At 42.1% G+C, this 72,089-nt stretch overlaps 3 protein-coding genes across 4 annotated transcripts in view; 2 read left to right on the forward strand and 1 right to left on the reverse strand.

Moving 5' to 3' along the window:
- Positions 1–2,568, forward strand: part of bub3 (BUB3 mitotic checkpoint protein) — a 4,942-nt gene extending 2,374 nt beyond the window's left edge. Inside the window, exons 5-7 of the mRNA XM_079577502.1 lie at positions 1–100; positions 193–370; positions 2,326–2,568. The exon at positions 1–100 is cut by the window's left edge and continues 59 nt beyond it. Coding sequence (XP_079433628.1) covers positions 1–100; positions 193–370; positions 2,326–2,546 — 499 coding nt within the window. The 3' untranslated portion in view covers positions 2,547–2,568. The remainder of the gene's footprint in view (positions 101–192; positions 371–2,325) is intronic.
- A 21,075-nt stretch (positions 2,569–23,643) lies between these two features.
- Positions 23,644–47,855, reverse strand: LOC306978615 (uncharacterized protein). Of its 2 annotated transcripts, none has more exons than XM_079577263.1 (7): positions 47,698–47,855; positions 45,907–46,054; positions 45,699–45,799; positions 43,473–43,621; positions 42,960–43,188; positions 41,339–41,559; positions 23,644–23,968 (listed from the first exon to the last, which is right to left on the reverse strand). In XM_079577263.1, exons 2-7 carry the CDS (start codon positions 46,041–46,043, stop codon positions 23,801–23,803), a joined length of 1,005 nt encoding a protein of 334 aa, XP_079433389.1. In that variant the 5' UTR covers positions 46,044–46,054; positions 47,698–47,855; the 3' UTR covers positions 23,644–23,800. The 2 variants fall into 2 exon arrangements, with proteins under 2 accessions (XP_079433389.1, XP_079433388.1); XM_079577262.1 differs by having other exon boundaries at positions 47,694–47,855.
- Positions 47,856–70,903: 23,048 nt separating this feature from the next.
- Positions 70,904–72,089, forward strand: part of LOC306978613 (G-protein coupled receptor 26-like) — a gene marked incomplete at its 3' end in the record, with an annotated part of 11,520 nt that continues 10,334 nt past the window's right edge. Inside the window, exon 1 of the mRNA XM_079577259.1 lies at positions 70,904–71,752. Within this exon, the coding sequence (XP_079433385.1) occupies positions 71,058–71,752 (695 nt within the window). The 5' untranslated portion in view covers positions 70,904–71,057. The remainder of the gene's footprint in view (positions 71,753–72,089) is intronic.

Consider the following 72,089-nt stretch of genomic DNA (forward strand, 5'->3'; position numbering starts at 1 on the left):
TCTGGTTTGGGACTTGAGGAACATGGGCTACGTTCAACAAAGACGAGAGTCCAGCCTGAAATACCAGACTCGCTGCATCAGAGCTTTCCCAAACAAACAGGTCTGACTCACCTCCAGCTCGGGCTTTACGGTATCATCTCATCCGTTATATAACAATAAGAAAAGTATTTTAACTGTCCCCGTGTCTCTCAGGGCTACGTGCTGAGCTCCATCGAGGGCCGTGTGGCGGTGGAGTATCTGGACCCCAGTCTGGAGGTGCAGAAGAAGAAATACGCCTTTAAATGTCACCGGCTGAAGGAGGAGGGCATCGAGCACGTTTACCCCGTCAACGCCATCTCCTTCCACAGCGCCCACAACACCTTCGCCACAGGTCAGTTGGACACATGACGTCCCTGTGTCTCGGTCCGCTCATCCTGAGATTTACTCCTGCACCAGCCTCACACAGGAACAACAGCAACAGGATTTTCAAAATGAAGTACCTATGCATGGATAGGGTATGACAGAAGAGAATCTCGATTTTTCCACTCTGTTTTGTTAGCTTAAGCGACAACAAAAACCTTACAATCACACGACTCGGTTAGGCTATTGTTGCACTCATTCACGTAAAGTTTTTCTCCCTCTCTGTCCTTGGCACGGCAGAGAAAATGTGTAGAGGTGCCAGGCGGACTAAAAAGCTGATGCTGTAGGCGACCGAGGGTTCTGAGCGGACCGTTTAGATGTTGTAGAATCTCCTGGTTAAAGGCATTAAATGAAGATTGCCAAAATTTAAGGGACTTAGCCTGGCCTTAGCCATCCGTAAACTCCGGTCAATTATCATTTCCCTACATGTACATCTGGGTCTGATCTCAGTGGCCGCGTTACATCGGTTGAATTTCAACCGACCATTCAGTGAGCGGGGGAGGCGGGGCTTGTAGGCGACGTCAAGCATTTGCGTCGCATTTGCTGGTTGTAGTTTGGCAATGGCGGCGGATACAAAAGTAATGGAAGCTCTTCAATCCATTCTGGCTCGGCTCCCAAATATCCAGAAATTAAAACTGAAGCCTTGGAATGTGCAAGTAATGCCCCCAAGAGTTATGATAGAGTTATGATAGAGTTATGATAGAGTTATGATAGAGCTATGATAGAGCTATGACAGAGCTATGACAGAGCTATGACAGAGCTATGACAGAGCTATGACAGAGCTATGACAGAGCTATGATAGAGCTATGATAGAGCTATGATAGAGTTATGATAGAGCTATGATAGAGTTATGATAGAGCTATGATAGAGCTATGATAGAGCTATGATAGAGCTATGATAGAGCTATGATAGAGCTATGATAGAGTTATGATAGAGCTATGACAGAGCTATGACAGAGCTATGACAGAGCTATGATAGAGCTATGATAGAGCTATGATAGAGCTATGATAGAGCTATGATAGAGTTATGATAGAGCTATGATAGAGCTATGATAGAGCTATGATAGAGCTATGATAGAGCTATGATAGAGCTATGATAGAGTTATGATAGAGCTATGATAGAGTTATGATAGAGTTATGATAGAGTTATGATAGAGTTATGATAGAGTTATGGTAGAGCTGCTTCACTCACATGGGCGCATTACATGCGTCAAGACCAAACGTTAACGAAAATCAGATCCAATCGTTTCAAAGGAGTTCACCCCTCCCACCTGATAACTGAGCTCAATTGTGAAGATCCTTTCAGACCCTTGTATGAGATGAGTACGAGGGTCTGGTAAAACCAGGCTAAAGGGAGTATACCTGATTTTTGCACAAACACTGAGCATCTTATTATGAAGCATTTGTATCAATTTCATGAACCTACTAGCTAGTTTTCTAGCATTCACCGTCACAGAAGTGATTTGTAACATCTCAGATGCTGCAAATATGTTGGGAATGTTAGGAATGCATCTGTGACGCATGACATTTTAATTTAGTGGCTCCTCTTTCAATGTTAGTAATCAAAATCTGGTATAATGTCAGATATCCTGGCCCATCAAAGCTTTGTAATATGAATGATTTTTTTTAGTTTGTGTATCAACCAAAATAGTCTATGTTTTGTCACATTCTGACGAAATGGGTAAAATTAGGTAAAGTTCATAAATGCATCCCTGGCTTCAAAAACGATTTGCTTTTTAATATTGAACATTTCTGTCATTCCTGTTTTCTGTAGTGTTTGCAAATCCTACAACATGAAATATATACAGCATTGGAATTTAGTCATTAACACCCTTTAAAAAGCATTAAAGTTGACTGTCTGCTGCCTGTAGAAACCCAGGTACAGCCGTCGGTTTCTTGACCGTAACGTGAGCTCTTCCTCCTCCAGGCGGCTCGGACGGCTTCGTGAACATCTGGGACCCGTTCAACAAGAAGCGCCTGTGTCAGTTCCACCGCTACCCCACGAGCATCGCGTCCCTGGCCTTCAACAACGACGGCACGCTGCTCGCTATCGCCGCCTCCTACATGTACGAGAAAGGAGAGATGAGCCACCCGGAGGACAACATCTTCATCCGGCAGGTCACGGACGCAGAGACCAAGCCCAAGTGAGTCCTTCGAGCACCGAGACTCCCAATCTGACCAGCGCCGCCGTGGTGATTAGATCGGAAGTTTGTTTTCAGAAAGGAAGATTTGGTTCACAATGTACATTTTAAGCACGTCCTGGAGCGTTCACGATCGAAAGACTGAAGCAATACAACGTGGTGTCTGTGGGTCTGAAGAAGTTTTTATTTTGACAAATGAAATGCAAAATTAAGTGTGAGATCTAAAAAGGTATTAAACGTTTTTATTTCAAAGCTCCATCCATTTTTCTCCCGTCTTATCCAGAGACTGAGCTGCAAAAATACAACAGGGTGATTTAAAAAGAAACTAGGGATGTCCTGATTCACTTTTTTGAGCTGTGATTCTGATATTTTGACACTTCATGCTGGCCGATACTGATAGTCTTTTTGTATTATTACATTTTTGTTTAATGTGTATCATGATATACTTTTTATAAATTGTACCCTTTGTGAGAATAATACAGTTGGCCTTCCTATAAAAGTGCAAGAGGTTGTGGATTTAGATTTGAATTTTAAATTGCAAGGTAATATTGGCTCACAAAACAGCAGATATACTTAGGGAAGGTTTAAGTTTAAGGTTTGGTCCTCTGAGGCTCCTCACGCATTAAATCACCAGGTCCTCTCCTCTGGCAGCCTGTGCTTCCTGTTTGTTTGGCCGAGTGTTTCCCTGGGATTGACCTGACAGGTCAATAGTAAAATCACGATTAAATAAAAATTCAATCAATTGCCCTGCCCTAATATACAGTATATTCTTTTTTGTAAAGTCCCTCCTTCCTAGCCTGGCTAACACCAGACTAAAATCACAAGTGATATTTAGTCTGGGGACCACCAATTCATTGTCTCGTAGGAGAGGTGTGGTTTACGATCGTCCATAGCCGTTTATTGGGCGATACGAATGTCTATCATGCGTCTGCACGAGGCCACAGCCAATCGTATCATCGTATGAGATGACGTATGACGTACCCGCTGTAAACTTTTGAGCTAAACTATTTAGAACAAGGCCTAAAGCTTAATACCATCGCGTCTGCTGCTGTCAAGTTGGATCCGTAAATAAACTTTTTCTTTTTTAATCCGTAAATAAACTTCAAGCTTCCGTATTCACCTTATTCCGTAGGCTCGCGTGGGCGCCACCATGAATTGTTCCCGCCCCTTTTCTCCTATCTGTTAACATGGGGCCGGAGGAGTCCACATAAAATCAGTCACTACACGAAAACAAAGCCGTTTTTCGGCCGTGCAGAGAAACTGTGCAGAGTCGACATGTTGGTGCAAATGAACATTGGACATTTTACACAAATCAATCGACTAAACATCAGATTTGAGCTGAGAATATTTTCCCTCGTTCTCCGTATAAATGAACGGGCTTCGCGCTCGACCGAAAGTGTCTGGACAACGGAAGTGCCGAGACAAAGGAAAAAGTGGCAAAAGTGGGCGCACACAGCAGCATAGCGTTAGCCAGGTTACCTCCTTCCTAGGTCTCGGTAACTAATCTAGTATCCTCCCGCTTTGACCAATGAGACGAGCTTTTCCTGTCAGGTCCAATCAGGAGGGGAGGGGGAGGAGCTCGATCATTTACTTTAGGAAATCATGTTCCTGCTCTCCTCATTTTGCAAACTTTAAGTCATTCAATCCGATACTCTTCGAATACCGGGATCGGCTACCACTACAGACATGTCTATCGGATCGGGACATCCCTGATTCAGACTGAAGCGGGACTCGGGGAGGGCGTTCGCATCTGTTCCCCGCCCTCCTCTCACTCGCCTCGGTCTGACTTTACAGCGAGCACCGCGTAGTCCTTCACTCCTGACAGATAAATGCTGCGTGTGCATTTACATCTATTACATTTACATACCTTAGTCTAAATGCATATGTCCACTTTAAAGACGTTTCATTCTGGTTTTTGGTTTGATAATCGCAGCCTTTGTGACAGCTCCAAGTGCGGTTTCGATTGCGCTTAATCTCCCAGCCCTCGTGTTTACCGGCGCTTACAATAATAATCTGAGAGGCAAAGGGCACGGGCAGAAATATGCTGATGGATATCTCTGTTCAATATCCGACACTTCAGAGACGGACAGGAAAACAGGCTGGAGCTGAGATTATGAAAAGCATCCACTGCTGGCTTTTAGAAACGGCTCGAACGTTCAGCTTTTGAACCTTTTATAAACGCCATTTTGAGATAGAAACTACTAGATCCAGGAATGGGAGCTTTAACATGTTCTGTCCCAACAAACAAATTACAGGTAATGACTCCACATGGACTATTTGAGCTTTATCGCTTCATCAAATTAGTGCATTTCTCGTGTTCTCCAGATCCATCTAACTCCTGCGGGGCGTGTCTGCATCCAGTTCACCCCATCCCCTCCTTTATTCTGTTTCCTGTTTGTTAAATGTCATTGTTTTCTACTGTTTTACCTAAACTTTCTCAAACACTTTCACTGTGGTGTTTATTTCATGTTTGTATTTTATATAATAAAAGCATTTAAATAATAAAATAAACTGTTTCATGCTTTTCTCTGCAAATACATAAAGCCCTTGTTGTTTTGTAACTAGTAATGAATAACTAAATGGTTGTAAGGCCTGGGTACCGACTGTTACATTTTTTTCTGATACCACGACTTTAACAATACTTGGTTTTCGATACTGATACCTTTTACGATACTAAAATATTTATCATCTAGAACCAGAGAGCAGAACAATAAGGTTCATCTCCAAGGTCAAGAAATGTGTAAAATGAGGGTAGCATTTTATACTACCGTTGATGCATTGTCCCTGCCACATTAAGTACAATGTAATGTGCTCTGTAACAATGTGTAGTGACTTGTACCTACCTACAGGTTACATACACAATGGAATAATGTGTATTAGTATTTTGGTGGTACTTAATGTAATAAGACATAAAACCCATAGTCTTATGTCCCTTTACATTAAGTGCCACCAAAATTGTAAATGTACTACAGGGGTACAAGTTATTGCACATTACATTGTACTAAATTTAGTTGGGTACAATTTATCAAGGTAGTGAGAAATAAAGTGTAAAGAAATTGGGAATGATTTGGGAAAACAATTGGGACAAATTGTAGCAAAAATAAGGAAGAAATGGGCGGGGGAATAGGGCGGTGTTGGCAATAAAAAAAAAAGGCAAAAATTAGGGGGGAAAGTTGGGATAATGAGAAAAAAATTGAAGCAAGAATAAGAAAAAAATGGGAAGAAAAAGCAAACATTGGGCAAAATAAAATTGAATAAAATGGGGAGAAAAAAGGAGTAAAAATTGGGGGTAAAATCATTTATTTGAGCTGAAATAACAAAGTCACTTACTTTCATGCTGTCCCGGCACCAACAGCATCAAAACTTTGATCTAAAGATGGAAGATATTTTTTTGCTTTCAATATTAAAATTTTTCGATACTGGTATTACCCCATTCCCCCCCCCCCCCCCCCCCATTACCAAACTCTGGTATCCTGTAACGGTACCCAGCCCTAGTGGTTGTTAATTTTGTTTTCCCAATAAAAAAGGGATCAATCTTTTTAAGTAAGTGCTGTATTTGTCATTCAGGTGCTGGGTCTTGGTGCCTTTTCAGTGTGTAGTTCTCAAATGTCTTTCATCATAAATCAGCTGTTTGTTGTCCTTCAAGGCTAGTATGGAAACTATGCAGTAAAAAAAAATCCTTTGGTTCATTTCATTTCATTTAAGTTTATTTGAATAGGGACAAGTGCGTCACATAAACTCATGTTACATACTACAACATTTTAGCCAAAGCTAATTCTCAATTAATTCTTCCTGGAAAGAACCGGGGTCTCCAACCTTTTTTCTTCCCGTATGATATTTAACAAAACAAAAATAACAGGGATGTTTTAAAGGTATTTTCCTGACGATGATGAAGCTGAAAGTGACAGTAATGTGTTTACGCCTGCCCCCAGTCTGTGACCCCATGACCTCTTTCAGGGCTGATCCTAAAACTCGATACGCTTTTATTTTGGGAGGAAAGACTTGAAGAAACTGGACGAACCCAAAACAGCTCCCAGACTGGCTTTGAACTTGGATTGAGAGAGAGACAGGAATTGGGCTGGGTAGCAGAAAACAGAACAATCATGTGTGGAATACTGTTTAAGTGGCGCTAGCCCACAGTTTGCTTTACCCGTTAGCCTGTTAGCTTCTTCTTTGTGATTCCATGAGTGTGTATTGGTGACTCCGACCCGGTGGCAGGAAAGTTACGATTGTGGTTTTCTGGCTAGAGACACCAGGGGGAGATGAAAGACCCCCCAATCATCCCATTAACACTTGTATTACCCCCACAGGGACCCTTAACCCCCAAAGGATTTCTAAAGGTAAACAAGTGACTTAGTACTGCTTAAAGAAGAAGAGTTACTGACCTAAATGAAGGCGGTTTGTGCTTTTGTTTTCATTTAGAGCATAGGTGTCAAACTCCGGCCCGTGGGCCAAATTTGGCCCGCAATGTAATTATATTTGGCCCGCGAGGCTATACCAAATGACTACTCGAGCTGGCCCACAGGTATTATACTTTTTTTTTTTCAGATTTTGCATATCTGGACTATTAAGTTATATATTGTATAGCAATAAGTGTTGCTTGTTCCATATTCAATGTTAAAGCAAATCTTGTTTGGGTCCATATTAAAAGGTTCATTTGTTCAATGGTGGCCCGCAACTTTGTTCAAGTTTTACATTTTGGCCCACTGTGTATTTGAGTTTGACACCCCTGATTTAGAGGAAACTTAAGCCACATGGATCATCTGGAGGAGCAGACCTCACTGTGTTAATGTGGCATCTTTCTCTGAGGAGCATTCTTTATTTTTGAGATGAAGCTGCAGCTTTGGAAGATAAATCTGAAAGAGCTTCTATCATCTGCTTTCTGTGTGGCTTCTGTGGTTCATGTTTGAGTCATTAAAGTCAGCGGCAACAGTAGGAGTGTATTTTGTAGTCCAGGGGCCTCTCCGAAACCGCTCCCTCCTCCCTCATCCCTCATCCTACCCCCTAACACTCAATTTGCTCGTGCCCGCGGAGTGGAGCTCTGTCCGAAATGGACCCCTCAGTGAGGGGGAGTGGGAGAAAGCTCCTTCTCAGCGAGTCTGCATCGACACTACACTTAACAGGTGTGTGTTACACCGGAGAGCAGTCCCACGAGCAACACACCAAACAACTTCAGTTCCGCGTTTATTTAGGAGCATCTAAGTGTTCATTTTAACAACTTTATCGTTATATAGACATTTATTAATAAAAAAGAACGCGACAGTGAGACTTAATATGATTTTATTGGGAGAGGAAAAGTTCTCACTTGTGAGTTTGAAGAAGCTAAATTATATAATGTAAATACGACATATTTGAATCTGAATTACTTTGTTGACTGATAAGAGAACCTTTTATTTATTTTATTATTTATTATTTATTATGGGCTGTGCAGTTCGTGGGGGGCGAGAGAGAGAGAGCGTCTGAAAGTCAGAGCTCGAATTTCTCTGTTGAGTGAACCTCAGAAGGTGCCCTCACTGAGGCCTGAGTGGAAGGGTGTAGGGGAAAGGAGGAGGCAATGGTTTTGGAAAGGCCGCAGTACTATATGGGTGATGTAGTATTTCATGACACAGCTGATGGCAATGTTGCTTCCCCTGGGTTTTCCGCCCTGGGTGAGGACTTTCGGATTGGGCAAATGCTGCTGAAGCTCTAGTTCCTCACTGCATGGAGATCTAAAAGTTAACCTTAACACATCATAAGCGTTAGGAGCTAGGATCGAGACATAGACCCGTTCCAATACGAGCAAATTGGTAAGAGGTCTAACGCCCAACCGGATGTGCGTCAGCGTCCGCCATGATAAGAAGCCTCCGAATTCAGCTGTCAATTAGGAAGGAGAAGGAGCCTCAATGCTAACTATGATAGCTACTTTAGCATAGGGACCTCCGATGCTAACTAACCGGTGATTAGGAGCTACAGTATGTGCCATCCCATAAGCCACTTTGGACACTATGTTGTTGCAGTACAGTAGGTGGCGGCATGTCCTTTTGTTTGCCTGCTGTCTGCCAATAACCTTAATGAAGAAGAACAGCAGCTGTCGGTGATGTCACTTCCCCTTCCCCTGGGTCAGGATGGTCGAATTGGGAAAATGCTGCTGAAGCAAAAGTTCACTAACTGCAAAGAGATCTAACAGTCGACCCAATGAAAGGTTAAGGATCAGGAGCTATAGGGTTAGGACATAGAGGCTATAATTTGATTGGTTTCGGACACAGCCCTGCACACTGCCTTGTCTCCTTCCCCTACGCACCTGCCCTAAGTATATTTTTGATGTGCAAAGTCCTTTTCCTTGTCTTGTGTGTCTTGCCAAGGAACACGACAACAATCTCCTCTATAGTTGCGCTGCTGCCTCAAAAAGCCTTGTTCAACTCTTTGGGATAAAACCGTCCCTTTATCTCCATCTGTGATAAACTTGTCACTCCGACGACAGTTTTGGACACGACACACGCCATTTAAACAAATCAAAACCTTTTAAAAAACACTCAAACTCAGTCCTTTCTGTCCCTTTGTCTTAAATTCGGCCAATTTAATCCCCTCTGCCTCGAGCCACAAACGAGAAAATCGCGTTAGTCAATTATCTCTGGGATTTTCCCCCATGGCTCGTGGCTTCTCTGTGTCCTGGAAATGCTTTGTTCCTAATGCCGTAATGTTGTATAAGTAATTTCGCGATCAGTTTAAATGGGCATTGCCATGACGTTTGATTGGATGTTGGACCGTAATACGCCGTAATTGGAGCTCCAGACACAACGTGGTGATTCGAAAGGTTTCTGGCTTGGTTTAGTCCGAGGGAAGTTGCGCAGACGTTATGAATATTACGGTAAATTGGGCGAAATGAGCTTCTTCGCGTGGGCAGATGGAAGTCAGATGAAGTCAGACCGAGGAGCATTAGGTATTAAACCCTTTTAGGAAACGGGTCATTTTAGTGCTCCTCTCTGGAAAACAACCTCTCCAAGTTCAAGTTAATGCCGTTAATGACCCTTATAGAACCTTTATATGAATATATTACTATTTTATAAAGATGATCAGTCTCTAGTTTTAGCCACAGCAATCAGAATCAGGTGCTGCTAGTAAAAAAGTGATCCTCTTCAGTAGGAAAACATTTTGTGGATCCTCGCCTGATTTTTTAGATGAAAATAAAGGACCTCAAAGCTTCATTATAGGTGGGAACTAAAACATTTTGGTAAACGATTAAAGGAACTAGGGATGGGCGATACCACATTTTTTGGAATCGATGCGATACCGATACTTTTGGGGTCTTTTTTGTCCAACTCCAACAGCATGACCCGGCAACGGACAAGTGGAAGAGGATGGATGGATGGATGGGAAACCGGAGTACCTGGAGGAAACCTACGCAGACATGGATAGAACATGCAAACTCCAACAGAAAGACCCTGTCCGAGTGGGAATCGAACCCAGGACCTTCTATAGCTGTGAAGCACAAGCTCCAACTGTACTGTCCCTTGGAGCTAATTCTGCTTTCAATGATGCAAAACCAAACAAAAATAAGGCCTTAAACGTTATTTGAAACAACAATTCTATTAATAATTCCCACTGGCATTAAGTCTTTGGAAATAATGTCCTTACTCGACTTGTTTTACAAATTTTGAATGGAACGCATTTGATTGCAACTTTATGAAGCTTCAAAGCTTTCTGGTTGTTTTGAAATTTGCCCGGCTGCTGTTCGCAAAATACCCTGATAATGGACTTTTTCTCCTGCTCCATCTGCTAGAGGAACACCACCGCATTCGACAGTCGGACAAACCAACAGAATTTAAAGAGGACGTTTCTGGCACATCCTCCACCTGATTCAAGTCTGAAGTGAGTCGTACAAAGAGCTCTCGTCTCCGTTTCCCCCTGCAGCCACGAAACCACTCAAAGTGTCCTGCTGCATTCAAGGGTCATCTGTCAGTCAGCGCTTTGTCTTCGGTGCGTCTTCATGTTCTTTATGCCTTTGTCGTAAACTAGATGCTTTTATCAAATCTCTAGATACTTTTTACTTTGCTTCCAGTTCATAAAAGTCGTCCAGGTTAAGCGTATTTTCCACACGTGTTGTTTATTTGCCCTACTTGGCCCCGTTCCGAGGGGTATTCCACCGGACCCACATGAATAGGTTTACGTTACGGAGGTCATCGAGCGTCAAAAACGTGTGTAAAAATAACTGTTGTATCGGATTATAGGAGTTTAGCCTCGTCCTTTCATTTCGCTGTGTCTCCAATCCAAATACACTCTTCTCCCATTGTCCCAGAACAAAGGCCAGTAACCCTCATGAACAAGGGAGCAGCCCGTTTGAGAGGAGCTGCAGGACTGGAGGCGAGACCCGGGTTTGGATACTTAAGAACCCTGAGATCGACTGGAGAGGAACATGAGTCTCGACCCACATATCAGAGAGCAGAACTGCATTTTTGTAAATATTGTTTGTTGGAAATAGGAAGAGGAGAATCGTAGCGGATTCCTCACGTCCTCATGACTTTCGGAATGACTAGGAGACACCTGCCAGAGAGGCCAGAGAGTGCAACGGTTCATGAGGGAAAAGGAGTTCTGGAAGATAAGAGGACCCAAGATAATGAAGCCATTTAAAGGCCATTAAAAGAACCTTAAACTCGATCCTGAAACACACGGGGAGCCAATGCAGTGATTCTAAAACCGGTGTAATATAGTTATGTCAGGACATGAGCCGCTGAAGAAGTTGTAAACCTGAAATACTTTTTTTTTTTGGAAAGACCAGAGAGTAGGTCATTACAGTTACTGGTGATAAAAGCATGGGGCGAATGGGGCCAACCCTGGTGATGTTCTTTAGGTCTGTGGTTCCCAAAGTGGGGGTCACAAGATGATTTTGAGAGATTCATGTCTGCCATTCAATTTTATGTATTGTTGTATATTAAGAAAATTACATCAGCGGCCTGTTACCGTCTAAAAAACATTGAGTGTCTAAACCAGACTTGGAGAGATTAATGTTTTTCTCCAGTCGGTTAGACTATTTTAAGGGCCTGGCCTTTCTAAACGAGCGGTCAGAGCTGCAGTACATCCAAAACGCTGATGCTTGGGCCTTGAGATCCTCAAGTAGTCGTCTCCTGGTGGTTCCCAAAGTCACCACTAAACACGGTGAGGCTGCGTTTCAGTTTCACGCAGCTAAAGTGTGGAACAGCCTCTGTGAGGACTTGAGACAAGCCTCAAACCTGACTATAAAAGTTCAGTCTGAAAACATGCCATTTTTACTAGACTTTTGGCTAATTCGGGTACAGTTTTACATTGTCCTAATGTTCATTAATGTACCACTTAAAAGTAAATGAATAAAGAAATAAAATACTGAAGGGGGTCCCGATTTGTTGAGTGATTTTGAGGGTTGTGGCCTGAAAAATTTGGGAACCCCTGCTACTGAGTACTTATGGAATTTGAGCTCTGTTTTCATTCTAGGGGCCTGCCGCACGTTGTCTACCCATGTGATACAATATATCAGTGGTATAAGTAAGTTTGATTAATGGTGACACTGTTGTCCGTCATCAAGAGATCGGGGGCTGCACCATTCAGTGATTTTCTGAATGAGCTTCGTGTCAAGTTTCAAGTTTCAAGTTTAATGGTTTTGTATAGCCCAATATCACAACAGAAGTCGCCTCAAAGGGCTGCAACAAACATCAAGGCAATAAAACACAGCAATAAATATGACAATTAAAAGTTCAGGTGAATCCAGGCAAATATAATGTCCAAAGGTAGCGATGAGCGGCGTGGGCGTCCCCCGTCCTTAGACTCTCCAGTACGGCAAGGAAAAACTCAAAAACCCGGCAGGAGAAAAGAGAAACCTTGGGGAGAACCACAGAAGGAGAGATCCACTCCCATGGACGGACAGGCTATAGAGACCCAGGGCCGAAGGATCCCTCAGCAGACGGGCCAAGATCACAGACTGTCCAGTCCTCGGATTCCAGAATGCCAGTTCCTCCGTTCAGCCAGGTTCCTCCATTCGATCTAGACAGGCACTCCCGAGGGGGAGTGGGACAGGAGACACCATGTGAATAGTGATGAACAGACTACAGATAAATTAAGTATTGTATCATGATAAAACAAAGTCTGCAGTAAGAAGAAGAGGATAGCGCTCAGTGGACCGTACTTCCCACAGCAGTGTTTCTTATGAGGCAGCTTTACTTCAGGCTGTGGGTTAGAGCTTTACCTAACTGACCTGATTATAAGCTAATTCGAAGAGGTACGTTTTGAGCCTAGTCTTAAATATAGGGACTGTGTCTGCTTCTTTAACGTGGGCTGGGAGTTTATTCCACAAAACCGGAGCTTGGTAGCTAAAGGCTCTGCCTCCTACAGTAATTTTGGAGACTCGAGGAATTACTAGTTGCCCTGAGTTTTGAGAGCGGAGTCTCTGGTTGGCTGATATGGAATGACAGCGTCTTGGAGATAAAGCGGAGCTAAACCCTTTATGGATTTAAATGTGAGGAGCAGGATTTTAAATTTTATTCTAAACTCAACAGGAAGCCAATGGAGAGACTTTAGCACAGGTGTAATGTGTTCTCTTCTCTTTGTCCGGGTTAACAATCTAGCAGCTGCGTTTTGAACTAATTGAAGACTTTTCAGGGAGCTTTTAGGGCACGCTGCCAGCAGGCTGTTGCAGTAATCCAGCCTTGAAGAGACAAATGCGTGAATACGTTTTTCTGCATCGCTCTTAGTTAGGATATTTCGTATTTTAGTAATGTTGCGCAGGTGAAAGAACGCTATTTTACAAGCCTGGTTTATATGTGTTTTAAAAGAGAGGTCTTGGTCAAACAGAACTCCGAGGTTTTTTACTGTTGTGCTCGTTGATATGCTAATATTATCCAGGGAGATGATCTGTTGAGATAAAGACTCTCTCAGTTTTTGAGGGCCTAATATAATAACCTCGGTTTTGTCCGGGTTAAGAAGGAGGTAATTTGCTGTCATCCATGTCTTTATGGCTTTTACGCAGGAGCTAAGTGTTTCTAATTTATCTGTCTGACCTGGTTTTATTGATAAATACAGCTGTGTGTCGTCCGCATAACAGTGAAAATGTATATTGTGATTTCGGATTATGTTACCTAATGGAAGAATGTATAGTATAAATAAAATTGGCCTGAGCACTGAACCTTGTGGCACCCCATAGCACACTTTGGAACACGGTGAAGACTTTTGGTTTACATTAACGAATTGTTGCCTGTCAGATAGATAAGATTTAAACCAGGAGAGGGCTGTTCCCCTGATGCCTACGTCACATTCTAACCTCTGCAGGAGAATATTGTGGTCGATTGTGTCAAAGGCTGCGCTAAGGTCTAACAAAACTAGGATTGAAGCTAGTCCGGCGTCAGCTGCTAATAACAGGTCGTTGGTAACTTTGACTAAGGCGGTCTCTGTGCTATGATAACTTCTGTACCCTGACTGAAATTTTTCAAATAAGTTATTGTCCCGTAGGTGACTGCAAAGCTGCTTAGCCACTACTTTTTCAAGGACTTTTGAGATGAAAGGGAGATTAGATATGGGCCTATAGTTGGCTAAAATGTCAGGATCAAGACTAGGTTTTTTCAAAAGTGGTTTGATAACAGCGTATTTAACCCTCGTGTGGCCTTTGCGGGTCTTTTTGACCCGCTGGCATGTTCCGGGCATTTGGATGCAAGGTGACACAAGGGGGCGCCCTTCCAACCTTCGTGAATTGACTTTCTTCAGAGTTAGACTTTCGGTCAGACACCATGAGTGACAGTAACATGACGCTAAACACAGTGAGCTCTTTGTTTGCAGTAAAACGTCAGTCACAGACTGAGAAGTGAAGAAGGAAGTCATGGAGCTTCTGCTTTAGACAGAAATTCAGACTCCTGCGGCATGTAAGAGTCATATTACATCATATCAAATGTTGTAATCTGTAAAGCACTTTGTGATACCTTTCGGTATGCAAAGGGCTTTATAAATAAAGATTGATTGATCATATTCTGAAACTCAAATCTGTGGTAAAAACATAATTTATGGAAATAATTATTACAATTACAAAAAGAAAAATATTTGAAAATCATGTATCTAATAAAAAAAATAGTTTTATTTACTCTCATTCAAAAAAAAAAAAAAAAACCCTAACCATTTGTATCTGCTGTAAAGTCATGTTTGTCCCAGTTCCTCTGAGTCGTGGTGGGTCCTGGTGGACCATGACAGATGTGGACAGGGCTGTGGTAGATCTACTTTTACTTGAAATGAACCTCCTTCTGTAACATCTGTCCACATCAGTCCTGCTGCACCACCACTCAGAGGAACAGGGTCAAACATGACATACAGCAGATACAAATGGTTAGGGTTTGTTTGGGTTTTCTTTTTTAGAATGAGAGTAAATTTAAAAAAAAAAAAAAAAATTATACAGCATTTTTGTAATTATTTTCCATATATTATGTTTTCACTACAGATTTGAGTTTCAGAATATGATCAATCAATCAACCTTTATTTATAAAGAACTTTGCATACCGAAAGGTATCACAAAGTGCTCTGCAGATTACAACATTTGATATGATGTAATGTGACCGCTACATGCAGGAGAAGTCTGAAGTTCTGTCTAAAGCAGAAGCTCCATGACTTCCTTCTTCACTTCTCAGTCTGTGACTGAAGAGCAATGAGGACTCAGCCTTTTTACTGCAAACAAAGAGCTCACTGTATTTAGCGTCATGTTACTGTCACTCATGGTGTCTGACCTAAAGTCTCACTCTGAAGAAAGTCAACTCACATATACACTGAGAAGGTTGGAAGGGCGCCCCCTTGTGTCACCTTGCATCCAAATGCCCGGAACATGCCAGCGGGTCAAAAAGACCCGCGAAGGCCACACGAGGGTTAAAGGACTTTGGCACATAACCGTTTTCTAAAGACGAGTTAATTATTTTCAATATGATATCTGAGATTTCAGGAGTAATTTCTTTAAGGAGTTTAATTGGAATTGGATCTAGAAGACAAGTTGAAGGTTTTGAGGACATAATGATTGATGATACCTCAGCCTCATCTACAGTTATAAACCTGTCTAAGACTTCAGATGGAGTCAATGACTCAACTAGGTTTAGATCAGGATAAGATGAGGGAAGCTTATCGTTTATTTTATCTCTAATGGTTTTGATTTTATCATTAAAGAATTTAAGGAAGTCATCGCAGCTAAGGGTATTAGCTGTCAAAAGTGATGACCACTGTCTGAATTTTCTGCCAATTATTTGAGGTGTACCACAAGGGTGTACTCTTGGCCCCCTCCTCTTTGCAATCTAAATGAACAATGTGTGGCTGAATATAAGACACGTGAGCTGTCGCAAAGTTATCTTTATGTTGGAAAGGAGAGATTGCAGTCGTGGCTCTCTGCCTCTGAAAGGCTTCACCGAGACCTTGATGGGTGGGTCAAATCAAAACTTCACGGCTAAACCAAGGTTAACTTCACCGACTCCCATTGTCCTCTATACCCTTTGAATAATGTGTTAAAGCCACATTTAGAGTAATTATGGACATCAATACAAAAACACAATGTCCTGCTTTTACTTCTTCCCCCTGGGCTGAAACCATTACTTTTGATATAATAAGCGAGCGAAGAAGAATGAGGCCTTTCCAGCACTTTCAAACAGCAGAACCTGTATGGATTTGTTTAGCATAAAAGTCAATCTAAAAACCCATATTGAGGGTTGTAATGGATTGTTATCTTCAGCTGTTTAGAGGCCTGTTCTGCTGCATTGATTGGACAAAGGGAATGCATTAAAACAACGTTCAGTCAGTGTAAACTCGATAGCATGAATTTGGTTTGAGCCAAGACAGTCACAGAAGTCAAAATTATGTTGCGAATAAAATAATCGAGGGGAGAAAGCGGTGAACATGCTAAGTGCAATTTAAATGTGGTTAACGTTAATGTAAAATGCAATAGTTTCCACTCTATTTACAGAAACCAAAAGCTATTTCAATCAAAAACATCTTAACAGGTCATGTTATATTTTAACATAGGACCTTCTTTGAGCAACTTCAAAATTGTTAAAGAGTTTTTGGAGAGTTTCTGCTTGGATTTGTTTGCAGGATGTCAGAATAATCTCCCAGAGCTGCTGTTTGGATGAAAACTGCCTCCCACCCTCATAGATGTTTTGCTTGTGGCTGATGATCTTGTTAGGGAAAGCTCTTCTTTTTGTACCATGTCAGTCAGACATATTTTCAAAGGTCATTTTCACACCTTCAGGGATCCTAAAGGGGCCGACCAGCTCTCTCCTCATGATTCTGGCCCAAAACATAACTCCGCCCCCTCCTTACTCACGTCACAGCCTTGTTGGGACATTGTGGCCATTCACCAACTACTCCACTACTCCATCCATCTGACCATCCAGGGTCACACGGCCTCATCAGTGAACAAGACTGTTTGAAAATGAGTCTTCATGTATTTCTGAGCCACTGCAGCCATTTCTGCTTCAGCTTCAATGAACAGTTTAGGGGAGGCCGGATAGAAGGTTTATGCACAACTGCAGCCTCTGGAGGGTCCTACAGCTTAGTGTTCAGAGACTCCAGAGGCACCAGCAGCTTCAAATACCTGTTGTCTTAACCCCTTACCTCCCACCTGAACCGAGCACATTTTCTCCAGTTTGGCTTTACCCCAGTCAAAAAGCTTCAGGAAAAAAGCTGTGAAAATAGCAACAAGACTGAGACGAAAACAATGATGGAAATGTGACAAAAAAGTGAGAAAACATGGACAAAAAAGTGACGAAAAATTGAAGAAAAAATGACAAAAAATATGACCAAAAAATGACAAAAATGTGACAAAAAAAACGACAAAAATTTGACAAAAAATTGACGAAAAAATGACAAAAATATGACAAAAAATTGATTAAAAAATTGATAAAAAATGACAAATGTGACAAATATTTGATTAAAAAAAAAAGCTACAAAAATGAGTTGAACACCCAGCAAAAAAATTCTGGAAAAAAAATCTGATGAGGTGAGGAAAAAGATCCTCTCGGTTCAGGCGAGAGTTAAGAGGTTAATCTGATGTATTTGTCTGGCAGAAACCGTCCTCATTGTGCCTTTATCTGCACAAACCCGAGTGTGTCTGAATCATCCACAAATCTCTTAACAGTACGATGATTTTTCACACTTTTCATCAGCAGAGACATCCTTTTTCTTTCCCATATTGCTTGAAAATGATGATCTGCTTAATAATGTGGAACATCCTTTTTCAGTTGTTTTTTCCCTTAACTGGGCTTAACCTGAAAACTAATCATCCCAGGTTTCTGAGTCAGGTTTCAGTGATTCAAAGAGCCCTGAGACACAACACCATCCATGAAAAACTTTTTTTTCCCCCCCTGAAATAAAATGTGCATAATAATTTGGAACGCGGTGTAAAAAGCTAGAAAAAGTCTGGATATGCTGGCCACTTTAAAGGTACATTTCATGGTATTGGACGTCTCCACTGACATTATTCTGGAGATAAAAGTTGTTTTCAAAATAAACAAAATAAAAACACGAAAGCAATTTACGACATTAGCATTTGTCACGGTAATCTGACTTTGACCTTGTTTAAATCAATCCATCAGATGTAAAAAGGCCTGTATGGACAAATATATGACCTAATGTAAAGCAGCTCAATACAGAAGCATTAGAGAGGGAAATGTAACATAAGTTGTGCCTTTATATTGATTAGTGTAAACATTACGACAAAATTATAGCCTGTTGCACAGTAGAATAGTTCAGCATAACCCTACATTGGTCTAAATCCTGCCTAAATTGAATGTAAACAGCCAAGTTAAAACATATATAATTGTGAGACAAAACAACCACAAAAATCACATTTATTTACCCATTTTTATTTTGAACACGACCTTACAAGTTAAAAACATTCACTATAAAACAGATGCATAACAGAAACATGCATTAATCTCTTAACCCCCGCTTTAACCAAGTGCATCTTTTACCAAATCCAAAAGCTTCTCGAGCTTACAGCCTTATTTGAAAGCTAAGAACTACAAACTCCCATCTAAGCTTCTTCCTCGTTATGATTGTCAAGTTTTCGTCCTTTCGGATTGTGTTTTTTCATCACGTTTTTGTCCCATTTTGACAAAATGGGACAAAAACATGATGAAAAAACAGTGCACTAGAAAATATAATGTGGCCAAAACGCTACAATGAAAACGTGACAAAAATACAACCAAAAACACGCCAAAAAAGAAATCGTTACAAAAATACGGCCAAAAATGTGACAAAAAAGCTATGAAAACATAACAAAAACGAGAGAAAAGTATGGCCAAAACATAACAACAAAGCAATGATGACGTATCATATACGAGAGAAAAATATGCCCAAAAATCGCCAAAAAAGCAATGAAAAGGTAACAAAACTATGACAAAAATATGGCCAAAAACATGCCAAAAAAGCAATGAAATCGTGACACAAACATGGTCAAAAAAGCAATGAAAACATAACAAAATAGTAACAAAAATATGGCCAAAAATGTGATGAAAGCAATGAAAACATAAAAAAAAAAAGACATGACAAAAACACAGCAAAAAATCAACAAAATCGTAACAAAAATACGGCCAAAAATTTGACAAAAAAGCAATGAAAACGTAATAAAAATGCAACAAAAACGACTCTAACCTGTCTTACAAAGACAAGGAAGAAGCTTAAAGATCTTAGCTTTCAAATGAGGCTTTACATTGGCTCATCTTTAGATCTTTATTTTTGGGTGAAACTGGACGAAACGTTCTTTGGTGAAGGTGGGAGTTAAGGGGTTAAAGTCGTAAAGCTGGCTCGAAATCCGAAAGTGCTTTTATTTTCTAAAAGTATCATGCGCTGAGAACCAATCCTGAAAACATATATAGCATTGATTTTGTGCAATGGAGAATGCAATACCTGAGTCCTATACATTTACATCCCTGTTAAAGCTGTTGTAGCATTAAATATATATATTATAAAAACATTTTGAAGCTTTGAGTATTTCTTGCAGATCTATTTACTTTGAAACTAATCAGCCCAAATAAAAAGTGTAAAGCTAATCAAAGCTAATCAAACCACGGTATCAAGTTGATTCTCGTCATTTATTTCACTTAAAACCAAACATCGACATTTGTTTCTCGCAGTCAACAAGCTTATCCTTTGTTGCATTGACCGGCTTCTTAAAAACGTAGGAAATTGTTCTTCTTGACATAAACCAGACCCCCTTTCGCTCCAGGTAGCGCTGGCGAACGCGGCTAGCTTGAGTACAGCGTAATGCTATTACAGGTAGAGGAAAATGCCGCTCGAATAGATAGCATCGGGGCGCGTAGCTTCTTGTATTGCATTAGCGGAAGGCACTGGTATCGAGATGGAAGCGGGTAACCTCGTTTCGGACGCCGCCAGACGCCGTAAACGCGATTGGTAGCTGTTAGCGTAGCCGCAGCGGGACGCTAACGGGGCCAGCTGACAGAGAGCAGGCTAGCGTTTGACCCGTTAGCGCTAAACTCGAGCTAATTTGAATACATGATCGTTCTCGTAAGTGTGCGGAGTATTAATAAAGACGCTTGTAGATTGAATGCAGTCCAAACCAGTCCATTTGTCTTTTTACAGCTGCTATAACATTTCAAAACAAAGATAAGACGTTACAGGACAAAAACATCATGGATAGTAAATAGAAACTAGACAAATAAAATGAAATAAATATATATATAGACCCTTTAATTGTTTGTAGACATTCTGGGCTCAGCTGCAGGCAGGAAGCTAGATTCCCATCTATTTCCCATAGAAATAAAAAGGAGAAATGTCCTTAGTGGCTTCGTTCCATTGCCGAAATACGGACAGCACGCCGCCATCTGGGTCAGGCATATTATTAATGCCAGACAATGTAATGGGACTGGCATAATGACTGTGGGCATTTTTCTGATGAAACTCATTATAACAACAAGTATAATCATAAGGATTAAGGATTACTACTAATCAGTGTGATATTTTTGCAATATTCTTGCCACAAGTACATATATATTTGGTGTTTTTAGCTAAAAGGCCGTAATTGACCTGTAATTGACCTACACAAACAGCAGACGGGAGCCTTCACATCAACATGACTTAGGCTACATTTTGTTCACTCGATGGATCATGTCATATGTAAGTTAATCAATGTTTTATGTTTATAATTAATCCTATTTCCTAATGGGAAAATGTTGATTATCAGTAAACAAACCAGCGACACAAACGGCTGTTAACGTTTGGCCAAACGAAAGATAACCAAATCTGATTGTGACATATTACCAAAATAACAATATATACTATAAATCAGGGGTAGGCAACGTCAGGCCCGGGGGCCAAAACCGGCCCTCCATAATCAAACTCTGGCCCTCGAGATAATTTTGAGAAATACTATGCCCCAAATCATATTTCAAATGCCTGTTAAAGTGCTCTAGAAATGTTAAAAATACTGTAAATTCCTTAAAATGTCTTAGCAGAGCACCCTTTTAGGCTATAATCCTAAAAGAAGAATACTTGAATACTTGAATTAAGGCATTAAATCTAAAGAGTGAGTGGATTTGGTCTGGCCTTAAAGCAGATAAAACCTTGTTTGATTTCCAGTGGGATTTCTATTTGTTCAATTGGCATTGGTGTTTCTATCTGATCTTAGATTAGTTCAAACCGACTAAAATTTAACATAAAACAAAACCTTTATTTAAGCGATTTTAAGCTGGAAACATCTGAATCGTTAATAATTTCAGATGGTTGGTGGCTAATGCTAACGGCTATAGGGAAAATACATTGAGCAGGCTAATGGAATCTGAAAAGCATACCGGAGTAGCTTCTTTGCTAACTGTCCGCATGCGTAAGGAGCAAATGACGCTTCTCCTTTTTATTTCTATGTCTATTGCCATTGTAGCTGTTGTCATAGTATCGATAAACAAATGTCTAACTGGAAATATCAGATAAACCTTATTTTATCGCCTGAAATGTCATTCCTCTTGTTCTGGCACCTTAAGCCATTTTTTAGTTGAAGTTTTACACTTAGAATCGCTATAGTTTTAGATAAATCTTATTTCTCATGATCACTTCCTGCCTCCAGATGATGTCACTGATGATGTCAGCAGCGAAAGGGTCTACTGGAGGTGGATTTAGAAAAGAAAAGTCCCTTCAAAAAGAGAAATACAATATTACTGTAGTTTATGAGCATTATTGCAAATAATCTGTACATATTATTCACAAATTATAAACAAGTAAAAGGCACTTGGTGAAATACACACGCTCAAAAGTTTAGGCCTATTGTTATATTGGCTGGATTTAAAGCAGAACTCTGGAACTTGAGAGTAAAAAACAGGGCTGGAAACCGTTACGTTTTTTTCTTTTCTTTCCGATAACACAACTTTAACAACACCTGGTTTTTGATAACGATACCTGAACGATACTTTTTACTACCGATACTAAAATGTTTGTCATCTAACTAGAAAACAGAACAATAATGTGTAGAAGATTCAAGGTTCATCTCCAATAATTTTGGAAAAAATTGAGGCGGGAAAGTGGAGAGAAATGGTTGAAAAATAAAGGAATGATTGTGTGGGAAAAAATCGAATATAAAATGGGGGAAAAATACAGAAAATATTAGCAGTAAAAAATATGGCAAAAATTATGGGGGAAAAAACTGGGAAAATGTGAAAAACTTGGGGCAAGAATTGGAAAAAATGGGAAGAATGTGGCAAACATGAGGCAAAAATAAAAATAAAATAAAAAATAGGGGGAAAAAATGAAATAAAAAAGTCACTTCCTGTCATGCTGTCCCTGGACCAACAGCATCAAACCTGGATCTAATGATAGAAGATTTTGGTACCTTTCAATACTTTCGATACCAGTAATACCTGAACTTTTCTCCCCCTGATCGTTTCACAGTACCCAACCCTAGTAAAAAAAACAACTCTCGCAAGAATATTGTCAGGTTAGCGTCCAAACAACAACAACAAAAACAGAGCGGACTAAAGCAAGACGACACCCAGAGCACAACTGTAAGTAAAACTACAGAGTTCTGCTTTAAAATATGTGCCTTTTGGTTTTGTGTGCAGATCTTTTACAAATAGCTTATACATATTATTACAATGAATTGCAAGGGAGCATATCATGCATAATCCACTTTATTGAGCTTTTTTTTCTGACATCTTTCTCTTGTCTAGTTTTTGGTTATTTCGGCTCCATTTGATCAGTGAGATCAAATGGAGCAAAGTTCCAGACGGTCCTGCTTTTGAACAGATACAGGAGTGGACGGCTGAACAGGCAAGTGTCTCGCTTCATTCATGCAGTTTTGAGTAACGAGATTTACTTTGGTATTTTTTCTTCTACTCTTCCTTGTTGCATCATAGTAGGAACAGTTTTAAAGCCCATTATGCATCAACAGACACATTTTAGAACAGTTCCTGCTCAAAGTAGTTTATTGATGCCGGTATCTGTAAATAAAATGCACAAATAATTGCAGCTGACCCACTTTCAAACATGTCATTCCTATTGTCGCCTGCAGAGGGCTCTCCAGGCCAGTTCCAAATCCTGACCAACCCAGTTTCACACTCCTTACTGCCTTTTCTTTATATAGACATTATTTCAAATGTTAAAATGCTTTTAACCTCTTAAAGCAGTACTAAGGAACTCGTACCCCTAGAGGCCATAAGCGCCACTGCAGGTGTCGTAGCATGTTACGTTTTTTTACTCATTAATTGTCCGTGAGAGTAAATACTACGCTGACAGAAAAGACAAAGGGACAGAGGGATATTGTTCATCCAATTACACAATGGAGATACTTTTTTTCACTCAAACTCGGCTATAAATACTGTTTAAGTGGCGCTAGCCCGCAGTTAGCTTTGCCTGCTAGCCCGTTAGCTTCTTCATCGTGATTCTATTAGTATGTATTGCGTCTCCGCGTTGGAGCAGAGAAAGTTGCAATTGTGTTTTTTGGCCAGAGACACAACAGGGAGATGAAAGACCCCCCAATCATCCCTTTAACACTTGTATTACCCCCAGAGGGACGAAGAAAAGGATTTATTAAGGTAAACAAGTTACTTAGTTCTGCTTTAACACCCACCCTTTTCAAGAAGGTTTGGGCAAAGCCAAACTGGAAAAACTGTGCTCTGTTCAGGTTAAGCGTTAATTATGCATGATATGTCCACTTTAAACTTTACAGAAATACATGTGACTCTCCCTTCTTAGTTATAACCAATTTCCCTTTAATTTCCTTACATGTCGTATATATATCTGTGAACCAAACCGTTGTTAAAGTAGCGTTTTGTGGCGTTTTTGTGGCGTTTTGTGGCGTCAGATGCTCAGGCTGAGGCTGTGGACGGCGCTGGCCGGGATGTTGGAGTCGGTTTCGTCTCCGCTGACCCTGAAGACGACGCAGGACGAGGACGGGATGGTGGCGGAGGCGCTGAGGCTTTTCCCGAGCCAGCCCTGGACGCCGCGTTTGTACATCTTCACCGTCACCTGAGAACGTGAGCGAGAGAACGAAGAACTACTGTGAATACGCAATATTCATTTTCTTGACATTGTTGCAATATTTTACAAAAACATTTCTAAACAGTTTGTTCCAAGAAAGGCAGACAGGCAGAAAACATAAAATGTCTGTTATGAAGTATATTTGACCTTTTTTTAAAAATAAAAAAAATTATGTTTGACTAAATTCTGACTAAAACAAAAATATTCTGCCAATGTAATATTTTTTTAAATGAAATGAGATTTATTTTGTCACTTTTGAGCCCAATGAGATAGGGCTCATTTTAATCGTAATGGGCGGCACGGTAGCGCGGCGGTTAGCGCTCCTTCTGTGTAGAGTTTGCATGTTCTCTCCGTGTCGGCGTAGGTTTCCTCCGGGTACTCCGGTTTCCCCTACCACTAAAAACATGTACAATAGCCCATGATGAACGAGAGTGTTTGAGAGCGCACATGGGGGACGCCCAAGGCTACAATCCGGTGTGGCTTGTTTACATGCATGAGACCCATGTATGTTCATTAACATTTTTTTCTTATTTAAAAAAAACAAACCAATTATTGAAATAGTCGACAACTATTTTAGTAATCGATGAATCGTTTTCTAGTAAACACAGAGTCAAATAGAGTAAAAATGACATGACAATTATGTGTTTCTGATGAAAACCTACTTTGTTTTTAAAGTTCGGGTCTGTAGTGTTTTGTACATTTCATAAATATCTGTCTTTGTCTCGTCCAATCAGAAATAGAATCAGCACAAAGAGTCTCCTACAAACATTCACTTTAAGTTTACTCCATTAGCATGTCCTCAAGCGGCGCTGCTTTAGCTTCATGTAATAGAAACATTTGAAAAAATACTATTTCCGTGCGCCTTTCACAGCCAAGCGATTTACGGATTAATCGTAAAAATAATCGGTCGATTAATTGATTACCAAAATAATCGTGAGTTGCAGCCCTACTTTAAAGCCAGGGTGTCTTTTTACCACCACATCTTACATGTGTTACATCTTACACATTTGTCCTTATTTCAAGTAATTTTCTGCCAATGGGGTAAGAAAATTGGTCTTGTCTCATTGGCAATTTTACTTTCGTATTTAAAGGGGGCCTATTATGCAAAATCGACTTTTTCAAGCTTTACATCATGTTATTAAGTCATTCCCTCATTAAAACCATGCCTGAAGTGTTGCCTTGGCACATTCACGTATTTTCGAGTAATCTGTAGAAACTCTGATGGCAGCCATTTTAGGGATAAAACGCCTGATTCCTTCAGGAAACGCCCTCGACCTCCAGGATACGCCTCCGACCTTTCGTCACCAGCCGAGTAACCAACCACTGCCCCTCAGCAGAACCCCCTCCCTGCAGTGTCTAGCCCTAAGATGTAAACAGAGTCATCATGGATGATTAGCTTCATGTGTTGTGAACCGGAGCCACAGCAGACTTTTACAAAGACACACATCAGTGTTTCTGTTACCGAAACACCCAGGATTAAAATCGGTGACAAGAACGCTTATTTCAGTGTCTGGTTCTGCGCTGGGCCTTGATGATGCACAGAGCCTCCGGAGAAAGCTAATGCTAAGCTAAACCTCGAGTCATCACGTGAAAACGAGAGATATGCACACATAAAGTCAATAAAACCACCACACACATAAAGAACCGTTTAACAATGATCACACACGGAGCCAGGCTTGTTGATTTGGAAGTTTATTGCTCACATTTCATCTACAATGGGTCATAGCCGAGTGGTTTTCTCCCGGAGCTAACAAGCTAGCCGCGACAAGCTAACGGGAAAATTCACTGAATACAAGCATATTATGCATTGAAAACGTCACTAAAACAGGCAACTGCTTGAAGCAGCCTTTATGATGATCACACACGGAGCCTGGCTTGTTGATTGTGTAGTTTATTGCTCACATTTCATCTACAGTGAGTCGTAGCCGAGTGGTTTCTCTCGGAGCTAAGGCACTATTAGCCGCGACAAGCTAACAACCTTCACCTTCACAACATTCATTGAAAACAGGCAGCATATTATGCACAAATAACGTCAATAAAGCCGGCAACTACTCGAAGCAGCCTTTACGATGATCACACAATGAGCCTGGCTTTACACATTTGTGGTTTATTACAGACTTTTCATCAACAATGAGCTGTAGTCGATTATAACAAGCTAACGGGGTAACCTCGAAAAACCATTGTCCACTTGCACAGATAATGTCCGTCTTTGAATCGTATGGGCTCCTGCAGATCCTGGTGTCGTCCATGGGGGTATAGTTAGAGATCCATAGGGCATGGCAGATGCAAAGAGATAGCCTCCAAACAGCAGTTATTTTTCAGGCAAGAGCCCCTTCCAAGCGTCCGGTGTGGAAGGTTCGTCTCCAAATAATATCCTGTGTGGCCATTGTTCACAAAGTGATAAACAGTAGGTCCTTTCCAACAATAAAAATTAAAATGCACCGATCGTAGTTTCAATACTTGAGACAACGAGCGGAGTGTTGTTGTGATGCCACAGACAGCGTGTGGAGGGGGCGTGTCGGAAAGGGTCAGAGGTTTTTAAAGAGACAGAGGCCTATTTCAAGCCATTTGCTACCGCCATTTTGAAAGAGCAATTTTATACAAGGCAGTTATTCTAATTTACTGCATTGACAGACCAACAGAAGGTTTGGTCATCATTGTAGTGTCCTATAGACTGGTGCTATGTGGCTGAAAAAAGCATAATACCCCCTCTTTAAAGCGAGATTTACCGTAGAACCGTCGTGAAACATGCATATCATTCATTTTGAACAATCTGGATATGCAGGAGGGATTGTGAGAGGTATCCCAGCTTTAAGTTAAACTAAACTTATTGTATTGGAATCTCAATTAGCTTCTCAAATCAAGGTCAAATGTAACTTTTTGTTGTGGAGGAAGACGGACGTGGATGAAAGATGGCAGCCTTTAATATAACATTAACAGGTGGAATAGTTCATTTTGAGTTTTGATCCAAATCCACTTAAAATACCCCTTAATAATTCTTTTTTTTTTTACCATTTCGAAGCCGTCATACATTGGAGTTTGAGATACTGTGGGCTTCATGTACCACCGGCCTCCTCACACAAAAGCTAGATTTAGATGCTTTTGTCGGTCTGTTACCTGAAAAAACATCTCGCTTTTCCCCCCTCGCGTTTGTTCCAATAACATAATATCCCCATTGCTTCTCGCGGCTCCATTTACTTCCACTTTAGCATTAGCCAATTTTTCAATTTCTCCTTTTTTCCCCTGCCTTTCTTTCACGCATTTCATGATTTTTTTTGTCCTCGCTGCAGCACCTGGGCTTTTTAGTTAATGCCGGCGAATTTGTTTCTTGTCCATTTCGCGGGTCATTGTTGTAAAGAGGCTGTTTTTTTTTTTTCCCCCCGTGAGGCCACATCAAAAGGCAGATAAGCATTAGCGGAAAAAAACACCCCCGGCTTTTTGCGAGCGCCATTGTGAGCCGGCGTTTTTAATGGCGGCGCCCCGTTAGCGCCCGGGCGCGAGGAGGCCGCCACTTGAGGAGAACCCAATTACGCGGCGACAAAAGGCAAGAGAAAGGCAGATTTTGCAGCATCTTTTGAAGAATGTGTTTTACTTATTATGCTTATAGACGAAGGGAGAAGTGGAAAATGTGGTGTCTTGTTAAAATGAAAGCAACACGGATAAGGGGACGAATAATAGACACTTCAGAGACAGAAGGGCAGCTAATCTAGGAGGAATCATGGTTGAAATTAAATGCATTGACAATAAAAGTTTATGATAGAACAGCAATCAAATCTATTTCACTGCATCAAAGGCGACGTTTATTTATCTGCTTATTTCAGTGGTTCCTTTCTCCCATGCTCCTGCGCTTCATCGGGAGCCGGGTCGCGGAGGCAGAAGTCTGAGCAGAAAGGCGTCCGAAACCGATACTTAAAGGGATATTTCAGGATTCTTGACATAGGGCCTCATTTCCTAGTTATCCAGAGTGATATTTTTTTTGTAATTCATGCAGTTCTTATGTTTGAAGAGTTTCGTGGCGCTAGGCTAGTGCTAGGCTAGTGCATGTCTATGGTATCAGCTAGCCTGCATTAAAAACAGTCTGACCCGCTCCACAGAGCACCTGTGGCAAATCACTTATAACACCAGACTAACCATAGAAATGTCTGTGTCTATAGAATAATTTTAACCCTTTAGCATTTAAAAGACCTTATATTTGAGCAGCATCAGCTTCGTGGTTGTATAAGCTACGCAGCGGCGTGAGTGGAGCGGAGTGATCTGCTAGAAAATAGTCCCTCAAAATGTGATCATTCATGTGATGCAATGTCAGTTATATTCCAAAAATGATTCTATGGACACAGACATTTATATGGTTAGTCTGGTGTTATAAGTGATTTGCCTCAGGTGCTCTGTGGAGCAGGTCACACTGTTTTTAATGCAGGCTAGCTGATACCATAGGAATGTGCTAGCCTTGCACTAGCCTCGCTCCACGAAACTCTTCAAATATAAGAACTGCATGAATTACAAAAAAGAATATCTCCAGAAATCAGCAACACTCTGGATAACTAGGAAATGAGGCCCTATGTCAAAAATCCTGAAATATCCCTTTAAAGCCCTTTCTGCTCCTGCTTTAGACGGGCCGGGGGGAAAGAAATGAGAATAATGACCAATAAGCTGCACCGGTCGGAGCTGGATTGGAACGACCTCTTAATCCAAACTTTGTGTGAAGTTCTAAAATGTCCCTCATACATTACATCGTGTCCCTCACCTCCCTCTTACTTTTTCAATCACTTCCAAACTGAACGCAGCGCATCAAGTGCATCTTCAACGATACGATCTCATGAAAAATCCCATTAAACGTGATAGGGAGATAATCGCTCGACTAAATTACCCTTTCTTTGCGAGGCAGACGACTCGAGTTTCGTGATTGCGACACCGCTCTCCAAAAGAAAAGGAGAATTGACGGTGGTTTTTCCGCGAGGGTTTGTGCAAACGGCAAAGCCAACCGTTCGATTCAAACAAACAGAGGCTTTGTTCCTTATCGCACGTCCATCACGAGCTCGTTCACAAAGGCCCGGGTTGTTAATCATCTCTGTGAGAGTTTGGCGTGGGACGGTTCAATTATAAAGAACAGACACTCCTCGCGTCCTGAGCACCGTTAATAAAGTCATGGAGACGTTTCCCGATAGATTTGATTAAACTTGGCCGGCTGCATTTTCGTGGAGAGACTCTCGGAGATACGAGTTCTGCGTTAAAATGGCCGCTGAGGGCTCTTCACTTTGTTTTGTTAATTCAGACCGGACCGGGTTCACTGTGCTTAACACCCAAAGGCTAATAGAGTCCCGCCGCATTTGAATACACGGCTACAAGAGGCTATAAATATGCATCGGGGCCAAATTCATCGGAATTTATTTGCGAGCAGCGGATGCAGTCGTTAGGGCGGATACTTAAAACTTATGTTACTAATTCATACAGAAAGATAATGGTTTTCAGGGCCCACACACCCAGGAATGGGCAACTTCTGAGCAAAAGTATGTGTACAATTCCAGCACCCGTCGGGGGGGCTTCAAGGGAAAAAGGAACCTCTGCTTTAGAGCTGTGGATTTGGAATCAGGACCCATTCACCCTGGGGTGACAAGCTGTAACGTTTTTCCCAAAAAAATGTTGTTGCAATTATGATAAAAACAAGTCAATGACAGTAATTTTAACAGTAGAGATTCTTTACTTTTTCTGTGCATTAACGCAGTACTAAGTAATGTGTTTACCTTAATAAATCCTTTTCGTGGTCCCTGTGGGGGTGATACAAGTGTTAATCCCCCTGGTGTCTCTGGTCAGAAAACCATGTTTGCAACTTGACGGCCACAGGACCGGCCACTCACTCACTCACTACTTTCACCCAGGCTTCCTGGTGTTTCCCAAACAGAAGTAATAATGTTGTAAACAGGTTAAATCCTAGATCAGGAGTGCCCAAAGTGGGGCCCGCCGAAACAATTCTGTTGGCCCGCCAGAGAGTGACCTACTTTTGCGCTGCGTGTGGTTAAAACTCTTCCATTCATTCTCAATGGTAAATATGGATGCAGTGCACTTTTTGACCACTAGCGTCAAATTGGGAGCTCTGTTTCACTCCTTTTGGAAACACTCTTGTGGTGTCTTGGTATTTATTAATCAGAGTGTTGTAGCATCAACTTTCAGTTTTCCAACTTTTGTTGCAAAGGTTGTTGACATTAACAACAGTATATGTTAAAAACTGACTTATAAAAGATTTGATGCTGAACTGACACTTTCAAAATAATCTAATGTGGCATTTTCATTGAGTGAACGAATGAGCTAAAGTTACTGTAGGTGCTGTAGATGCAGGTGTTTTTTTTTTTTACATTTTGCACTAAATTGCTACAATTGTTGATTTTGTTCTACTAAAACTAGGCTTTTGCCATAGTTACCATTTGTTTTAATATAGCGTGTTATTTACATAGATAGAATCAAATGCAAATGTAATTTGCAGTTATATGTGTTTCGTGCTTGATATCGTGTTTGGCGACTCACAGGCACAAAGAGACAGAGACAAAAAGTTTGGGCACCCCGGCTGTAGAAGCTACTGAAGAGTAATATCCATTAATTGTTATATATTTGGTATGGAATTCAAAATAAAGGCTCAGACCTGTAGAAGGTATTGAAGATTATCCATACATTGCCATATTTGAAATGTACACAAACATATTTCTTTATATAAATTTCAAAATAAAGGTCCAAATCAAAAAAATAAAGGTTGTAGTAAGTTGCTAGTTGGATAATTGGTAACTGGTTTAAATGTTGTGTCATTACATTGAAAACTGGAGTGCCCAAAGTGGGGCCCGAGTCCCACATTTGGCCCGCCTGAATATTTAGTTTCAGCTGTTTTAGACCAATATTGCATTTTCTAACCAACAGATGAAGAGATTACTACAAAATAACTGCAAAAACCATAATTCCTGCTCTTTTGTGCCAGTTGGAATCACATTTAATGCTTGTTAATGACATTGAAGGTCTGTGCCCTCCTCACACTCACACCAGGTCCAGCAGAACCGCTTTACTCCACAGTAATGACTTATTCAGCGGGTTCATTATCGCTGTAAAAAGGTCTAAATGCGTCTGGTTCACTCACTTTTATTCTCCTCAATTAAACACAATGGCTTTTAGAACTATAATTAACCGTCCCTCTCGATCTCCATTATTAATGAGGTTAATCAGATCTGGGACTGGACGAGTAAAAGCCGAGCTAAAAGGGGAAAACTGCCAAATGTGAAAGGTCATGTTTCTCTTTCAGACCCATCTCTAGTCCCCCCCCCCTTGGACCCCCCTCCCCCCCGTGTGTCGTCCACTTCATAAACGCCGATCTGCGCCATCTGTTTCACTTCGCCCCTGAATCCCCCATAAACTGGTTAGCACGTCGCTAACCGGATTTGGCGTCCGCTTCATGGGGTTAGCCGCGGTGCTGCCCCGGGGGCCGAGCCGACTTAAAACATGTCGGGACGATGTAATCGGGCGGAGATCGTAAAGAGCTCCCGGGGGCGACCAGACGACCAGAGCCCATTGACAAGAAAAATATTACATTCACGGGTTTTAAGGCTCTTGTGGAAAATGCGGTTATGGAGACGAGGAGAGTGGTTTCCAGAGTGGAGGCCGGGGCCGGGCTGGAAGATTTGGGGGGGAATCTCATTTGTGATTCTGAAAACGAGCGATTTACCTTTGATGATAATAATGCACTGATCAAAGGTTTAAGAGCATGTTGAAAGATGGCAGAAACAAGCACAGTTTGCCTCGTTGGATCAAGAACTTCCATATACGACAAGAAATAAGAGTTCTGTTAAAGGGATATTTCAGGAATTTTGACATAGGGCTTCATTTCCTAGTTATCCAGAGTGTTGCTGATTGTAATTCATGCAGTTCTTATATTTGAAGAGTTTCGTGGCGCTAGGCTAATTTAAGGCTAGCGCATTTCTATGGTATCAGCTAGCCTGCATTATTATACGGCTCTTCACAACGTAAGTAGAAGCTCCAATGATTTGAATGGGATTTCCCAACGTTCTACCGGTCATTATTTTCTGATAAAGGACCTCTGAAAAAAATAATGACGCTGCCAATGGCAACGGAGTTCGTGCTTTCATATCACTCCGCGCGTACGTAGTAGCGACACTATCTGTCCCCGTCACTGAGAGAGAAGTCGGGGAATCGCTCGTGAAGTTAGCGTGAGTCTGACTTTCAACTTACCCAGAGATTCACCACCATTCCTCCAACTGCACCTTCAACTAAGTAGCTATAGGCTAGCTACTAGCCTTGCTGCTTCTAGCCTAGCCAAACGTTGCAGAGCAACGCGCAAACTTTTGGGAACTATTTGTTGTGGAAGTCATTAAATAAACCTTTCGGCCTTCATAAAAGTGTACGAAGTTTATGTTGTGTATGTTCAGTTGGCAAATGGCCGTATAATAAGCGGGATAATGTATAGAACGCTGGTCATTATTGGGAAAATAAGTACCTTCAGGGCGAAACAAGACCAGTTCGCCCTGTCTGTGCTTATTTTCCCGATAATGACCAGCGTTCTATACATTATCGCTGCATTAAAAACAGTCTAAACCGCTCCACAAAGCACCTGAAGCAAATCCCTTATAACACCAGACTAACCATATAAATGTCTGTGTCCATAGAATAATTTTAACCATTTTGCATTTAAAATTATATTTGAGCAGCATCAGCTTCGTGGTTGTATAAGCTACGCAGCGGCGGAGTGATCTGCTAGAAAATAGTCCCTCAAAATGCGATCATTCATGTGGTGCAAAGTCAGTTATATTCCAAACATGATTCTATGGACACAGACATTTATATGGTTAGTCTGGTGTTATAAGTGATTTGCCTCAGGTGCTCTGTGGAGCGGGTCACACAGTTTTTAATGCAGGCTAGCTGATACCATAGACATGCACTAGCCTTGCACTAACCTAGCGCTACGTAACTCTTCAAACATAAGAACTGCATGAATTACAAAAAAAAATATCTCCAGAAATCAGCAACACTCTGGATAACTAGGAAATGAGGCCCTATGTCAAAAATCCTGAAATATCCCTTTAACCGAGCACATTGTCTCCAGATCGTCCCGATCGCATTTTCACCACTTTTTTTTTTCTTCTTGCTCTTTTGTTTTTCTTTTATGTGGGTTTTTTGGTCACTATTTTATTGCGTTTTTGTCACATTTTTTGCCACATTTTTGTTGAGTTTTTTATCGCTTTTTTGTGGCTTTTTTGTGGCTTTATTGTCACTTTTTCACATTTTATTTGTTGCCTTTTCTTTCTTTCAGTATTCACGGCTCAAATACAACCTTTTAAACAAATCTCAGCACTGGGAAAATGCATCTGTTTAGGGACCGTCAACAAATTACTGACACATCACATAAATATAAGTCACACTCGGAAACCATTTAGCGCCGCTTTTGTCCAAATGTAGGCTGCATTCCTCGCCATTTGTCTCTCCTTGTTTAGAAACTGTGCTGTGAATTCCCCGACAGGAGAAAAAGGCAGCGCTCACCCGGGGTTTTGTCCCGGCGTCTGTAGAGATCTGCTTTTATGAATGATGTGCTGAGTTTTGGAGGCTAAAAGGTGAATGGAGATCCCGAGGCGTGTGTTGTCAGACAGAGGGAAGCTGAAACTCAAACCTGGATGGCATTTGGAGAAACAGAAAGAGGCTCTGATACTGAGACCGGAGCACTGTGTTTGACACCGGTTCACGCCCCGAGGCTTCTCTCCCGCTCGCTCAAACAAACCTAACGCTTTCTTACGAGACAGATCACAAAAGGAGATCAAATCACAAAGCTGCTGTCTGCGATTCTCATCAGAGTTTGCATGAATGGCACAAAACCCAACTCCGAGGCAGTTTTTCATAAAGGAACAACATGAAAAGCTTGCAAATTGTTTCCTTCGAGTGCTATGCTTTCCCCAACTACTAAAACATGTACAATAGGGTCCCCTCTAGAGCCAGGGATGCCTTGAAAAAAAGATTCTAAACCTCAGTGGGGATTTTCTTCTTCTTCTTCTTCTTCTAGTTCAGTAGTTTGTATTTCAGTCTTATCTCAAAGGTAGAAGATGTTTCGTTTGCTATAGTGAGTCGGAGATTTACAACAAACATGGCGGCTCTCCCTGGTCTTTCCCACCCTTATTCATTCACAAATATTGACATGTTTGATCTCCACGTGTAGCACGAATGGCGACAGAGATGGCGCTGTAATCCAAATATGGTCATTTCTTTTTCAGGAGACAGCAGCGGCTAAAGACGGGAGAATTATACACAGGGCGCATGTGCAGACGTTACTGAACTTCAAGGCCCGTTTTCTCCAAACGAGGTTTTCCTTACACTGATGCAACAACATCTCCACTTTGGTAGCTCCTTCAGACTCCAAACTTTACAGTGTTGGACTTATTTGTATTACGCTTTTCACAGGGGATTTCTTCTTCATTCACTCCCCACACGGTGGTGGTAAGCTATCTTTGTAGCTTCAGTTTCTCCTGGAGTAGACTGACAGAAGCGCGACTCCACTTCACGCACACACATCATTCATCCCTATTGTCCCTGTCGTCCCTATTATGACGATTTTTGCAGAGCGATTGTTTTAATATCTAATTTCTAGCCTGATTTAATGAGTTTGAACTTCAATATACGCTTATAAAAAGGCTCATTCAAAACTAAACTGTAAAATTCCCCTCTGAAATCAACGCTCTTTTAATGTATTCTTTCTTCTTTTATTTCAAGAATATTTTCTTGGCTGGGACTTTTTAAAAATTATTATTAATTACGATGAATAAATGACATGATTTTGTGCGATTAAAAATATCATTATTATTAATATTTCACATGCCACGGCTCATGCTTTTGTCTGACATAAAAAACAAACGGCGCTGTGTGATGATGTCATCAGGCCGCACCGCTCAGTTTGCTTGTGCAGGTGTGAGGGCTGGCCAGCAGGGGGCAGGTGTGAAACAGAGACCTCTCCTTCAATCGAGGCAAACATGAAATCATTTGTACTTTTATGTCTGTTCAGAAAATATTCAACATAGTTTTTTGATCAATAAATAAAATAAAGATAGACCTTTTTTTAAGCCAACAAATGATCGTGATTATTTTATTTTTTTAAATAAATGATGCTTAAATGCGATTAGTTACGATAAATTAATTATAAAGGCCATAAGTCCCACCATTAGAATAAACACATATGGAATTATGTTTTAAACAACAGAAAAAGTGAAGTTGCTTTGATTACTGCTTTGCACCTTTGACATTTTCTCACTGAGCTTCACGATGCCATTTCAGGGACAAGGACTTTATGAAGCTCATGAAGAAAATGCCCAGAGTTTAAAATGCAAAACATATTTCACCCATATTTGTTTCCTACATAATCCCATGTGTTCATTCATAGATTAACGTCTTCAGTGAGAATCACACAATGTAAATACTGTTGAAAATAAAGAAGAGCCGATACATAAAAAGTCTTTGGACTGTTTATCAACGAAATAAAACCATACATTTAAACCTGGCTTGAGCCATCATTATCTGCATATTATAAGACGCGATCCACATTTAACAAATCTCATGTTTGCTGACCTTCTCAAATGCCTGCGTGCCTCCCCTTGTTATAACCTCACTCAATCATCAGAACAGACACTTAAGGGATTAATACAGCAGTTCTTCTTGTCAAAGGTATTACTTTCCATCTAAACTTCCAAAAACAACCTTCTCCTGTTGAAGTTCACGACCTCACGCTGACTCTGGAGATGAACTTTAATTCACCTCTCGTGCTCTGCAAAAACGCATCGCCGCAGTTTTGATCCGATTTAGCTCCAGTTTAGCCTTGTTTCGGTGCCGATTTTACGCCTTAGTGGATTATTTTGACACAATGTGATGAAAAAACAAACTGCTTAAGCTTTTGTGTCGGGACAGTTCATCAAAATATCGCAACAACGTCCTGTTTTTTTTTTTTTTGCAGTGAACTCCAATAAGGCGGCATGTCTAGACCGCACGCATTAGCTTTGAAGAGACGCCAGACACGGCTTCCTTCCTTCTCGAATCGCTTTTGACGAAATTAAGTATTAACTGAGCCGCTGTGGTTCCAGGGTTCACGCCGCTGTCAAAGGAGTGCATGCCCCGTTCACGTCCACGTCAAAGGCAGGTTCGTATCGTTCCGAAGTTTTAGCAGAGGCACAAACAGGGCTGGACTGGCAGAAAAACTCGGCCCGGGACTATGGGGTCAAGACCAGCCCTCTAAAAAAAACTGTCATATTCAGAGCAATAGTCGAGGCCATTAGCAATACAATAAACTCTTGAACTAAAACAGTATAAGCTACAAAAAAGGACAAAAGCTGCAGGTTGTTTCTGCTGAATTCAAGCTAACGCCTCAGACCACTCACCACTTCAATCTTATTGTTTACAACTTGATGCAATATTTGTAAATTTACTAAACAATCTTAAAATGGACGTTCCGTTAATGAGGTTCCTCTCAACCAAATGATCACACTGTAGGTTTAGGTAATGGTTAAACTTAGGGAGGTGTGGAGTGAGAATAGAAGTCCAGAAAAGGAAAAAAAACATAAATCCTTTCAATGGAAACCTGAGGCTGTTTCGTGCACAGACAACGAGGGGCAGGAGGGCGAGTCACCTGACCACTCCCATCATGCACTTCTTTGCAGACGTTTGTCTAAAATGTATAAAAATAAAGGCCTGAGGTTCTGTGGGTCCTGGAGGGTGGTACAATATAGTATTCTCATGTGATGTGAGGGGAATGAGAAATGTTATATCCGAGAGGCCGCTCATATATGTGTTTCCAGTGACATCACGCATAGTTCCGGCGGCCATTTTGAATACCGTAGTAGAATTATGCAGTACTACAACATGTAACAATATCTCTACTCAGGATGAAAATGAAAGACAACTGACTGACAGTGACATTTTTATGTACTCGTAATCATTACTCAAGATAACAGTAAAAACACGGCCCTAGAAACGCACATTTATGTGATGTAACTAGGAAATGTAGCACAGAAGTAGCAGCTCTGTCTGTGGAGCTACAGCAGGATTTACTAAAGATCTGCTTCACTCTGAAGACTACATTAAAAGAGGGAACAGAAAACCTTTCTCTGTGATTTTTACCGTTTGTCATGTCAACAGAGTCTCAATCTGAGTCAGTGTTTAAAGAGGGGGTATTATGCTTTTTTCAATCACATAGCACCAGTCTATATCACACGACAATGATGACCAAACCTTCTGTTGGTCTGTAAATGCAGTAAATTAGAATAACTGCCTTGTATAAAATGTCTCTCTCAAAATGGCTGTAGGGAATGTCTTGAAATAGGCCTCTGTCTCTTTAAGAACCTCTGAGCCTTTCAGACACGCCCCCTCCACACGCTGTCTGTGGCATCAGTGGGGAGGGGGTTCTGCTGAGGAGCAGTGGTTGGTTACTCGGCTGGTGACGAAAGCTCGGAGGCGTCTCCAGGAGGTGGGGGCATTCCTAGGAGGACTCAGGCAAACCTATCCCTAAAATGGCCGCCATCAGAGTTTTTACAGATTACTCAAAAATACGTGAATGTGCCAAGGCAACACTTCAGCCATGTTTTTAATGAGGGAATGACATAATAACATGATGTAAAGCTTGAAAAAGTCGATTTTGCATAATTTTGCCCCCCCCTTTAAGCAGCTCAAGATGTTAGCATGCTACCGGTTAGCAACTATCAATAAACTGTCAATGGCTTCAACACGATAAACACATGTGTGGCATCTATGAACACTGAGGAAGTACTACAGTAACAGCTCTGACCTCTGTCACATGTCCAAGACTAGATGTTTGGTGTTTAGGGCTTTCTCTTGTAGAGGTCAGAGCTGAGTTGCTAACCGGTAACATGCTAACGTCTTGAGCCGTTTAAACACTGACTCCCTGGTGTCTTCAGATAAACATGTTCTCTGGGCCGTGTTTTCTTCTCGAGCAATAATTATCAGTACATAAAAATGCCACTGTCAGTTATATCCTGAGTAGACATATTGTTACATGTTGCAGTACTGCCTAATTCTACTTTGGTATCTAAAATGGCCGCCATAACAACAAAAGTCACATGACTGAAAGGCATGTATGGGCTACGAGATTATCTGGGAACCATTACTCAAGAAAGCGCCAACAGAGGGGTATTAAAAGATACGTCAAGTGGACGATTTGTGTAACTGCATTCAAATAATATGTACGTCAATAGAACTTGCAGTTTAATGTGGCCCAGTGTATACAGATTTACATTTAAACCATCCATCCATCCATTTTTCTTCCGCTTTATCCGGGGCCGGTTTATCCAGGGCTGGTACATTTAAACCTGACTCATTATTTTAAATATAGGCAGTTTTGGCCATTTTTACTCATAAAGTGCCTTTTTTTTATATGAAAACATGAAATGACAGAAAACTTGCAATACATTTTTGTCTCATATTAATGTCAGTAATTCACAGCAAAAGTTTCAAATGGATTTCTCTACATTTGTATCTTTTCCCGTATTCACCTGCAGCGTCTCGCCTTAAGGAGATGTGATGTTAAGGAAATGAGGGTAAATAAAAAACCACAACAATCCTAACACACAAACCGGGTCTTCCTGAACAACCGACGAGTCAAATTAAACCAATTCACTCCCTGTAATTAACCGTGAGAAGTGGCCGGAGCTCGGAGGGACAGTCATTTACATGGAAATTATCTGCGCAGAGAATGGAGAGGGTCTGAAGAGCGGCGTCTGGCTCTGGAGGTGCTTTAAAAATCAGAGAAAAAGTAACAAAAAAAAAGGCTTGGGATTTCAAGCTCAGCCGTGACTCACTACTGCCATCTGCTGGTCACTCGCAAAGCTGGACAGGATTTTATGTTTTGTGCACATTTCAAACACGTCCCGGAGCTTTGACGTCTGAGAGGAAACTGGAATATGAACTGTTAAAGTAATGCAATGATCACTCACGCTTGGCCATGTTTGTAGAGCTCTAAACTACAGGGTCAGCAGGTTTTGGGGACATTTAGTTCTATATCTTCAGTGTCAGAAGAAAGGCTAAGTGATATTGTGGCTGCTTTGCTGCTTTTTTGGATGTGTTTTAGGTGAGGCCGTCCAAACTAGGGCCGGACATGGATTATTGGGGTTCAATACCGATATGAAGGGATTGGCCGATAGCCGATATATAGGCCAATATTTTAAGTAATTCAACTGAATGTTATTCTTCTTTAGTATGACTTTATTTTGCACTACCTTGATACATCATACCTTACTAAATGAAGTACAATGTAAAGAGCTTTGACACAATCTGTAATAACTTGTACCTATGGGTTAGATACACAATGAAATACCTTGTATTAGTACTTTGTAGGTACATAATGTAATAAGACATGAGACCCTGAGGGTTAAGGTTAGAGTTATGTCTTATTACATTATGTACCTCCATCCATCCATCCATTTTCTTCCGCTTTATCCGGGGCCGGGTCGCGGGGGCAGCAGTCTCAGCAGAGATGCCCAAACTTCCCGATCCACACACACCTCCTCCAGCTGTTCTGACCCCGAGGCGACACCAGGCCAGCTCGGAGACATAGTCCCACCAGCGTGTCCTGGGTCTTCCACGAGGCCTTGTCCCACTAGGACATGCCTGGAACACCTCCCGCGGGAGGCGACCAGGAGGCATCCGGAACAGATGCCCGAGCCACCTCAGCTGCTCCTTTCGACATGAAGGAGCAGCGACTCTACTCCGAGCTCCTCCCGGGTAACTGAGCTCCTCACCCGGTCTCGGAGGGTGCGCCCAGCCACCCTGCGAAGGAAACTCATTTCGGCCGCTTGTATTCGCGATCTTGTCCTTTCGGTCATGACGCAAATCTCATGACCATAGGTGAGGGTGGGAACGTAGATCGATCGATAAATCGAGAGCTACATTATGTACCTACAAACTACAAATACATATTATTCCATTGTGTATCTAACCCATAGGTACAAGTTATTACACATTGTTACAAAGCTCATTACATTGTACTAAATTTAGTCCGGTATCTTGTATCAAGGGTAATGTAAAATAAAGTGTTACCTTTTCTTTTCATCTGTCAAATAGCCTATCGTTAAACATGTATTATTATAAATAGGAAAAGGATTCAATGATAGAAACATTTCAAATAGAGGCAGACCGATGACATTTCTGGCCAATATTTTTTGCCAAATTGTTAAAAATGTCTCCTGTGTCTCCTCTGTATTCTGTGCATGAAGCTTCTAAACGTGTCAGTGTTGAACTGTGACAGCAGGGGGCGCCGTATGTTCCTGTTTAGTCGGTGCTTCAGAGGGAGCTTGTTTGAAAGACAATAATCAGTAGATTCCAAAACAACAACGACACAAATCTTGTATGGTTCCGAAATTATAAGCAAAAGTCTCGTAAAATAATAACGTAAAATACATAAAATAGGTGAACAAACTTGGGACTGATTTTCCCTGCGATGTTTCTTGTGGGAGGGTTCATTTTAAAGCTCCGGGAAAAATGACTGATTCCGGAGATAACGGCCGATAGCTGATATTGAAAATACCCAAATATCGGCCCGATATATCGGTCTAGCCCTTGTCTAGACACACGATTATTGCTTTGCACTTACAAAACACTAAAAACACAATATTTTGGTTGAATTTCTAAAACTGATTTTCTATTTCTGGCACTTTTTTTGTTGCTCTTTTGTGGCTTTTTTTCATTGCTTTTTTTGTCGTGTTTTCATCACGTTTTTGTAGCTTTTTTTTGTTGCGTTTTCATCCTTGTTTTCGTCGCGATTTGGGCAAAGCCAAAGTGGAGACAATGTGCTCGGTTATGGTGGGGGTTCAGAGTTTAATACAGTATCTCTGCAACCCCTGGACCTGCCCACATGGAACCGAAACTGTCACAAAGTCCAGAGTCTTCTCTCTCAGCACATACGTATGAACCAAGGTCACATGACTCTCTCATAAAGGCGTCGAACAGATAAAGGACTTTCAGCTACAAGATGAAAGTGGCAGGTCAGAGATCAGATCAGGGAAACATTTGGACATTTCCTTCCAAAATAGTGTCTCTACCATTGAGTTGTATTTTCTGTTTTGCTTTTAAAACTACATTCAGAGACCTTTAGCCCTGGTGTTTTTGTAGTAAAACTTAAAATAATATCTGTGCCTAGAAATGACAATTAGGACACAAGACGTAGTGCTCCAAAACGCCAGCAGAGGGCACAAACCTGAGTACAAAGTAAAACAAAATGACTGACAGTGACCTGAAAAGGCCTGTTTGTGTCCGAGGATGTGTCATTAAAGGGGCGGTACCTGCGGCGTGTGTCCGAGGATGTGTCATGTGTCATTAAAGGGGCGGTACCTGCGGCGTGTGTCCGAGCAGCGCCCACAGCGAGTCCGCGGACAGCGTCTTGTTTTGGCCGAACTCGATGGTGTCGGTTTCCGTCCTGTTCACAGCGATGAAGGGACAGTCCCGGAAGTCTCCTCGGAGCTGCTGCCCGCTCCGCAGCTTCAGGACGTCCCAGGTCCCCATCCGGGCCAGCACCTCCCGCGCCCCGCCCAGCTGAGAGTACGACAGGCGGCCTGACGGGACAGAAACACCAGGATATGAGGATATATTATATATAGTCTACATTTAAAAATATATGGCAAAGGTGGTTAGTTTATGGGGACAATTTTCTTTCTTTTTTTTTAACTTATTATTTCAGTCATTCCTCGGCTGTTTCTAAAGAAAATAAAAAGTGTAAAGAAGTTGAGGGACAGCTCTGTCTCTTTCTCTTTATCATGGTTGGAGTCACCGCTCTGCTGCAGAGACACAGAGAAAAAGACCACACAGCCGCTCGGGTCCAAATCCTCTGGTCTGGGTTTTACTTTGACATTAAAACGTTAATGTAAAAGTTGTTAAAGGTCCTATATCATGCAAAATCGACTTTTTGGAGCTTTTAGCCATGTTGTTATGCTATTTCCTTATATTACACCCCCAGAGTGGTTTCTGGCTTCATTCACGCAGTTCTCAGCAATCCTCCTGAATCCTGCTCTCTGAGCAGCTGCTCCGCCCTCTGCTGGTGAACAAGTGAGTTGTGACACTTTTTTGACGTCATAGTGTCAAACAGGAAGAGCCGACGTCTGTAATGTAATACCCTACGGCCTGATTTTAATTTATTATTTCTGTTGTAAGAAAGAAAGAAAAAACAAAAAAAGTGCCTGAGGCGTCCGCGCTGCCCCTGCAGAGAAAACAAACTCACCCCCTGAGTGTCTAAAAAGACGTCATGTTTGCACTGTAAGCTGTGAAGAAGGAGCTCTTTCTAACCTACTCTGGACACGCCTGTTCTTTGTTCTTACCTAACGAAGATGTCACGGAGAAAAGTGTGTTTGGCTACGAGGACTTTTTTCAACCTTCCTAAAGAAGAGGCCACTCGCCAGAAGTTGGAATTTCTCTCCAGGATTCGGCAACTTTCACCAAAACAGTGTTTTTCTGTGACTGTCTCTGATGGATGTTTGTGAACCTTCTCAAAGTGGATTCACTTTTATAACCAGCGCGAGTCCCATAATGTAAACACCCAATGGACCAGAGCGGTGAGTTTATCAAAACACGTGTTAGCGTGTGTGTTAGCGCGTGTGTTAGCGCGTGTGTGTTAGCCATTTATGAAGCTGTGTTGCAGATGTCAACCCCTTGTAACTGCATTGTGAAGTAACTTCACTTATTGTAATATTTATATTTCTTTTACTGCTAATGTTGCATGGGCGGATTGGCTCAGAGAGAGGGGGCGGAGTTAACTGAATCAAAGCGTTGTGTCTTCTGGGTTAGCAAAATACCCCCAGAAAATTATTGTATTTCTCACAAAGTGCTCCATAGTGGTGGAGGTACAATATATCACATAAATGCCTGTACTTTACTTTGGTATGACTAAAATAACATGACACGGATCCATTAAGGGACAAAACTAGCCAAAAATCTCTAAACTGACTGATCCCTGTCGTACCGGAGATCCAGGCCGGGGTGAGTGCGTCTGAGATCCAGCCCACGTAGCCCTCCCTGAAGGAGCAGAGGAAGTCCTGGACCTGGCGATGGGACACGAACTCGGGACGGTCCTGGAGAGAAGCGTCCAGCTCGCAGTCCGGAGACAGGAAGAGCACCCGCGGGAAGAGCAGCCGGTCGCTGACGGAGACGCCGCTGCGCTTCAGGTGAGCGAGCAGCTGGAGCGACTTCGCCTGTGTGGAGGTCATGGAGCATTTTAAAATCAGACTAAACTGGTGCTGATATTAGATCCATAATGTCTAACACTCCTATCAGGTGATCTGTGAATGGGGGCGACTGACCTGACCCACTCTGGGCCTGTCCCACATGGAGACAGCTGTGTTTAGGCACCTGCTCCTCCCCCTCTGTCCCCGTTCCAACACAATGACACCCTCCCACAATAAACCCCCCACAAGCCGACCCCATTTCAAACACCCTTTCACAATAAGAGCTCACACTTCAATGAATGGATTGGTACCTTGACGGTTTTCAGCGGGTCGTCCGTCTGCTCGATCTTGGTGTTTGTGAAGTTCTCCTCTTCCTCTTTGAGCTGGATCTGAAAGCTCTTGTTTTGGAGCGAGACCTTCCCCCTCCAGGTTTTGACGTCGATGCAGAAGATCCCATGACCTGAGAGAAGAGGCGAGAAAAGAAATAAAAACAGAAAGGGCACAGTTGCATTGAAATGGGCAACAGTGGCTAACATGGCAAGAGGAGTCATCTTATAATTTTCATTTTCATCATCATGCCGTCCTTATCCCTTATCCTTATTACTATGATTGAAATCGTGATCTAGACTGGACTGGTGGCACAGCAGTGGTCCCTCCCCCAAGTTTTACCTCCTACAGACTGTACCAGACTGGAATAATTTCTGGTTCTGTGGGTAGCAGTGGGTGTGGGGGCACGTGCTGGTGTTTTGATCGTGGAGTTTTTTCATCTTCAATCTTTAATCCTGGTGGTACCAACCATATATTCAGGAGCTGGACAGTGTTTCACTCACAGTGGGAGAAATAGTTTGCATTTTGCCCTGCAAGCACTTAAAGAGGGGGTATTCTGCTTTTTTCAATCACATAGCACCAGTCTATATCTCACTACAATGATGACCAAACCTTCTGTTGGTCTGTAAATGCAGTAAATTAGAATAACCGCCTTGTATAAAATGTCTCTCTCAAAATGGCTGTAGTGAATGTCTTGAAATAGGCCTCTGTCTCTTTAAGAACCTCTGAGCCTTTCCGACACGCCCCCCTCCACACGCTGTCTGTGGCATCAGTGGGGAGGGGGTTCTGCTGAGGAGCAGTGGTTGGTTACTCGGCTGGGGACGAAAGCTCGGAGGCGTCTCCAGGAGGTGGGGGCGTTCCTAGGAGGACTCAGGCAAACCTATCCCTAAAATGGCCGCCATCAGAGTTTTTACAGATTACTCAAAAATACACACTTCAGGCATGTTTTTAATGAGGGAATGACATAATAACATGATGTAAAGCTTGAAAAAGTCGATTTTGCATAATAACCCCCCTTTAATAAGGCTATGTCCACACGAAGACAACACGCTTATTTATATATAATATATAAGCTTGGAGGTCAGTAAAAGTGTGCGTCCACATGGGTCGACTCAGGTCTGTGAAAACGGTGCAATTCATCTTCCAGGCCTGTGTGAGGCGCTGTGACGCTAACACAGATAATAGCAAAGATGCGCAGTAAACTTATGTGGAATGTAATCAGTGAAAATGAAAGAGAGGATTTAGGATCTACAGAAGAGACGAGGAGGAGAGTTTATTCTTCAGACGTAGCGGGACTAAAGCAGAAAAACCTGTCAGTGACTTTTACTGTCAGTCCAAAAACACAGACTGACTCGTGTTTTTTCTACTTGTCACCTGTGGCTTGTGGACTGCAGTGGAGCAAACAGGAGCGGAGTCAAACCCTCATAGATCCATGACGAAAACTCATTTTAAGGTCAGTAGATTATGGATCACGGCACCACGTAAACAGCGTTTTCAGATCTTTCCACTCTGGGACCTAGTTTTGAAAATGTTCCTTTACAGACCCCCAAAACGCTGGGCTCATATGGACGATACACTGGATTAATACATGGACAAGGCCTTAATAAGATGCACCAGGCTCCACGTGATATTAAAGTAAAGGAAAGGAGAGTGAAGCGGGAGCAGTGAGAGCTCATCGTAGCTGCTTGTCCTCAAGACGACCCTTCTTTTACCTGAAGCGACGTCCTCAAGCCACCGGCAAAAACACCGGCACACCACATTTATATGGTTAGTCTGGTGTTATAAGGGATTTGCCTCAGGTGCACTGTGGAGCGGGTCAGACTGTTTTTAATGTAGGCTAGCTGATACCATAGAACTACACTAGCCTTACACTAGCCTAGCACCACGAAACTCTTCAAATACAAGAACTACATGAATTACAAACAAAAATATCTCCAGAAATCAGCAACACTCTGGATAACTAGGAAATGAGGCCCTATGTCAACACAATTGAGAATCTTTGGGATGTGCTGGAGACGGCTTTGCGCAGTGTTCACACTCTCCCATCATCAAAACAACCTCTTGGAGAAAAATGGATGAAACACTGGATCTTTTGACATTGCAGAAACTGATTGAATCAACGCCACAGCGAATGTGCTATTACTGTTGGTGAGTCTCGCCTGACAAGTACTTCCTACATTCCTCCTAAGCTCCGCCCCTGCCACACCGACCTGTGAGCAGGACTATGTTGATGTCGTCTTTGCCGTTTTGCTGTGGCTCCGGGACTCGCAGATTACAGAACACATCCTCCTTCCTTAGGCCGGTCACTTTCCTGCAGCAAACACAAGCCGGACATAAACACAAAGCCCGTATTTCCAGTTTTACATGTGAGAAACTGGGTGAGCGGGACCAAAATGGCCGCCGCTGTCGAACACGCACCTGAGCCGCTGCAAAAACTCCGGCAGCGTCTCCGTTTGCTGTTGTCGGTTTAGATTCGAGGGAGAACTTTCTGACGCCTTGAGGCCGAGGGGAAGCTGAGTGAACAGGCTCCCGAACTGCAACATCGACGTCATCATCGAGAATAAAACTTTAAAGCAGACAAGAAGAAGAAGGAAGTATTTAGGTCGTATTAGTGACAGAAAAGCTCATTATTCCACTTGCAGGTCGTCGAAACTAGTTGCTTTAAAGGCGATTGCTGCCCATCAAGTAAAAAGTACACATTTGAGGTACTTTTACTTTACTTGAGTACCTTTCTTGATGACTACTTTATACTCTTACTTCATTAGATCTCATAGCAGGTATCTACACTTTCCTCTCCAGATGTTTGATTCGGAGTTAAAGTAAAAGTACTGTTTTGTGAACAGAGATTTACACACATATTTTCACAGTTATGTCTTTTGGTCCAGCTCTGGTTTAGTCCTGGTTTAGACCCATTTTAGTCCTGGATTAGCCCTGGTAGAACCATTGTTTAGCCGTTTAGTCTAGTCCTGGTTTTTGCCCTGGTTTAGTCCTGGTTTAGTCCTGGTTTAGTCTTGGTTTAGACCCACTTTAGACCTAGTGTAGCCCTGGTTTAGACCCATTTTAGTCCTGGATTAGACCGAGTTTAGTCCCGGTTTAGCCCTGGTAGAACCATTGTTTAGTCGTTTAGTCTTTGTTTAGACCCACTTTAGTCCAATTTTATCAATAGTTTAGCCCTGGTAGAGTCCTGGTTTAGTCTTTGTTTAGTCTTGGTTTTTGCCCTGGTTTAGTCCTGGTTTAGTCTTGGTTTAGACCTAGTATAGCCCTGGGTTTGCCCTAGTTTAGACCCACTTAAATCCTAGTTTAACCCTTGCTTAATCTTGGTTTAGTCCTGGTTTAGTCTTTGTTTAGTCTTGGTTTTCGCCCTGGTTTAGTCCTGGTTTAGTCCTGGTTTAGTCCTGGTTTAGTCTTGGTTTAGACCTAGTATAGCCCTGAGTTTGCTCTGGTTTAGACCCATTTAAATCCTAGTTTAACCCTAGTTAAATCTTGGTTTAGACCTGGGTTAGTCCTGGTTTAGACCCATTTTAAACCCGGTTTAGTCCTGGTTTAGACTTGGTTTAGACCTAGTATAGCCCTGGGTTTGCCCTGGTTTAGACCCATTTAAATCCTAGTTTAACCCTATCTTAATCGTGGTGTAGTCCTGGTTTAGTCCTGGTTTAGACCCATTTTAGCAATGGTTTAGCCATGGTAGAGTTGGGTTAAGATTTGTTTAGTCTTGGTTTTCGCCCTGGTTTAGACTTGGTTTAGACCCACTTTAGACCTAGAATATCCCTGGGTTTGCCCTGGTTTAGACCCATTTAAATCCTAGTTTAACCCTAGTTTAATCTTGGTTTAAAAACAGTGTTGTCAAACACTTTTTCAAGTAACTTTGCAAGTATACTTTTTTTCTCCTTTTACTCGAGTACACTTTTAATCGTTTAGCTTTCCCTTAAGTAAATGTGTTCCTGTATCTGTACTTTTGAGTAGTACTTCCTCCCCCACTAAAAGTTTCCAGTATTTCCTCAGATTTGGACAAAATAGCGCGCTGTCCCTTTAAGACCTTTGATTTCATCCATAGCCTAAATCCCATAAATCGCTCGCCGTTCGACTCGTTTCCAAACGCCAGCTAAGCGCGCGCACAGACTCCACTTTCCTGTAGTTTATGGGTTTGTTGACATGACCACAGCCGCAGCAGCGAGAACAAAGAAAGGAAAGAGCACAAACTGTACCTACGGGGCTTCAAACCGCTCCGAATCCGTCGCGTTTCGCCTTTATCTCATCATTCGCGGCTCGATGCGGTTGCGCTTGTTTGTGTGGTCAGTGCGTACGCGCGTGGAGACGTAACTTTATCCAGGAACGCGCTTTCTCAATCTCTCCCTCTCCTCTCTCTTCTCTCTCTCTCTCTCTCGCGCGCTGCAGCAGCTCGTTCCTAGAAGACGAAGAGGTAAACAACAGACCACGTGCGCACAGCTGCAGCGTCACATTACGTGGCCATTACGCACCGTGCGCAAACATGTGACGGTCATGATGCTGATATTTAAAACTAGTGTTGTTTCCGCGGATAAAAATAGCCGTCTGTGGAGTAGCCTATATTTAGATTCAGAAAGAAGACTCTGAGTCAGCGCGTGTTCAAACCATTTCACACTCAAATTAAAATATAAGTGGCCTGTTTAGGGTGACCAGACGTCCCAGTTTACCCAGGTTTGAGCAGAGGTGGGTAGTACTTAGTTACGTTTACAAGTACTTAAGTATCCTATTTGAAGAAGGGCTAGGTGTATTTTTGGAAGTATTCTCATACAGTTACTTTTACTCAGCCAACTTGAGTAATATTAAATTAAATATCTATAATCTTACTTGTGTAAAAACATAGTAACTCCTGACAAACTACTCAAGTCTTGTCACTTTAGTAATAAGCTGCCCAAATACTTGTATTCGGGGAGTGTTGCCACAGATTACTTTACAATTACAAGTTTATTATTTATTAGTTGACATCACCTCCGCCTCACAATGGAAATGATGGCCTACAGGATTTGCCAATATTGGAAGTGCATTATAATAATAATATCAACAAGGCAATGACCAAGACGAGATCGCAAATACAAGCGGCCGAAATGAGTTTTCTTCGCAGGGTGGCTGGAGCTCAGTTCCTCGAGAGGAGCTTGGAGTAGAGTCGCTGCTCCTTCACATCGAAAGGAGCAGCTGAGGTGGCTAGGGCATCTGTTCCGGATGCCTCCTGGTCGTCTCCCTTGGGAGGTGCTCCAGGCATGTCCTAGTAGGAGGAGACCTCGTGGAAGACCCAGGACACGCTGGTGGGACTATGTCTCCGAGCTGGCCTGGTGTCGCCTCGGGGTCAGAACAACTGGAGGAGGTGAAGTCTGGGCATCTCTGCTGAGACTGCTGCCTCCACGACCCGACCCCGGATAAAGCGGAAGAAAATGGATGGATGGATGGATGTCAACAAGGCTGCCGTAGATTCAGAATAGTGACGTATTTCCATCTCTCTCCTCTTTTGTTGTTCACATCGTCTTCAGGCAAAAAATGTGACTTGTCGCAGACAATGTATACATTTTGTATTTTCAGGAACACTTTTGGTCTGATGTGATTCGGGGAACAGGCCAAAACATTTGTCGGAGAACACTCTCATTAAACACCATCATATTAGATAAATTCTTTGCCGGATCCTCCTAAATATTTCCCCAATCCTTTACCCTGAAAAACTGAAAATTGGGGGAATGCGTTCCCTCAAACAGGGAATCAAGTTAAGCACTGGTTACGTCACTCCACGCAAGAAAAAAGAAGTACTATAGGCTATATTTTTCCACAGGAAAATGACAGAATAGTAACTCACAATGACTTGGAAAAGTAACTTATCAGATTACTGGTCTGGAAAAAGAAATGCGTTACTGAAAAAAGTCATCAGATTAGAGAAATGCATCACTGTCATCAATGTATTTGGGTTATAGCAACTGAGTACTACAAGTTACAAGTACCCACCACTGGATTCTGGGCTCACATTGTGAAAGAGTAGTTCAGGGAGCGTGAGATCGATCGGCCGTCACGGAGTCCAGATCTTACACCCATTGAGAATCCTTAGGATGTGTTGGAGAAGGCTTTGCACTGTGGTCACACTCTCCCATCATCAATACAAGATCTTAGTGAAAAATGAAAGCAACACTGGATCTTTTGACTTTGCAGAAGCTTCAGCGAATGTTCTGGAAAAAAAGCTAAAGACGCAACAACCAAATATCAGAGCGGGTGAACGTTTTGTTCAATGTAGACCTGATTTAATCGTGATTTGATCTTGATCTCGGCCTTTTGGAACTTTTGGAAGGTCAAATATGTGAAAACTTTGAGAACCAGTGCCTCAGTAACTGTCAAAGGTTTGGTAACGATTTGTATTGTTTTTTCTTTTATTTTAAGACTATTTATATTGTAGATTCTCACTGAAGACGTTGAACCTGTGGCCTTTCGTTAATGCCAAGAAAGATTTTAGTTTAAACTATAATTTAGGTATAATTTCTTCCTTTATCCGTTATTACAATAATGAACTGAGCTCTAGAATTTCAAATAGCTTCACAAAGCCCTTTATCCGTGTATCTTACTGTTTATCATCGAGTCCGGTCCAATAAGAAGTTTGCATTTCATAACACATTCACCTTTATGGACCAAGCGCATTGTCATTTTAGCAAATAAGATAAAGTTTATTCCCAGCAGAGGATATTTGAAAAGCCATGACGCATAATAAACCCTGCAGAACATGGGGGAGAATAATACAATTTCCGTACGGCACAAAATAACCACAAAAAGGTTTAATATCTGGCGGCGATAGCCAAAGCAGAGCCTCTAAAAAGGCAATAACATCCCTCCTGACCTCCACTTTGGGAGCAGATGTGGCGATAACACCCGCACCCTCAATAAAAGCGGCACAATGCGCTCAAATAAGGACATATTAAATTATATCGGAGCAACAATAGACGGTAATGTTGACAAGGATCTGTGCGTGCGCGAAGCAGGACTAAAAATACGGCTGAGGAACTTGCAAATGTTATGAGATTTTGACCCGAGTTTAGCCTTTTCATTTGGGTTCTTATTGGAAATTGCGGCGGTGTGTCAAATATGGGGTGGCGGAGTGGTTATCCCGTCTCCTGCCAGGAGGTTATGGGTTTGATACAGTAATAACAATTGATCTTTACTAAATACATTTCGTAATTGGACAAACTAGAGCAGGGGGTCAAACAGCCTGATTCGGCCCTGTAGATCATAAATGAGTATGTAAAAAAAAAAGAAAAAGGAAGTCTCTAGAGTCTAGCCCATTCCTGTGAATTTTTAAAGGGGGGTATTATGCAAAATCAACTTTTTCAAGCTTTACATCATGTTATTATGTCACTCCCTCATTAAAAACATGCCTGAAGTGTTGCCTTGGCACATTCGCGTATTTTTGAGTAATCTGTAAAAACTCTGATGGCGGCCATTTTAGGGATAGGTTTGCCTGAGTCCTCCTAGGAACGCCCCCACCTCCTGGAGACGCCTCCGAGCTTTCGTCACCAGCCGAGTAACCGACCACTGCTCCTCAGCAGAACCCCCTCCCCACTGATGCCACAGACAGCGTGTGGAGGGGGCGTGTCGGAAAGGGTCAGAGGTTCTTAAAGAGACAGAGGCCTATTTCAAGACATTCACTACAGCCATTTTGAGAGAGCAATTTTATACAAGGCAGTTATTCTAATTTACTGCATTTACAGACCAACAGAAGGTTTGCTCATCATTGTAGTGTGATAGAGACTGGTGCTATGTGACTGAAAAAAGCATAATACCCCCTCTTTAAAGAATAATAATGCTCATTCTAGCCACTAGGGGACATTCAATTTTAATAAAGGAAAGAGTTCCACACGTGTCCAGCAGAGGGCACAGACATAATAAGAGCTCAGGATATGAACAACACATTATATAGCCACGTGGTAAATGGACAGTCTGCCTCAGGGCGGCTGTGGCTTGAATAACAGCTTACCGCCACCGAGTGTGGAGTGAATGAATAATGAGTACGAGGGCTGAACGATATGGACAAAATTTCATATCTCGATATTCATGCCAGATATATCTCTATCGATACGATATAACCATGGGTTGGGGGGAAACTAGGCATTTTTCAGAAAAATAAAATCATAATAATAAAGAGTGCAGTTTTATTGATGAAAATCTACATCATTTATTTTGCTTTTTCGATTTTAATATTTTGAATGTTCATATCTCGATATCGATACGATAACGATATATCTTTCAGCCCTAATGACGACTATGTAGTACTTTGAGCAACTTGTGACACAGGCTTGTAAAGTGCAATACAAGTGTAAGCTGTTGTTATTAATGAAGTTACAGTCAAGTTGGGGTTTGACCAAATCACAGCTTATTATTATTCATTTATAGGAAACATTTTCTCTATTATCTGCGGTAATAAATGAGTTTGACACCCCTGATTTAGAGTTTATATAAATATTTATAATGATCTTCTGGAATCTGTAATTTCCACCTGGATAGACTCAGACAAAAGCAGCGATTAGGAAGATTTATTCAGATCCGGCAGTGGACATCGATCAGTGGATGAGCAGGTTGGAGTTAGGGAGGTCTTCCCCGGAGCCTGGACACTGGTGGTGGCGTGGGAGACCGGTGAAGGACGTAGCAGGGTGAGGCCGTGGATAGAAGAGGTGGTGGAGGCGGGTCACAGAACAGCTGGGACTCGAACAAACCAGGATTGCTGGAGGTTTAAAAGCAGGACCGAGGGCGATGATCGGCTGCTACGGAGGTGCGGCTCTTGGGCTGAGGTGGAGGTTTGACCCTCACGGAAGTGATCATTGGCTGAAGGCAGGTGATGCAGAAATTAGTCTCCCAGGTTGAATTTCATATTAAGGCGAAACGCTGCAGGTGAATAGGGAAACATTTAAAATGTAGAGATATCTATTTGATATCTATTACTGACATAAATATGAGGAAAAAATGTATTGCATTTGATGTTTTAGTATAAATATATCCTACAAAATGCCCAAAATTTCCCAAATCTGAAAAATAGATTGAGCCTGGTTTAAATTGATGGTTTGATTTTGTGACATATTAGTTGTAAAGACTTTTTACGTTTTTTTTTTTATATCTTGTTTATAATAAGCTGGTTATTAGTGGAAAAATCTGTAAAAAAAAAAAAAAAAAAAAAGACTTTTTGTGAATTTATAACTCATTAAATCATGCTAGGATTTAGATATTAGAAATCCCCCTGAAAAAAAAAAAAAAAATTCAGTCCAACTCTGAAAAGTTTGAAGTCTGTTGGTGCTACTTAGCTGGAGATATTGTTGCACCAATGTGAGAAAAAAGTTTATAATTTCTTGTGAAGTTGAGGTGTTTTTCTGTTTCCAGGTGAACTGTTTATATGTTAAGAGACCAAATGGGCCCAAACCTGAAAATTGTCCGTAGTGTCTCCCCTTAAAGCCAAAAAATGACATGTCAACTTTAAAGTTTATTCCCCGAGTGAAAAGAAGCGGACCCAAGATGGAACCCTGTGGAACGCCACATGTAATTATCTTAAACTGATAATATTTTTGATATATGCCATGTGGTTTCTTTCATGTGAACAGCTTCTGAACCCGCGTGCTCCGTGTGTTGTTGTGGCCGAGTGGTTTTCCTGCCCGTGAATCCAAACATCTGAACAGCTTTGATCTCCAAACCTCCGTCCGCACAAGTTCTTTATTTTCTCATAACATTTTGTCTTGTTTGTGCACTCGCTCCTCATCTCCTCTCCTCCGTCCTCGTTTCCTAAATCTATTCCGAGAGCTCTCCATGTAATTGCGGAGCGTGCGGGTTCAGGCTCGGGCCCCGGGACGGCGTGCGGCGACGGGACGAAGCGCCGCCACTCGAGCGTCTGGTGATAATTGACCAATTGAGGTTTGTCATGTAAATCAGCTCTCCAAACGCGGCGGTAATTACAGAGGCTGAGGCGGCGGCGAGAGGGCCAGCGGTCAATGCCGCTTTTGTGTCGGGAATTCAATTTGCACACAAGGTTTAACTCGGTGTTAAGAAGCCCACGCTGAGCCGAGCTTTATTATGATAATAATGTTGTTACCGATTGAAAAACAAACCTGGAGTCGAGTTTTGTGACACTTTCAATCCGTCTTTTTCTTAAAGGAACAGGCCACCGCTTTTCCACACTGAGATATGTTCTTACCTGAGCTTAGACGAGTTGTACCAGTCTGGTCTTTGTGCCCGCGGAAGAGCGTGGTCGCTTCTAACTTCACCCCCGTTTGGAGCCATAGGAATACATTGAGAGAGGCCAAATCCTAACAACATCTTTGGTCGTTTTGCGTGACTGAGCGCACGCACAAAGACCAGACAGGTACGCATCATCTCGTCTAAGCTCAGGTAAGAACATATCTCAGTATGGAAAAACGGTGGCCTGTTCCTTTAAGGGTTCAAACACTCTATTCCACCTGTTGAGGTCATAGGGTGGTGCGATTTAGTCTGATCATTTTCGGTTTTACTCTCAAATAATATTATTTGCAAATAAAATAATTTGTAGAAATATGTCATTCACCGTGAGAAAGGAATTAGACATTTTGGGTTCATTTTGACTCTGATAATATTCCAAAACTGCAGAATTTGTTGTGCATAAGAGTCCTCATTGCTGTTCTTAAAGGGGCTGGATGCAAGTTGGCCATTTCATACTCACTACTGCCACCTCAGGCCATATGTGTAACTGCAGCTTCTATATTAAGCTTGTGCATGACGGCAATTCGGACACGAAGAAACACCTTTCTGAGTGACAGTGCAGGATTTTAGAGTCAGTTGTGGTGAACAGGTCTGAGCTCATTCTACACATTAGGACATGGCTGGAACATGTAGGGGGAGGAAAATACTTAATTTTAGCATTTTTAAACTCCCTAAAGGCACTTTAAGGGCCTATCGCAGCGGCCTGGAGACTAGAATTTCCATAGTCTCGGTTCGATTTCGGCAGCAACTGCATGAAGACTTGAAAAGGACTCCATACGACTCTTTAGGTGTGACCAGCGGCGATTCTGTTTTTCTGACTAGTCTCCAGGCCGGTGATATAGGGCTTTTCTATGTGCACAGTCTGAGTCTCCGTAGCATCTCCAGAACTCTCTCTGTGAGATAGGCCTTTGGGATTTGTACTTCCGGAAGAACTTTCAGCAAAGAACAAATTGTGTGAACACTAAAAATCGGTAACACTTTATAATAATGGTACATTAATTAATGCATGATTTCATGAAACATTAATGCATTACTAAATCATGACTTCTCAGGATCAAACATCACATGTTGGTTCATGACTTCATCCCTGAATTTAACGTGTGACTACTGTAATGAAAGTACATGAAAATCTTAATGATTCATCCTGATCATGAGGATCACACAAGAATACCATGAAGTCACTAAAACGGCAAAGAAATGACAATAAAATGATCAACCCATCATGATCATGAGGATCATGAGGATCATGAGGATCATACATGAACATCATGACTCAGATGGAGGAAATCTACTTGCAAATTATGTCTCCTCAACTAAAGTGGTGCATTACCTTCAACTTTTTAACCTGTTAAAGACCTTAGTCCTGAAGAAGAAGCACTGATTTCTGGATTATATATTTATTAATTTTTTCAATTGGAATTTTTGTGTGAAAAACACAATTAAAAAACTTCCTCATGATCATGACGATGTTGATTATTTTATTGTCATTTCTTTGCTGTTTTAGTGAATTCATGGTATTCTTGTGTGATCCTCATGATCATGATGAATCATTAAGATTTTCATGTACTTTCATTACAGTAGTTACACGTTTAATTCAGGGATGAAGTCGTCCATGAACCAACATGTGATGTTTGATCCTGAGAAGTTATGATTTACTAACGCATGAATGTATCATGGACTCATGTAGCATTATTAGTAGTATGAGTATTACCCAAAAATCTGCATGGTAAGACTGTCATGAATCAGGGCTGTTATTTTTGCAATTTTCCAGACGAATATCACAATATTTCCTCATATCGCGCGGTCAGAGTTGTATAAGTCATAAAACGGCTTTATTAACTGTAACGTTTTCAGTCGTCGGCCGCTTAAAGTCGACCCTGTCTTTGTCTAATCGGCTGCGAACTTTAAACACGTCCGGGGGAATGAATCGAATTTGAGCTCGTTATGAAAAAGTAATGCTTGTAATAAAAGCGGAAAGGCCCTGATTGCTCTGTTCAAGAAGATAATGTTCAAATCCATCAGGCAAATTATGCACCATTTCTCTCCTTAAGGACGTTTTCAATTTTCACATCTCTCCAACAACTCCCCATTTAGAAAAGTAATGTCCTCCGCGCTCACGGTCACTGAATTATTAACAACGCCGGACATTTTACACATTCTGGAGTGAGGAGCCGAGAGGGTCCGGCCGGGGGTAATTTGGGTAATGGGGGGTTAACAGGGGCCACAGCAGGGGGGGGGCTCGGGGATCATGTGGTCATTTCACCGTCCCTTTCACGAGGCCCTTTTTTCTGATGTTGGCGGTTCATTTTGTTTAATATAAAAACAGTTCTTCTTAAAGTGATAGTCTGGAAGTCTAAATGTTTTACAAATTGTATAAAATGTGCAAAATTGACCGCCTGGTTTTGCATTTTGATTTGAAGTACAAATATACCTAAGGGTTTTTTTGTAAAGTCCCTCCTTCCCAGATTTCTTCAGCTCATCAGAGTCTTGTATCCTCCCACGTTGACCAATGAGGCGAGCTGTTCCTGTGAACCAGCCTGTCAGGTCCAATCAGGAGGGCAGGGGGAGGAGCTTGATCGTTTACCTTCAAAATTCTGTTCCTGCGCTCCTCATTTTGCAAACTAAGAAGGGCTTTCTGGTGCGGATGTCGAACTTCACCTAACCATATTCAACCACTTAACTCCCACCTGACCCAAGCACAGTTTCTCCAGTTTGGCTTTACCCCAGTCCAAAAGCTTCTGGAAAAAAGCTGTGAAAATAGCAACAAAACTGAGACGAAAACAAGGATGGAAATGTGACAAAAAAGTGAGAAAACATTGACAAAAAAGTGACGAAAAATTGGTGAAAAAGTGGCAAAAATGTCACAAGAAATGGACCAAAAAATGACAAAAAATGTGGCAAAAAAGTGACCAAAATGTAACAAAAATTTGATAAAAAATTGACAAAAAAAATGAAAAAAAATTGTGAAAAAATGACAAAAATGTGATTAAAATTTGACAAAAAATGTGACAAGAAATTACAGAAAAATAACAAAAAAGGTGACAAAAAATGACAAAAAAAATGACAAAGAAGTTACAAAAATGAGTTGAAAACCCAACAAAAAAATGATGGAAAAAAAATCTGATGACGTGAGGAAAAAGATCCTCTCGCTTCAGGCGGGAGTTAAGAGGTTAAATTGGGAAAACGTGGAAGAGCTTGGTAGCTTCTATCTTCACCTGGTTTGGAGCTATAGAGGAGAGGAGTCGTCTGCGCTGTGTTTACGTGACTGAGGGCACGCGTGAAGACCAGACAGGTACACATGAACTCGTCTAAGCTCAGGGAAGAACATGGAAACATGGAGTATGGAAAAACGGTGGCCTGTTCCTTTAAAAAGTCACGTGTCCAAAGTTTATAAACCAAATGACATTTGACATTGAAGTGTTTAAATTGAAAAGTGCATTATCACAAAATGTAACAAAGTGCTGTGAAACTGTAAAAAAAAATGCCTCAAAACACAAATATTAAAAGTATTGCGATACTTCATAAAGTATCAGTACTTTGTGTTACAGCACAAAGTATTGCAATCCAAGTCCGATCCGATATTTTGTCCCAGCCCGAGTAAATAACCCCCTGAATGTAAAAAAGTGACCCCCAAACTCAGCGGCCTTTTCACACGGTTCAGCTCCGCCCCCTGCTGGACGGATGAAGAAACTCGTGCACCTCCTCTGTTTGTCACATGTTTGTATTAATTATCCAATTAAAACAAAGTAAAAATGACCAGGAGGGACCATGAAGACAGCAAACAACACGAGCTTCATTTAAAACATTTTAATAGTTACAACATGTAAAAATGTGTCAAATTTAAGACCGTTTACTCATTTTAGTGGATTCACGTTCACATCACGTGGGTCACGTGTGTTACTGATTCATAAGAGTCACATGTTTCACACAGATTTAAAAGCTCATTTACAAACGTCATTTAACATCACCTGATTTAGAAGGATGTTTAAGAACGCAATGGCGACGAGTGACCACTAGGAGGAGACATCCGATCACATTACTGTAACACAGAGTTAGAGCCTGTACAGAAACTGGTCACATATTAGTAAAAGTAAAAGTTGCTCAGTCCAGTGTAGTATAACAAGTATTCAAAGCACAAATCTGTTTAAACAAGTGTAAAGAAAAATAACTTTGCAGCCTCTGAAACAAAAACTGCTCCAGAATTCACCCTCTGTACGGGAACTCAGCAGGGACAAACCTTCTGTCTTGTTGTGTGAAGGTTTTTGGCATAAGTCTGCACAGCGCCACCCACTGTTCATAGAGTGCAATAACAACAACAACAAAAAAACAACAACAAAAAAACAATAACAAAAAAAACACATGGATAATTGTGCGTTTTGCTTTGGCTCCGTTTTATAAATGTGGAGTAGAAAGTAGTATATTTATCTTTCAAATGTAACACAGTACAAGAGTAAAAATACAACATTCTCAAAATAGTAAGTCAAAAAGGTAAAGCACAGATCCAGATTCACCACTTCAGCATAAATTGAATGGATTTGTTGTTAAGAAAATGTAGACGACTTCTAGCGGTTTGAACTGAGTATCTGAGTGTGATCATTTTGAAATAATAGCTATTAGTATATCTTATTTATTTAGCCTTAAAGTGACTATACAGATGTAAAAATGTTCAAAATGATGTATTTTCCTCCCCCTACATGTTCCAGCCATGTCCTAATGTGTAGAATGAGCTCAGACCTGTTCACCACAACTGCCTCTAAAATCCTGTCACTCAGAAAGGTGTTACTTCGGGTCCAAAGTGAACATAGAAGCTGCAGTTACACGTATGACCTGAGGTGGCAGTAGTGAGCATAAAATGGTTAACTTGCATCTAGCCCCTTTAACACATGATATAATAACAATGTCTCATGAACAAGAAGGACTCAGACTTCATAACTTCCAGTGAAAAGCTCTTTAGAGATACTTTGGGTGTTCATTATTTTTAAATACTTGTGTAATAACTGTGGATAACAGCAGTATTAGCAAATCATTTATTTGGATACTAAAATGTCTTTTTAGGAAAGAACCGCACTCTCCACTTTAAAAAAAAAAAAAACGCTCTACCCTTATTGGGAGGAAGAATCTCCCAAAAACACTCTGGTCTTGTTTCTCTCTTCTGAAGCCTTTCTCTTCTTCTCATACACTTCGAAGACACTTTTTCTCTTGCCCCTCTGCCATTTTCAAACGACTCGGTGCTTCTGCAGCAGCAATGAACGGCTAACAGCGTAACTCACACAGGCCTGAAAGTGCACATGCGCAGAAATGAACAAGGGGCGAGCGCGCATGACGCCTCACGTAGGCAAATCACCAGAATGATTGACAATTAGGACCAATCGTCTTGATGATCCACCCGGAAATAGAACATCCTCCACCAGTGTTAATTTCGTCGACTAAAATATTTAGTCTTAATTTTAGTCAAAGTGATATTTTTGACGACTAAAATTGGACTAAAACTAAATTAAAAGTTTTTCATGAGACTAAAACTATGACTAAAATGTCCAGATATTTTAGTCGACTAAAGTAAGACTAAATAAAAATGAAAAGGAGAGACTAAAATCATCCAAACTTCTATTGAGCGTCTGAAAAAGCCTCATATCATGTAAATTCACTGCTAAAGGATCAGCTCTGAGCTTTGTTCATGTGGAGCAGAAACATGAAGCAGAGGAACAAGATTAAATATGATTATAATGAATGTTATCAATGCAAAGTCGACTAAATTCGTCTTAAATTTAGTCGACTAAAACTAGACTAAAATTGAAGATATTTTTTTGACTAAAACTAGACTAAAATCGAATTACATATTCGTCAAAGGACTAACACTAAATTAAAATATGTTGTCAAAATTAACGCTGTCCTCCGCTATACCTTTAACAAATGATGTAATAAAGCATTAACAGTCTATACTCTTTGAAAGCTCATAAAATAACATCAAGTAAGTTATTTGTCATTATAGATTCCATCCATCCATCCATCCATCCATCCATCCATCCATCTTCTTCCACTTTTCCATCTCCGGGTCGTGGAGGCAGCTGTTGGAGTTGCCCAAATCACACAGCACCAGCCCCTATGGCGCCCCCTGCAGGTGGTGGGTCCACAGAAGGACGGCCTCATGGTTCTGAACAGGCCTGTTGGTCTTACATAAAGAGCTTCTGAACCGCTCTTTGTCTGACCCGTCACCTCGGACCTGTTTGCCCTGGGAGACCCTTCCAGGGGCACGAAGCCCCCGACAACAGAGCTCCAGGATTATCCGGGGGCTCAAACCCCTCCACCACGTTAAGGTTCCAGGAGGGGCGCTATAAAGTCAGTCCTGAGCCTCTGCCATTGTGAACCAACCTCACATTTTTTTGGAGATCGGTTAAGAAGAAGAAGAAGAAGAAGAAGATCTTTATTTATATATATTTAAACCAGAACACTGAAGGCAGTGCTCCTCTGATCCTGTGAAACGCTGCAGCACCTCCTGGGTTTGTCCCTGTTTCAGAGCGTGGTGTCCTGCACTGGTCAGCTCCTCCACCTCCTCCTTCCTCGTCCTCCTGCGCAGCTCCCTCAGTGCTCCTCCTCTCACTCCTTCATCTTCATCCTCCTCCTTCACCATCGAAGAGCAGACTATCACGAGTGTTTTATTATTCACCATTAGCCAGAACAATAGTCGGGATAGACGCTTGTGTGCCTTAGCTGTGAGTCTTGCCTGGATACCTCCTTGTTTTTGTGCTGCAGATATGGGAAACAATAATGAACAACCAAAGCATGAATCACACTTAATGAATGATTAGTTCATGATGAATTAAGTGCTAATGAATCCTTTATTACAGCTGAATAAGGTGTAGTTACTTTAAAGTGTCGCCCGGTGAATGCGCCCGTTTCAACAGAAGCAAAGACACAAAGAAATGAAATTAATTTGCTCGTCTTTAATCCTCGTCTTGTTTTTAATTACGGGCTGTGGGGAAGGTGAGGAGGAGGCGGCGTTTATGAAGTGACTGTGAAATTGAAATCGCGTCGGGTTAATCTGCAGAGTCGAGGAGCGGCACATGGAGACCGGAGAATTAAAGGGAATGTGAGCCATATTTGTATCCGGTGATAGAAAATTCAGCTTTAGCCAAATCCTGTAGGCCAGTGTAACGCCTCATTTGAAAGCTAAGATCTACAAGACTCATCTAAATGGATCTTTTTTTCTCATCAGATTTTTTTTCCCATCATTTTTTGGGGGGGTTTTCAACTAATTTTTGTAACTTTTTTGTAATTTTTTTGTGGAATAGTACATTTTTTGTCACTTTTTTTAAAATCATTTTTGTGTCAATTTTTGGTCATTTTTTGTACATTTTTTTGTCAATATTTGTGACATTTTTGCCACTTTTACATAATTTTTTCGTCATTTTTTTTTATCACTTTCTGTCATTTTTTTGTCAATTTTTTGTCCTTTTTTGTCCATTTTTTTTGTCCATTTGTGTGACATTTTTGCCACTTTTACATCATTTTTTTGTCCATTTTTTGTCAGTTTTTTGTCCATTTTTTGGTCCTTTTTTTGTCAATTTTGTCAATGTTTTGTTTGTTTTTGCCTACGTTTTCTCACTTTTTTGTCACATCTTCATCATTGTTTTCGTCACAGTTCTGTCGTCATTTTCTCACCTTTTTTCCAGAAGCTTTTGGATTGGGGTAAAGCCAAACTAGAGAAAATGTGCTCAGTTCAGGTGGGAGTTAAGGGGTTAATAGTAACTTCGCGGCTTCAAAAGCAACAAAAATGTGCTGAAATTCTCCTCTCTACGGCAACACGACAGGGACAAACATTCCTTATTATGAGTCAGTACAAAGATCTTTAATAAAACTCTAGAATGGAAGTTGAAGCGAATGGCGGCCATTTTGTGTTGTCCTTTCGAACCCAGTACACTGTAAACCAATAAGAAAAAAAACGGTTTTGTTTATTTAGAATTTAGAATGAATGAGGCAAGTAAATACAGCCTCATTCAATAGTGAAACCACAGTCCTTAGGGCAGGGGTAAGCAACGTCAGGCCCGGGGGCCAAATCCGGCCCTCCAGCACAGCACCTCTGGCCCTCAAGATGATTTTGAGGAACATTATTACTAATCAGATAATATTTTTAACATTATTAGAGTTAAATGGGAGAAAAAAGGGTAGAAATACTGTCAATACACCCAATGAAGTCTTATATTCTGTACAACACTGGCATTTGAAGGAAATGCACGGGAAAAAGAATAATCGTTTTAAGGAAGAAATGACATAAATCTACATGAATAAAGAGATTAAATCTAAGGTTTCTGTAGATTTGTTCTGGTTTTAGACGAGATAAAACTTTAGTAATAGTTATTCTCTTAATTTAGACAATTTTGTGTCACTTCAAGTGAAAAACAATTATTTGTCTGATTTCAAGTGGGTTTTATTGTTGTTCCTTTGGCGCTATAGCATTTGTGTCTTGGATTTTATTAAACCGATTCAAATTCAACATAAAAGAACTTTAATTCAAGCAATTTTAAGTCATTTATCTCATTTAAGATGGTCATGTTTCCAGTGTTGTGCTTTACTTTGGGTTAGCGATCATCGGCTTCGGCCCTCGGTCTATTTACAATGAAGAAAATCGTCCCTCTGCCAAAAAAACTTGCCGACCCCTGCCTTAGGGCATATTCTCCAGTTCGGCTTTACCCAAATCTAAAAACTTTGTGAAAAATGTGGCCAAATAACGTCCCGTAAGGCCTTAGCTTTCAAATGAGGGTTTACTCTGGCCTACAGGCTTTTAGATTTGGATAAAGCTGAACTGGAGAAAATGTGCTCGGTTAAAGTGAGCCTCACCGGCCAATCACAAGATGGCCGCCAGGTTTGAGCGTCATGTCTGATCTAGAGTTTTTTCTCCAGTTTGGCATTACCCAAATCTAGAAGCAAAAAAGTGACAATAATGCAACGAAAAAGCAACAAAAATGGCAAAAACAAAGCAAAAGAGTGATCCAAAAAATCAACTAAAGCTCATCAAGAAAGCCACGAAAGAGCGACAAAAAGCGGACAAAATTGCAATGAAAAAAATACGAAAACGCGACAAAAAGGCTAGCGTCAGTTTTGTAGGCCTTAGCTTTCAAATGAGCCGTTACTCTGGCCTGTAGGCTGTCAGCTCCAGTCGAGAAATGTTTAAATTTAGGTAAAACTGAATTGGACAATCAACAACATCGTGTGATAGTTTGAGTGTTTTGGTGTAGTTCTCCAACCGTCCACTGGGGGCACTAGACTTTACTATAAAAAACCCAGTTCCGCAGTGCTCTTCCTCTAGTCCAGCCCCCGCACTTCCTGCTTTGGTTCTAACTGGGAGCGGTGCTTTACGAGAGCAGGTAAGATATTGGCGAGCTTTAATTAATTCTAAATAAGTTAGCTCTCGTGCCTCACAGCTCGAAGGTCCTGGGTTCGATTCCCACCTGGATGGGGCCTTACTGTGTGGAGTTTGCATGTTCTCCTCATATCTGCGTAGGTTAGTGGTAAAACCTCCCCCTGGTGTCTCTGGAGTCACCAATACCCACTGATGGAATCACAAAGAAGAAGCTAACAGGCTAACGGGCAAAGCTAACTGCGGGCTAGCTCCACTTAAACAGTATTTAAAGCCAATTTTGAGTGAAAAAAAATATTTCCATTGTGTAATTGGATGTACAATATCCCTCTGTCCCTTTGTCTTTGCATTGATTGAAGGTCTACATGGCGCCACCTACTGTTCATTGAGTGTGCATTATTAGGCTCTCAAATAAGCAAGGCCACACATTTACTTTAAAGGGGGGGCATTATGCAAAATCGACTTTTTCAAGCTTTACATCATGTTATTATGTCATTCCCTCATTAAAAACATGCCTGAAGTGTTGCCTTGGCACATTCACGTATTTTTGAGTAATCTGTAAAAACTCTGATGGCGGCCATTTTAGGGATAGGTTTGCCTGAGTCCTCCTAGGAACGCCCCCCACCTCCTGGAGACGCCTCCGAGCTTTCGTCACCAGCCGAGTAACCAACCACTGCTCCTCAGCAGAACCCCCTCCCCACTGATGCCACAGACAGCGTGTGGAGGGGGCGTGTCGGAAAGGCTCAGAGGTTCTTAAAGAGACAGAGGCCTATTTCAAGACATTCACTACAGCCATTTTGAGAGAGCAATTTTATACAAGGCAGTTATTCTAATTTACTGCATTTACAGACCAACAGAAGGTTTGGTCATCATTGTAGTGTGATATAGACTGGTGCTATGTGATACCCCCTCTTTAAATGAGCAAAGCATAGGGCCACAAATTTACTTTAAAGCCTTTTTTATTTTTTACTAGTGTAGTGGAGTAGAAAGTATTATATGTTTCAAATATAGTAGAGTAAAAGTAGAAAGTTCTCCACATTAATACTGCTTAAGTAAAGTGCAGCTCCTCATAAACTCCCCTTAAGGACAGTATTATTCGTGCCGGCAGCGTCACCTGTGTAACAACACTTTTCCGGCTGAACGACCGCCGTCCCCAAATCGATACGTTTTTAATGGTGTTTTTGTCCAGCGTCGTCAAAACAGATCACGGTCAAACCGGGAACTCGGCTGTGAAATATTCCCTCCGTGATCTGCTCACGTCTCCAGCGACATTTCATTTCATTTCACTATGCAGCAAGAAGAAGCATGAAGGAGAGAGTTGTCCCCCCTGTCCCCCCTGTTCTCTGCAGGTGCATGGCTCGTTGACTCCTCAGCTCCCCCCGGCCCCTCACTCCATCTGCTCCTGGGTGTGGCCCCTCCCAGCGGCTCGACACCGCGGGAAGGACCTTTTTTGGTCCGTTTTTGAGTGACCTCTTAGCCAATGGCGCTGGTTGTGCTGCTTTAAGACCGCAACGCTAGAGGCCGCCATTGCTGCAGTGCCTCCATATATGAGTGGCAAAACAAGCTAGTTTTCCAATAGAATGCATTGCACTTAAGACACGCTAAAAACAACTTTAAACCTTGGTGCCTAATTTTCCTCATCTTTCCACAGCTCGATGCTCCTCCTGTGATAACGCTGGGTTAGTTACAATCGAAGAATTGACAGGCCGTTAGCATCAGAGCTAATGGCGCGGGCGCGGCTACGGCTGAACTTTTTTAATTGTCCATTCCACGTAGAGAATTAGTCTGGTCACGGAGCACTTGGAGCAGTTTGAAGGGGCGGGGCCTAACGCGCACAGATTGTCAGTGAAATAAACCAATTAGCGATTAGCGGACGTGACGACAGCTGTAGTGCAATTCAAAAAATATGAAGTGAATATGAACTCATGCAGAGGCAAAATCCTCAACTACGTCATCCATGATTAGTTTTGGCTCATGTTAATGTTTATCGAACAACATAGCGGTGCAGCGAGTGACATAGCCTTGTCATTTCTCTGACGGTCGTGATTGGTTCGGCCTTAGCCGCCAATCAGCAACTTGTTTACAGTGTATGGCCACACCCACCTTCTTTCGGTGGGTGTGGTTTATCAGGCTAATAACATAACTGTTCAATTATACAGTTACAAATATATTGTATTTTGAACAAATACTGATTTTCAGAGCCTTTTGGTTACCAGAACCTTCCAGAATCTTTTACAGGTTTTTCCAAACTGAAAGATGTTCTTACCTGAGCTTAGACGAGTTGATGTGTACCTGTCTGGTCTTTGTGTGTGCCCTCTGTCACGCCAAACCAAAACCAGACCAAAGATGTTGCTAGCATTTGACCTCTCCCAATGTATTGTTATATCTCCAAACGGGGGTGAAGTTGGAAGCGACCACGCCCTTCCACAGGCACAAAGACCTGACAGGTACGTACGTATGTATGTATCTGAGTATGAAAAAAACGTGGCCTGATCCTTTAAGGCAGTCATTCAAGTAAAAAGGCCCAAACCAAGTACTAAGTACATGATTATAGTTTTCAGAGGGCCCACATTTCTCTGTTTAAAATCCATCCATCTATTTTCTTCCGCTTTATCCGGGGCCGGGTCTTGGGGGCAGCAGTCTCAGCAGAGATGCCCAGACTTCCCGATCCACACACACCTCCTCCAGCTGTTCTGACCCCGAGGCCACACCAGGCCAGCTCGGAGACATAGTCCCATCAGCGTGTCCTGGGTCTTCCACGGGGCCTTGTCCCACTAGGACATGTCTGGAACACCTCCCGCGGGAGACGACCAGGAGGCATCCGGAACAGATGCCCGAGCCACCTCAGCTGGCTCCTTTCGACGTGAAGGAGCAGCGACTCCTACTCCGAGCTCCTCCCGGTTAACTGAGCTTCTCACCCCCAGCCACCCTGCGAAGGAAACTCTGTTCTGCCGCTTGTATCCGCGATCTCGTCCTTTTGGTCTTTACCCAGATCTCATGACCATAGGTGAGGGGGGAACGTAGATCGATCGGTAAATTGAGAGCTTTGCCTGTTTAAAATCATTTTTTAAATTGATATCATGGAAAATTCTTCTCTTCGGAGGCTCGGTATAAGTCACTTTGCATGTCATGAGTCTATATCAAATTACTTTCACATTTAAGTTGAATTACTTTTTCATAATATTCTAGTTTCCCGAGTCTCCCCTGGACTGTGCTAAACAGACACGGGGAGAACATGTAAACTCCACAGGCACATCTTCTATTTACTCCACATTTCATGAGGCCGAGATGAGCAGTGGCGTTGGCTGACAGCACGTTCCTTCCCGTCCCTTTGTCTCCGCCTTATCACCGCGCAGACACCGGTTTGATCCATGAACTCCTTTTAATTAAATTTGTCACTAATTAAATGTCTCCTCCGACGCGTCACGTGACCAAAAAGGCGGGGAAATGTCAGCGCCAGGAATAGCCAACGAGGCCGGGTTTCAGTCAGTCATTTCGCTGTGGCTGTGTGTCAGGTGCCCTCCCATCCTCCTTTTTTACTTTAACTGACACTTTGAGGATCCTTACTTTACTTGAGCAGTGCTAATGCTCAGAACGTGCTCTGCATTTGAAACATAAACATAATACTCCAAAGTATAAAGTCGAGTTTAGATCATTTGAAAAGCCAAATAATCCAAAATTGAAGGAAAAAAATCCCCTCTGTACAGCAACACGATGGGGACAAACCTTGGTCCCTGTAGTAAGTCAGTTGTATTACGTCTGCACAGCGCCACCTGCTGTTCCAGAGTTATTAGGCTTTTATAAATGAACCAGAGACATGGACAAATTAAGAAGTAAAGTAAGAAAAGAAAAAAAAAGTAAGAAGTTCTCCACAAAAACACGACTCAGCTAAAGCGCAGACCCTCAAAAACTCTTAAAAGGACCTATATCATGCAAAATGACTTTTTGGAGCTTTTAATATGCCATTTCCTTATCAAAAAACAAACAAACAGTGGTTTTGACTTCATACACGCAGTTCTCAGTAATCCTCCTGAGTCCTGCTCTGAATCCGCCCTCTGCTGGTGAACGAGTGAGTTGCTCAGTTGTGTCGTCACAGCGGAACAGAAGTGCTCGACGTCTGTAACGTAATGTCTTAACTCTATGCTTACAGCCTGATTTTAATTTGTAAAACTGCTTTTTCATTATTTATGTTGTAAGAAATAAATAAAGGGACTGCCTCTCAGCGCTGCCGCTGCGGAGAAAACAAACGCAACCCCTGGGCGTCATGTTTGCACTGGAAGCTGTGAAGAAGGAGCTCTTTCTAACCTACTCTGGACACGCCTGTTCTTTTGTCTTACCTAACGATCATGACATGGAGAAAAGCGCTACAGGACTTTATTAAACCTTCCTAAAGAAGAGGTCACTCGCCAAAAGTTGGAATTTCTCTCCAGGATTCGGCGACTTTCACCAACATAATGTTTTTCTGTGACTGTCTCTGATGGTTGTTTGTGAACTTTCACCAGAATAAAAGTGGATTCACTTTTATAACCAACGCAAGTCCCATAATGTAAACAGAGATGGAGCAGAGCGGTGGTGAGTCAATCAGAACACGTGTTAGCTTGTGTGTTAGCGCGTGTGTTAGTGTGTTAAAGGGGGGACTATATTGTAAGGCGTAATGATACCAGGAGTAGTTTGGCATCCGCACAGTAAAGTGAAAATTACTGCTCGGATTTCGAACTACTCCTGGTATTATTACTCCTTACATTATAGTTCCCCCTTTTATCCGCTTAGAAAATCCACATTGTTTAATTTTGTGTAATTATACTTTGTAGTGGAACACTTCACGTAACCATATTTAAATAGGGAAAACGTGGAAGAGCTTGGTAGCTTCTATCTTGACCTGTTTTGGAGCTATAGTGGAGAGAGGGAGAGGCTAAATGCTAACGCCGTCTGCGCTGTGTTTACGTGACTGAAGGCACGGGTGAAGATCAGACAGGTCCTAAAGAACTCGTCAAAGCTAAGGTAAGAACATATCTCAGTATGTAAAAACGGTGGCCTATTCCTTTAAGAAGCTGTGTTGCAGATGTCAACCCCTTATAACTGCATCATGAAGTAACTTCACTTTTCGCTGTGTATTTATACTACTGCAAAAGCTGTGTGAGCGAAGAGAGGGGGCGGAGTTAACTGAATCAAAGCGTTGTGTTGTTCTGGGTTTGAAAAATAGCTCCAGAAAATACTTTTATTTATCACAAAAAATAGTACTTTGTAGTGGTAGAGGTACAATCTATCATATAAATGCCTATACTACAGTACTTTAGTAAAGTAGCTTGAGGAGAATTGGCACCTTGTGTGTGTCTTGGGTTGAAGGGGGAAACTGGGGACCGTCTTACTTCAAAACGAGAGCACTGGCTTATAAACCTTTACGTATTTATTTCAGATTTCCCCGGCGTCCCATGCTGCCAGTCCGTGCTCTCCCCTGAGTATCGCTGCTGCTCCACGGCTGTGTTAGATGTATGTTGCAGTGGCTATAACTCTTCCTCTCCCTCCTCTCCCTCCTCTCCCTCCCTCCGTCTCCCCAGTGCCTCACTTTTCCCTGACAGTCCTCTCTGCTTCAGAGTCACAGGAGCAAAGACCGACTGCGTAACCACTGGTGCTTCATCTCCACTCAGCAATCTTTATGATACTGATACAGTCCGTTGTCATTGGAAGTTTTTTTTTTTTACTTTTTGCTTGAGCCACAATCCAGAGGTGGTCAAAGTAAATGTCCTGGTGGGAATCGAACCTGGGACCTTCTAGCTGTGAAGCGGAGGTGCCGTTGTAGTTGGGATTTTCCCAGCTTTCTTTAGTTTATACATTTTTTTGTGATGTTTATAGTTTCACTTCCTTATTGGACACTGACAGGAAGTGACATAGATAGAGGCAAATCTTTTTAAAGGGGTATTCTGCTTTTTTCGATCACATAGCACCAGTCTATATCACACTACAATGATGTCCAAACCTTCTGTTGGTCTGTAAATGCAGTAAATTAGAATAACTGCCTTGTATAAAATGTCTCTCTCAAAATGGCTGTAGTGAATGTCTTGAAATAGGCCTCTGTCTCTTTAAGAACCTCTGAGCCTTTCCGACACGCCCCCTCCACACGCTGTCTGTGGCATCAGTGGGGAGGGGGTTCTGCTGAGGAGCAGTGGTTGGTTACTCGGCTGGTGACGAAAGCTCGGAGGCGTCTCCAGGAGGTGGGGGCGTTCCTAGGAGGACTCAGGCAAACCTATCCCTAAAATGGCCGCCATCAGAGTGTGACGGAGTGGAAGGCTTTAGCTTAGCACAGTACCACATTAAACAAAAAAAGGACCACAGGTTCGTTCATTGAAGAGGCAAGTCGTTCCAATAATTTTATCCAATTTATTTTCTAGATTAATAAATTAAGTTAAGTTTCAGTCGTCAGTTGTTTCAGTTCCAGTTCAGTTGGTGTCTTTAACCAAAAAAAACAAAAGGGATGGCAAACATCCGCTTATCCCGTTTCCTCGTCGTTTCACAGTTCACAGAGACACTCTTCGGCATCACGTCCGGGTCCACAAAGCAGCAGTGGTGGTTGTTGTTATGCAGGCGCCTTGAATGTTTCCTATAGATTTATAGTGTTAGCCTCTAAACCTACGCTGGTCTACGTTACACATGTGCAGCGCACATACCGCTTTTGGATCCATCATTCACGCGGGGACGTCATGCTTCGCGTACTGGCCCGTGGGGAACCACACCTCCCACCTACAGCACCGCCATCTCGCACTGCACCTGAAGCGCACCCCAGACCCATAGCTGCACCAAACACAGGGCTCGGTTTAGGACTAACAATCCTGAGGGAAGTCACGCTAAAGTATTGTTTTGGTTTTTACCTGCTCACGAGAGCCCGAAGCTACACCACCTCCACACCAAGCAGACTGACGGAAGAACAAGAGGTCAGAGGTCGAACGCAGGTAGGCTGTGCCCTTTTATATGGCGCCCCCAGCTGACGGGCGGAGCAATATAGACAGCTCGCACTGTTACAAGAGTTTTTACAGATTACTCAAAAATACGTGAATGTGCCAAGGCAACACTTCAGGCATGTTTTTAATGAGGGAATGACATAATAACATGATGTAAAGCTTGAAAAAGTTGATTTTGCATAATACCCCCCCTTTAAACTGTTGCCGTGCGACCAATGGGAAATGAGTCTGACTAACCCTGTCTGTCATTAGCTTAAAAATGAAAAACATCTTTCCTGCACAACATTTCATCATCATTGATTTTCTGCTTCATCGAGAAAAAATAATTATTCCTGACAACAGATGCCATCCATCTCAATACAGGAAGTCTTATTAACAAACGCATTAAAACCTGCCATATGCACTTTCACACAGGAACTTTAACTTGGAAACTACCTCATATTCCTGTTTAATTATTGCCTCAGTTCAATGTTTCGTGATAGATCTTAGGGTCCATGAGAAATTGTAACTTCAAGCACCATCTTCTCACATCGGTGCGACAATGTCTCCACAGAAGCTCCTACAGACCAGATTTCAAACTTTCTTGGACTGAACAATAGAAGTTTTTCCAGACTAAACATTTCACACTAACTCTGGTTCACTCCTGATTTAATCTCCTCACAGTGAAACCTCTAAACTGAGAGGTGATGGATCGACGATGATGCCAAGTGTGTGCGTAAAGCCGCCGTATTACGCGCGCGGGGAGGGGGGGATGCTGCCTCGAGCGCACAGACCAACGCGCATCCACATCTCACCCCCCAGAGCACGAGGACGGAGCCTCTCGTGCGCCGCGACTTGGACTTTACACATTTCGCCTTTACGCGTGTGGATTATGCCGTTTTTTGGAGCGCGCGGTGCGTAACGGAGGGAAAACCGCGCGGAATTCCCGACTTTGAACGTCTTCGAAAAGCACTCATGGATGGACGCAGCGGGGGATGTACAGAGACGACCCCCGGAGCATGAAAAGTAGCGGGATCTGAGCGGTGCTTTCGCGGCGCATGATGGACGTTGCGGAGATCGCTGTTTGCGCATTCATGGTCGCCATCATCGCGGTGAGTTTGCTCTCCAACCTCCTGGTTTTCGTGTGCTTTCTGTACAACCCGGAGATCAGGAAGCAGGCGCCGGGGCTCTTCACCCTCAACCTCACCTTCTGCAACGTGATGCTGACCGTGTCCAACATGCCCCTGACTCTGGTGGGGGTCGTGAGCCGCGCGCAGCCGGGCGGGGACGCGCTGTGCCAAGCCGCGGGGTTCCTGGACACCTTCTTATCCACGAACTCGATGTTGAGCATGGCGGCGCTGAGCATCGACCGCTGGGTGGCCGTGGTGTTCCCCCTGCGCTACCACTCCAAAATGCGCCACCGGGACGCGCTGCTGGTGCTCGGCTACACGTGGGCGCACTCCGTGTCCTTCTCCGCGGCCGCCACCTGCCTCTCGCTCGTCGGGTACCACCGGCTGTACGCCTCGTGCACGCTGGCGAGCCCGAGGGCGCACGGCGGGGGCAGCGGGAGCGGGACCAGCTGGGCGCAGTTCGCCGCGTTCACGGTGCTGTTCCACGCGTGCACCTTCCTGCTCTCGTGCGTCGTGCTGTGCGTCACGTACCTCAAGGTGCTGAAAGTGGCGCGGTTCCACTGCAAGAGGATCGACGTCATCACCATGCAGACGCTCGTGCTGCTCGTGGACATACACCCGAGGTAAGAGAGGCGGTCAGGGCTTAAACTGATGCCAAACTTTAGTAAGAATCAGGTGAAACAGGCGAAACAAAGGCGCAGGTGCAAAGTCTATGTCCAAAGTGTGTCCCCGGGGCCAAACGCGGCCCTCACACGCATTTGTGTTGGCCCTCGAGCTTCTAGCAAGAGATGGAGCATTAGCCAGTTCCCTGCCATCCACAGCCTGTGAGTTGTGTTTTACTCACACAGAGCTTACACATATTTTCAGAAAGTCTTAGCTTTCAAATTAGCGTAATTGTGCACTTCCACAAATACATATTTTAACCTCTTACCACCCGCCTTAACATCAACGAGTGCATTT

Source organism: Gobius niger, assembly GCF_951799975.1.
Source record: "Gobius niger genome assembly, chromosome: 19".
Taxonomy (NCBI): domain Eukaryota; kingdom Metazoa; phylum Chordata; class Actinopteri; order Gobiiformes; family Gobiidae; genus Gobius; species Gobius niger.

What these genes read in the sequence shown, in the direction of transcription:
- LOC306978615 (XM_079577263.1), bottom strand. Translation starts at nt 46,043, where the DNA reads ATGATGACGTCGATGTTGCAGTTCGGGAGCCTGTTCACTCAGCTTCCC. An exon ending in ACCCGCTGAAAACCGTCAAG is followed by an intron (nt 43,189 to 43,472) that starts GTACCAATCCAT and finishes ACCTCCACACAG; the next exon opens with GCGAAGTCGCTCCAGCTGCT. An exon ending in CACCCCGGCCTGGATCTCCG is followed by an intron (nt 41,560 to 42,959) that starts GTACGACAGGGA and finishes CTGTCCCGTCAG; the next exon opens with GCCGCCTGTCGTACTCTCAG.